This window comes from Phodopus roborovskii, unplaced genomic scaffold (assembly GCF_943737965.1).
Source record: "Phodopus roborovskii unplaced genomic scaffold, PHOROB, whole genome shotgun sequence".
NCBI lineage: Eukaryota > Metazoa > Chordata > Mammalia > Rodentia > Cricetidae > Phodopus > Phodopus roborovskii.
In genome coordinates, this window is record NW_026126326.1 from 38,256 (window position 1) to 102,121 (window position 63,866).

General features: G+C 35.7%; 2 pseudogenes; both read left to right on the forward strand.

Annotated features, from left to right (window-relative positions):
* Positions 1–33,709: 33,709 nt before the first annotated feature.
* LOC127218690 (60S ribosomal protein L7-like) lies at positions 33,710–41,292 on the forward strand (annotated as a pseudogene).
* Positions 41,293–58,656: 17,364 nt separating this feature from the next.
* Positions 58,657–59,571, forward strand: LOC127218689 (dnaJ homolog subfamily B member 6-like; annotated as a pseudogene).
* The last annotated feature ends 4,295 nt before the right edge of the window (positions 59,572–63,866 follow it).

Consider the following 63,866-nt stretch of genomic DNA (forward strand, 5'->3'; position numbering starts at 1 on the left):
TTCTTTTATGTGACTATCCTCTGTTTTCTTCATATGGGCATTTAGTGTAATGAACTTCCCTCGTAGCACTGCTTTCAAGGTGTCTCATAAGTTCGGGTTATGTTGTATACTCATTCTTAATTTCTTTCTTTATTTCTTCTTTGACCCAGGAGTGGTGCAATTGCATGTTGTTAAGTTTCCATGAGTTTGCAGGTTTTCTATTTGTGTTGTTGTTGAATTCCAATTTTAAAGCATGGTGGTCCGATAAGATACAGGGGACTATTCCTATTCTCTTGTATCTGTTGAGATTTGTTATGTCTCTTAGTATGTGGTCAATTTTAGAGAAGGTTCCATGTGGAGTGTTCTATAGATGTCTGTTAACCCCAGTTGAGACAAAACTTCTGTTAATTCTATTGTTTCTTTGTTGAGTTTCTGATTTGTGGTCTTGTCTAGTGTTCAGAGTGGTGTATTGATTATGTTTTCGGCACCTTTGAACTGGGCTTCCTCACTTTCGTCTATGTCTATTATTCTTAGGTTTGGCCTTTTAATGGTCTTCCACATTTCCTAGATGTTTTGTCTTAAGGATTTGTTGGATTTATGATTTTCTTTGGTCGATGAATCTATTTCTTCTAGTTTATCTTCTGTGCCTGAGATTCTCTCTACCATCTCTTGAATTCTATTGGTTATGCTTGTGTCTGTGGTTTCCGATTTTTTGCTCAGCTTTTCAATTTCCAGCCTTCCTTCTGCTTGTATTGCCTTTATTTTCTCAATTTCAGTTTTCAAGTCTTGAACCATTTCCTTCACCTGGTTAATTGTTTTTCTTGGCTTTCAGTACTTTCCTTAAGGAATTTGTTCATTTCTTCCACTTTTTTGTTTGTTTTTTCCTCCATTTCTTTAAGGGATTTTCTCACATCTTCTTTGAGGGCCTCTATCATTTTTGTGACGGTGATTTTCAAGTCGTACCCTTCTGCTTCCTCTGCTTTGTTGTTGTGTTCCATTCTAGTTGGTGTAGATTCCCTAGATTCTGGTGGTTTCATGTTTGTCTTTCTGTTGTTAGGTGTTCTCTTGTATTGCCTTCTTCCCATAGTTTCTTCCAGTAGGTGTTGGTGGTGTTTCTTCCCTCTCTCTATGGTACTTTCCAGATGGGCTTATGTGGATCTGAGATTCAATATCTGTAGCTCTGTGTGGTCCAAGCTCTCTAGGAGGTTTCTCCGCAGACAGGGATCCAGGGATGGGGTCAAGGATGAGGATCCAGAAGAAGATGCCAGCAGGTACTCACAGTGGTCCTCTGGCCAATAGCTCTGGCCAATAGTCGGCAGAAGAGGATGAGGGCTGAGCTTGAACTTGAGAAGGTTTTGCAGGGTAGTGGGATCTCACTGGAAATAGGTGCTCTCCCGCTGAGACCTCGTTCTTTGGCAGGGGCCCGGATTTGGGGGTCAAGGATCTTGCCCACACGAACTCTGAGTGGACCCACAGAGATAGGTGGATCTCTGGGAGGGGCCCAGGTCTCCAGAGGAATGGAGGCGGGGTCAGAGACCACGCCGGTGGAAATTACAGGTGGTCCCACGTAGATAGTCAGGTCTCCTTTGTTGGGAGTTGTTCTGAGAAGTCTCTGAAGTAGGGTGGACTGTTGGCTCCACCCTCTGTCCCAGTGCTCAACCAGAGCGGCAGGACTGTAGGTGGGGTAGGGCACAGGGTAGGGGGTGTAGGCTGGGGGTGGGGATGGGTGGGGGTGTATCAGAGCTCCAAGGGTGCTCTGGATGGGGACCAGAGACAGGAGCAGCAGCGATTTTCAGTCATTCTTTGTATCATTTCCCCTCCTCTTTCTGTCTTGTTCCATATCAGTCTTCAATTTAGGGTTTCTATTGTTGTGATAAAATACCATGACCAAAACAAACAAATAAACTTGGGAAGAAAAGCAGTTTTGTTTAGCTTGCACCTCTATGTTATAGTACATCATTGAAGAAAGTCAGAGCAAGATATAAAGCAAAAACATAGAAGGCATTGAAGCAGAAGCCCTGGAAGATCACTGCTTGCTCATTTGCTCTAGTCGAGTTGTTCAATGTTCATTCTTCTGTTCTCTAGGATCACCTGTTGAAGAGTGCATCAATCAAAATTGGAATGGTCACTCCCACATCAATCATTTAGATAATGGCTCACAAGACTGAGTCTTATGGAGGAGTCTTCTCAGTTTTGGTTCCTTTCCCAAATAATTCTAACTTGTGTCAAGTTGGAATAATGTCAGCCTTACAGTTGACCACTTTTCAACTTGACACATAAATCCATCACTATTCAACTCTAGCCTTACCATTCTTTTTCATCTGCAAGATATACTAACATCACAATAGAAATATAGTATAAGTTCCAAAGTTTTACAGACTTAAAACTTCAATACTTTAAAAAAATTTATTTTTCCTTAAACATGTCCAATGTTTCTTTCAAGTTTCAGGTTCTCTCTAAATATTTAAAGTTTCACTAAAAAGCCATGATGTCTCTAAAACCCTAAACTCTCTTAACTGTTGGCTGCTGCAAATTTATAAAAAGTTAACACTACTTATTTCAAAAGGTAAGAACGAGGACAAAGTTCCAGTCAGATAAAATCAAACAACAAAATAACAACAACAACAAAAAACCCCACAAAATGTAATAGTGTAAAAAGGCTTGGTGTCAGACATCTAGGGATTATTCATGATTTTCTAAGATAAAATGGACACAACAGGTTCTACTTATATGTTCTGCCATTCCTCATGCTCCTGCTGATGAGATTAAGACTCTTTTCACTTTTTATTTTTATTTTTTGGAATGCAATTCTTGGTTTATTTGAGATTTCTATTAGATATCATAAGATATGAGTCCTGTTTGTGGGTTGCTTACCTCTTTTTGATTAATATTCCCTGGGTTTATTTTTTTAAGTTTTATTTTACATATTGATCCCAGTCCCCTCTCCCTCCTTTTCTCCTTCTTCCCCTCTCTCCCACCCACTCTTGCCCCCTGGCCAACCTCCCCTTGCACCTCCCTACTCCACATGTAGGGTGATGCCTCCCAGGAGGGGGTCACCTAAAACTGTCAAGTCATTTGAAGTAGGAACTATGACGTCTGTCCTGTGTTTAGGCTAAGGGAGTATCCCTCTATGGGGCAATGTGCTCCCAAAGTCTTTTTTCCCACCAGGGATACATGCTGGTTCCACTGTCTGAGTTCCCTTAGACTGCCCAGGCCTTCTAGCTGAGACCCATGTTCAGGGGGTCTGGGTCGAGACTAAGACTCTTAATTCAAAATACTGAATGTCCCTCAATAGCATCTTTATTTTCTCCCAAATTTAGTTCTGAAGTTTCACAAGTCAAATCTCCATAATCTGCACTGATCTGAGTATTACCTTCTAAGTTCTCACAACTCCTTAAACTCAGAACATTTCATGAACTTTATAACCCAGTGTCCCAAACACGTTCCACAATGCTGCCAAATAACATCATGTGGCCTCTCATAGCAATAAGCCATGGAACCTAGTACCAATTTCTATCATAGTCAAATATCTAGTGCTGTGGTTAAAAACAAACAAACAAACAAAAAACATGAACAAAAGCAACTTAATTAGGCTATGTTTTATTTCAATTTTCAATTCTAGGCAAGAGTCCATCCATACTGAAGGAATGCAAAGCACAATCTCTAGTCAAGAAATTGGAATCAGGAAGTGAAGCCAAAGCCATGAGGGTGCGCTACTCACTGGCTTTCTATCCATGGCTAGGACAATATGGTTCCCCATACCATTTTGGGACACTACCTATAATGGGATGGGTCAAGCAAAGGCAAGTAATAATCAATAAAATGCCAAAATGGCTTGCCTATGAGTCAGTTTTACATAGACATCTTTTTCTATTGAGAACTCTTTATCCAAAATTACTCTGGCTTGTGTAAGTAGACACTGAAATCCATGAAAGCTCCCTCCCACTTCTCTAATTAAAGCCCCTCCCATATTTTAAATGAATAACATCTGTTTTTTATTTAGAAATATTTTTATTGAATGTATTTTGATAATATACTTTCCCTTCGCTCAACTCCTCCCAGAGCCTGCCTATGACACCACCCAATAAATTCATGTTCTTTCTCTAAAAAATGGAACAAAATCCAAGATCTATATAGGTTTATATATAACTTCATTCATTTATTATTTGGCAAAGATTTCAAAACCATGGTATAGAAAAGAAAGCATCTTCATCAAAGGGCACTAGGAAGCTAGATGCTTCTATGAAGAACAAAATTAGTATTTGCCTATCACTCAATAGTAATTATTGAATAATTAAATTCAATAATAAATAAATAAATCAATAGTTGAATTATTTTTTCACCAAGTTTTATAGGGTGTTCTCTTTTTAAAGTTATATATCTTCTGCTTATATATTATTACTGTTTATTTTGTTTTGTTTAATTTTTACACATTTTCTGTGTGTTCATATGTGTGTATCTCAATGTGTATATACATGTCTTATGCTTTTCTTGGCTCTTTTGTTTTGTCCTGTTGTTGGTTTGTTTCTATTTTATCTTATTTTAATTATCACTTTAAATGTGGAATTGGAGTTTAAGTGAAAAAAGGTTGTGAATTTGGATGGATAGGGAAGTGCAGAGGAGTGGAAAATAAAATCAGAATATATTTATGAAAAAATTACTTTCAAGAGAAATAATAGCAATAATGGGCACCATTAACCCAAAAGGAACACTGAGCTTTAAATACTATTTTTGTTAAAAATTCTTATTGGTCTTGATTGATTTCTCTTTTTATGATACAAGAGCCTGATAAATGGTTCCATTCTTTGAACAACCTTCTTTGTCACTTAACACATATGCATTGTTGCTTTTGTCCACATACTTTAACTTTCACTAAATAATAGTTGATTATCTTTCATGTACTAAAAATTATTCTTGGCAGGCTGAGGCCACCAACCCACCAAAAATGACCATTTCTATATCCTAAAATTTTTGAATATGCTTTGCTACATAGCCAAATTGAATAAAATTTCTGGCATAATTGAGGCTGCTAAACATTTGACCTACAAATGAATATTGCCCCAGATATATAAGCTCAATGTCATCATAAGGATGTTTACTAACTGAAAAAAAAATATGTGACTCTAGAAGTGGAATTTGTAGCTTTGAAGGCTGTGAGGCAATAAAAACATGTAGAACCTGGAAGCTTGAAAATAATATATTTTCCCCAAACTGTAAAAAAAGGAACATAACACTTGAACTACCTTGTACTTAGATAATAGAGATCCCTAAGTGTCTTGTGGTGTTTGGAAATGTAAGATGATACATTTGGGTTGCTTAAAGAAATGAGATTGAAATCATTGTATAATAGAAAAAATAAATTAAAAAAACAAATTTCTGTAGGTGCTGTCTGTTCATTAGAGCCATCATCAGAAGAAATCCAACCTTTATGACTCCTGCAGCAGTAATTGATATAAGCCATATTCAACAAAATAAAATGGCATTGCAAATTTTACACTAGTGAATACTGTATAGAAGAGGAATTTCATCTATTCTTGAATTCAGATTAAAAGCTAAACATACAAAGATGGGTTTTAAGAGATGTGCTGTACAAATACATGTTCAACAACAAATATTATAGAATATTTGTAAGAAGAAATACATGATCTGTTTCATAACTTAGAGGAGCTTGTTTAGTTGTGGAGAGTGAGTTTTTTTTTTCTTTTTTATATTTTGGTATTTGGTTACCAACACTTAGAAATGTTATATATGGGACAAAAGGGAGATAAAACAAACAAAAAAAAAACATCAAATTTAAAAAGTCATCAGGGAACTGGGATTGATATGTATAGTAAGATTTTTTTCTAATTTAAATAAAATAAAATTTATATAAAAATCACAATATAGAACAGTAAAAAATCTCAAAGAAAACCTGATTTAAAATATCAAAAGTTATTGGTTTAAGAATTCCTCCAAGAAAAGTTTGTTATATAAAGTGTATTAGGAACCAAAGAACAATGCCAAATGGTCATATGCATCTTCTGGTGTATAGAAATTAACTTAAAAATTGAAAAGCTGAATGAATTCTCACTAGAGGCATTGGAAGCTTTAGGAATATTTCTTTATTTTTCCATTTGTTTACTACTACTTTTTTCTTTTAATTTATTTATTTTATATAACCAAGTCAATTTAAATGAAAACAAATATTTATAGACAATCTTTGGGAATTTGGGCGTCGTTCTTTCCAAACTACTTCCTGCTGGTACGGGGCACTGTCATGGGGGATTCTAAGAAGATGCAGAAATCTTGGCTCTAGTCTGTAAGACTGCTTTGACCAGCTGTTTTGAATGTAGGATCACCTAGTACTCTATTTCAGGCGGTCTGGCTTGATCAAACCACATTAGTCTGGAAGGAATCCACAGCTTTTCATTTTCTGTGTAAACAAAAATAGAAATCCTTTTCCCAAGTAACTTGTCCTTGAACTTAAATTTTGGAGTCAAAGCATTTTTTTATTTAATTTATTATTTCACAGTTCCCTCTCCTTCCCCCTTCCTCATTCACTCCCTCCATTCCTCCTTCCCTCCTTCCTTCCCTTTTACCCTCTCTGCACATGCACACTAACCACCCTCCCTCCCATCCCCCTACCCCAATTCCATATGTATGGGAATGCCATCCAGTTGGGGTCATGTAGATCTGACAGGTCATGTGAAGTAGGGACTAGGGCTTCTCTCCTGTCTCTAGATTAAGGCAGTTATCCCTCCATGGGGGACGTGTTCACAAAGTCCTTTTGTGTACCAGGGATACATCCTGGCTCCACTGTCTGAGGTCCCTTAGACTGCTCAGTCCTTCTGGCTGAGACCCATATTCAGGGTTGCCTGATTCTGTCCTATGCTGGCTTCCCAGCCATCAGTCTAGTGGCCCGATAGCTCCTCTTTGTTCAGGTAGGCTTTCTCTATGCGTTTCTGCCACCTGGTCTTGTCCTCTTCATCAGCATCTGGGTTCTACTTCGACTCAGTGTTTATGTATAGGTGTTTGCTCCTGTTTCCAACAGATATTAGTTGAGGGCTCCATGGATAAGTTAGTTGTAATATTTGATTTTGAATGTGCGCTCTCTTGTATTTGGGGCATATATGTTCAAGATTTAGATTTCTTCTTGTTGAATTTTTTCTGTGATGAATATGAAATATCCTTTGTCATCTTTTTATTACCTTTAGATTGAATTCTATTTTTTTTTTTTTTTAGATTTGGATAGCTTCAACAGCTTGCTTCTTATTTCAATTTTATTGGAAAGTCTTTTCCCCTTTCCCAACCTTTCACTCTGAGGAAATATCTGTCTTGAAGTTGAGGTGGGTTTCTTGCATGCAGAAGGATGGATTTTTTTTTTTTTTCATATCCATTGTATTAGTCTCTGTCTTTGGATAGGCTAGTTGAGTTCATTGATGTTAAGGAATATCAATGACCAGTGATAGTTGCTCACTGTTATTTTTTGCTGTTGTTCTTGGTGGTGGTGGAGTGTGTGTTTGTGTGTGTATGTGTGTGTGTGTGTGTGTGTGTGTGTGTGTTTCCTTTCTTTGAGATTTGCTGATGTTAGATTATTTATTGCTTGTATTTTCCTGGGTACCTCTAACCTCCTTGGGTTGAAGTTTTCATTCTAGCGCTTTCTGTATGGCTAGATTTGTGGTTAAGTATTATTTAAATCTTGTTTATTTTTAATTGATCCCTGTTTACTGAATTTTCAGAAACCATTACCAAATGGCCAAATATTTTGCAAACTATGCATTCACTTAAATGACCTAGAATTTAGGAAACTGCACTTTGGAGGCCTTAATTCTATATATAATCATCTGGAAGAAGAGTATTTCATATATAATTTTGAAAGGATATAGTTCATCCCATGATGAATACTGTCTTTGGCAAACAATCGCAACAGAATATTCATCTCAAATCATGTTAGTAAACAGATAAATTGGTTCCCCTTCAATGCAATGAACAACAAAATTGACTGCAGAATACAAAAGTTTTGTAGTAGACTCAATATTTCCTTCCTATGAAGGAATCTTCAACTTATATCTATAAGTCATAATAAAGGAATATTCTATGAAATTCTCAAAAACTTAACTAACATTATTTAACATTTGATAATTTATTCTTATTCCCTTTATGGAAGTTTTGAGTTATGATTTTGTATAATTTGTTATGTTGTTATTAAAATGTAATCATTAAGATATTTCTACTTTTAATTACTCTAAATAAACAAAGGTTATAAATAAAATTTAATGATATAATCCTTGAGCTCTTTTGGCATTAAAATTAAGGTTTATTACTGCAAAGCTTATCTCATTTGCACTAATTTCAAACATTTGCTGTACGAAAAAATCATAATTCAATTGGAAAAGTTTTTTAAAAGATGGCAATCACTGTGTATTAGTAGGAGTTGGAAGATGTGGTAAATATGAAAGTACATTTCATGAATTTATCAAATGAATAAACATTTTATTAAAAATATTTAAATATGGTTGAATAATATTTACTAATATTGACACAAACTACAGCCTAAGACCTATGAAGAACAACCATCTTCAAATAAGTGAACCTGAAAGAATAAAAAAAAAAAAAACAGCTTTATTGGGTACAAACAGTGAGCAAAAAGGAAAATAATGAAATGAAACAGAGGCAATAGTAGATGTATGAAAAGAATCAAATGGTAGGATACTCATTGGAATAAATGCAAGTGATATATTGGAACAGCATCTTGAAAATAGTAAAAATGTTAGGTTTTTTTTTTCTGAAACAACTTTTTTATTTAAATTAGAAACAATTTTATTTTACATATCAATCCCACTTAACTCTCCCTGTCATCCCTCCACATTCTCCACTAAACCCCCACCCCCACCACCAGGGAGGATGAGGCCTTCCATAGAGGATCATCAAAGTTTGTCATATCATTTGGGGCAGGTGCTAGGCCTTTCCCCATATATCTAGGATGAGAAAGTATCCCTCCATGGGGAATGGGATCCCCAAGTCAATTTGTACACTAGGGATAAATACTGGTTTCACTGCCAGAGGTCCTATAGACTGGCCAGGCCTCCTAACTGACAGCCACATTCAAAGGGCCTGGTTCAGTCCTTTCCTGGTTCCCCAGCTGTCAGACTGGTGTTCATTAGCTCATATATTTAATCACAAACCTGAAATAGGGACAAAAAACTAGAAGTGGAGCAAGGCATTAAACTGTTAAGGCCCACCCCCTGTGTCATCAAGGCTGTATCACCTCCAAACTAATGCTAGCAACTGTAGGCCAAATGGTCAAATATCTGAGAGTATATGGAACATTCATTCTCAGGACTAAATGACAAGAGAGAGAGTAGAAACAGATGCTATGAAGGAGGTGAGTAAATTAATTGATAATCTTACCCAGATATGGACCCTGTGAGCTATAATAAGGCCTGGTATTGGAAGATTTGCCAACTAGTATATGAGTACCATGAATGTTATAAGAGTAAGCAAAAATTTCCTGATTTGATTTAAGACATGTTCCCTAAGATAAAATGCATGTCTTATATCATTAATTGTGCCAAGGAACATGACTGGTTGATCATAGGTTCTAAGGGAAAACTTACCATGATTTGATAAATTAAAATAATATTAAACTTCTTTACAGGGTACTTATCTTTTTACACATATATTAGTGTATCTCTAAAATCTCATTAGAGAAGATTGTTTTTGCAGTTGATGACTATTGGTGCAGAGACCTACAACCAACCAATCAGGAGGCATAGAAGAAGAGACTTAGAAGGCCCCAGCCTTAAATAGGACATGTATATCATACTTCTTTCTCCTAGGGATCAAGGACCATCACAGAAGAGTGGGAAGAAAGATTGTAAGGGGTAGATTTAGTGGACGGCTGCAGCTAAAATAATGTTTTCTTAACATGAGAAGTCTACTGCTGCATTTACAAACTCACAAAGGCTGTAGCAGCTTTGTACACAATCTGCACAGGTCAAGCTATGTGGGGAAGGAATTTATGAGGTTGCACCCCTTGCTGAGGAGGTATTGATAATCAGATGTTGCTGGTGGAGGGAGAACCAGTTTTCAAGAAAGTAGCACCCAGAAGTATGTTCATATTTCAGTAGATAACCCTATATTCATTCACATAGTGGTGAGACAAAATGGATTCAGAATGTTTCAAATAAAAGAGAGAGTACATGAAGTTGGGAAAGAATATTGATAGGAGTATGGTGGTAGAATTGGAGCAGAGGGAATGGAGGCTTGGGTGAATATGACAATTTACTTTTAAAATAGAAAAAATAAGTGAAAATTCATTCAAATGACAAAGTTCATTTCAGAATATAATCATATGTTAAAAACCTAAGATTATAATAATGTGCTGTGTTGTTCAACCCCTATATTGCAGTAAAATATATTATAACCAAAACATGAGGTTTGAGAATGGAAGGTTTAAAGATGCTGATATTGTAGCTGAACAGTGATATGTTAAAGACATGTTCTATCATCCCAAAACAACCACTTAAATATAAGAACTATAATTATAAAGCCAAGAAAGATGAAAATTAGAAAGAGCTTAACCTCAAAAGCGGAACAAATAATTGATGGTTTTACTTAACATACTATCTTACTGTTCTATTTCTGTGAAGGAAGAGACACCATGGCCAAGTAAACTTATAAAAGAAAATATTTAATTGATAGTTTGAAAGGATTACTTTATGACCTTTGTGGCAGGAATCATGGCAGCAGGTAAGCAGGCGTAGCTCTTATCTAGCAACAGACAAAGGAGTGGAGATTGGACCTAGCTTGAGCTTTGGATACCTCAGAAAACAACCACAATGTCACACCTCCTTCAACAAAGCTACATCCTCTAATATGTCTCAAACAGTTCCATCAAGTATAAAGCAATCATTCATATATATGAGCATATCAGGGGTCATTCTCATTTGTACCACCATATTTACATAGCTAAACTGAAGATTCATCCTCAACCATAGTAGTTAATAATAATAACATAATGTATATTTCTAAACAAAAAGCTGGTTTTAATTTGTGGTTTCATTTGCTTTCCTAAAAATAACATAGTACTTCATATAAATAATTGTTTCATATTATAAGTATCAGTACCATTCTAAAAACAAAACTCATTGGTGTTTCAGGAAAGTATTTTTATGATTATCCTTTTAAATTCTGTTATAGCATAGAGAAACAGAAGAGGAAAATAATATAATGCCAGAAAATAAATTAATATTGAGATGATCAATAGGACGAATATTTACATATATGCACCTGCATGAATCAAATATATTGATAAATAATCATATGGGAATTCTTGATCTTATCTATTTATTTTACACTAAATATATATCAAAATTTATATTTTCTAATGATTTATACTGGGTTAGTGTAGTCTATTGGATATAGACAGTAAATGCATGAGAAAATAGAATAAAAATGTTAGGTTGTGATATATGTGGACCTTCAGCTTAGAACAAAGACAATGAAATGCAATACTGAAACATTTGAGGTTATAAGTTTTAGAAAAAATCATTTAAATAATTGCATGCTGTGAATCTCATGATACACATTTCATTTGTATATCTAAATATTTCTATGCATGGTAGTATGATGTGATTATAAACTGAACAAGAAGTTCTATAATAGAATTATACCTATCTGGAAGTAAGAAAGAACTAATGGCTTTGTGCCAGAGATTCCATTTGAGAATTAGCATTTAATGTTAGTTGCACACTTGAATAGGTACTTATGTAGACAAATGAGAATACATCCATTGTTCGGAAACTGAGAATGGAGTACATTCAGAGCCAAGCTTTTAAATAATAATTCAATGACATGAGTTCATTTATTATATAGGATAACACTCAAAGAGTAGTATATAAAAAATCCCTCTAATATATGAACTTCCATTTTCCATGATAGTTAAGTAATATTAACTATAGGAATTAATGGATTTCAGTATGAAATTCCTAAATGTGTATACATAGTGCTTTAATTGGTATTAATTTCAATTTTGGTCTCACCCAAAGTTGCCCTGTCTAGTACTGGAACAGAAGCAGGCTAGCAGAGATACCTTCCTTGGGCCTGGCAAATGGACAACTCCTGGCCATCCTATCTGTGGCGTGCTGCTAGTAATCAAGATGTAACATGTTTGCTATCATCAAAGAGTACACTAGGCTGTTGAAGAAGGCCTTTTCCAACCCCAATGATGCTCTGAGATATGTAGCCTGCCAGTATAACAGGAGTGATCCAGATAAGAATGGAATACTGCCTCAGAGCACACCACAATAATATGTAAAATGTCTACCCATTGCAATTTCCTAGGCTTAATCTACTAATTTCTGGGACTCAACTCTTTGATTGCCTTGTTACATTTCATTGTCAGTCTCTCAGGCTATGTTGTAACGTGAAAAAAAATACAAAAAGATGCAGAGACTGCTATTGGATACAAGCTTCAAACTGCAGTTCAGGAAAGCAAAGCAGCTGGCCACTACCTCTCACTTCTAGCTCAGGCTGAAAGGGCTAATCTACTCACAAGCTCTTCACCAAGTCTCAAACTGCTACCTTTCCTTAGTGTGACTGGAGAATGAATCCCTCTCTGAGATTTGCTTCTGTCTTATGTATTTCACTAACTTTGGGATTAAATGCGTGAGCTATAACTCTCTTTTAGTCAGATTCACTCTTGCATAGATCTTGATAACCTTAGACTCACATAGATCCTTCTATCTTAATCCTGAGTCCTAACATTAAAGGTGTTTACTACCACCTTCTTGTTTCTGGCTAGTGAGATTAAAGCTACCTTCCTGGCTTCTATGGTAGGGGCTGACTTTGGTATTTTGAATCCTCAGTCAAGATTTAATAAATTACAAGTAACATATCAGTACATCATGTGACTTACCTGGCAAACTGAACCCATGTATCTCCTCCAGAACTTACATTCTGTCTCAGTTTGCCTGTGTCTCCATGGCCCTTCAGATTCTCTGGCAAGTGGCCTGCCATCTGTGACTAGCAGCTGAGGACTCTTCATCTACAACATTATAGACTGAGTGTTGTGAAGACTGAACCTGGGAACTTGGTGTGATTTCTAGAATGGGGATAGGCTAAGGTCTTAGGTTTCTGGCTGCCTACGTATTTGATTTTAACATGGTGTGTGTGTGTGTGTGTGTGTGTGTGTGTGTGTGTGTGTGTGTGTGTTAGCCTCTTGGGATCTTGGATGAAATGACTGATTAAAACCACTCCCAGGTGCATTTTAAATGTCAACCTACCTGTTCTTTGTTCTGAATCCTTTATTGCAGGGTCAGGAATGGTAACAATGTTCAAAATATATCTAGCCTTCTTGTTCCTAGGCCATAGTTCCTTCAAAGGGTTGAAAGTTAAGGATGGACTTTGAATGAAAGGTACTTTGGGGTCCTTCAGCATTAGTAAAGTTTGAAGGTATCAAACATCCATCATTGTAGGAAATCTCACATGTGTGTAAGGTATTCCTCCAGATTCATCCTTCACCTTACAAAAGAGGCTTAAACGCACCAAATTCCCCATTGCCCCTTGAAAGAGAAAGGATAGGCAAATTTCCAACCCAGCCATCATTCAATTTAGTGATAAAAAAAGTGTTCAAAGTAATTGCAGCCTGCTTGTTCCAAAGCATTAGTTCCTTCTAAGGGCTGACAGTTAAAGATGGACTTTTATTGACCAACTGGTGAATGAGTACTTTGTGGTACTTTAGCATCACTGAGGTTTGAAGATATAAAAAGTCCACCACTGAAGGGAAATCTCACATGTGTGTGCAAGATTCCTCCACAATCCTCCTGAGAAGTTTACTGTTCACGATTAGACGTTAAACAGCAATATGTGCCTTGTGAGAAAAATTATCATTATAATTTTTATTACTACATAGTAACTGTAAAAATAATGAATTTATAATTTTTATACATCAATTTAAAATACTTTGATTATTCTTCTACATACCATTATCTATTTCCTAATTATATTGTATCCACTTTCTACCCCTTTATAATTTTAATACAATTTGTAATATCATGAATAATTAATTTAAAGTAAAATTAATTAAATCATGTTATTGCAGATACAAATGGAATAGAATTGCATACTATTACACTATGTGAAACAAAATAAACCAAAAAATATATGTATTATATGTTTTCTATTATGAGTATATATATATATATGTAATCGATTATATATATATATATGTATATATATATATATATATACTCTCCCCAAATATCCATTTTTTTTCCTCCCTTCCATCCTTCTCTCTCCTCTTCTATTTCCATAATACATCAAAAGATAAGAATTTACATGCTCTTGTCTCAAAGTAGTGATACATTTTTAAAATAATATATATGCTAGTTCATTTGAATTCATTATCCCATAATGAGTTTATACCTATATATGAAAACTTAACAATGTATCTCATATGTACAATTACTATTTGCCAGATGAAATATCAGTAAAATACAATGAAACTTAGCTATGCTAATAATAACAATTAATTTAAGGGATATACTCACCTCCACCAGAGAGATAGGAATTGCCAAGATTACTAAAAAGAAAACATTTTAAAAATAATTGAAGATGCCAATTTTGCACATAAAAATAATACTACCATGGTTACTAGAGTAACTCAGAAGCTATTTTTAATAACTTGACTCCTAGAGTGTAACAATGTGTTGTTATTTAAAATTAGTAACTCAAACCTGAATTGTAGTTTTTCTGATTTTATTTTCACATTTTAGTATGTTTCTTAGGACTAGAATACATTTAATTCTTCTACCTTATTAGGAATTTACTTTCAGTAACTTTTGTACATTTATATTTAATTTTTATTAGTTGTTTTAGAAAATATATTTTGATATCATTTCTTCTCCCCTAACTCTCCCCAGAACCGTCCCACATTTCTAAGTTCTACCTGTCCAAATTAATGTACTCTTGTCTATCAAAAAATGGAAATAAGAAAAAGGCAATAAATGAAAATCAAAACAAACAAGCAAACTTTAAAAAATAAGTAAGGCAAAAAAAAAAAAACAACAAACATATGTAGTCTATTTTGTGTTGCTGCAATACTCTTCAGCATGGGACCTACCATGCATAGTATGTGGTTGATAGACCAAGTGATACTTCAATGAGGAAAATTGATATTTCCCTTTCCCATCAGGTATCAGTTGCAAATAACTCCTTAGGGATATGACTTTGTGTCAATTTCCCTTTCTCTATGTTGATATTTTATTTGTTTTGAACATGTGAATGTCTTGTGCATGCTATTATTCTCTGTGAGTTTGTATGTATCAGCCTTGTATATCAGATGCTGTTTCCTTGTAGTCATTAATCCAGAAGTAAGAGAATAAAATCAATGAATGCTTTATATGTGGATATTAGCTTTTAAAGTTTAGAAAAGCATATTTTCTTTTCAAAGCTATGTCATATTTCACATGTAAAAATGGAACTCTAGTTTTATTTGTTTGTTTTAGTCAATATAAGCAATATTTTATAAAAGCTCATAAATTATTAACTAAAATGAATATTTCAAAGGTCTTTAATTGAAGCTCTTTAGAACTACCCCTCCAAATTTTTATTAATTTTATCAGGGTGACCCTATTGAAGACTCCTAGTAATGAGGTACAAGGACCTCAATAGCCTCCTTCCGTAATCAAGCAAGGATTTCAGTGGTGGTACACCAATCCAGCCACAAAACCTTCAACCTACACACAATCCTGCCCGAACGTGTACTGGGGGTAATTGTGGCACAAAATGTATTGGAGTGGTCAACCAATGTTTGGGCCAACTTGAGGTCCACACCATGAGAGGAAGCCTATGTTGATAATCCATGGATAGCCAGGAATCAGTGGATGATATTCTGATAGAACCAAACATACCTGGGGAAATGATTCCTAATCATATTTTCGGCTGTATTTAGATAAATGCCCCTTGCAAAATTGAACAACTGATAGGAGCAGCTTCATATATTAGGCAGAAATTGAATAACATTACTGAAAAGTGGGAGAAAGAATTTTAGGAATAAGATAGGTTGAGGACCCCAGGAGAACATGGCCTACAAAAATTCCTATTCTCACGGAGACTGAAAGAGAAATCATGGAACTTGCCTCTGAACATATGTTATATTTCTCACCTTTGGGTTTTTGTTGAATGACTAACAGTGAACCCTCTTTCTTCCATTGGGGTGCCTCAAATAACCTTGATATAATTTTATGTGCCTAATCTTATTTCAATTTGATATCCTATGTTTGGTTGATATCCCTGGAAAGTCTATCCTATTCTGATAGGGAATGAATGAGGACTGAAGGATCTAGGAGAGAGAGGTGTAAGAGGGAAATTAGGGTAGATGGAAGGAGGGGAAACTCTGTTCAAAATGTAATATATGAGAGAAGAGTAAATATGTAAAAATTTAATTCTTTTTTAAAATGCAGTAAACTTTAAAACAAGAATGCTTTTAATGTTTACGTTTGTGAGTAGATGTATAAGGCAGTAAAGGAAACCTGTTTGAGGATGAAAGAAGAGATGTGAAATAGTATTATTGTATGTTATCAAATACATAGGATAAATTGTTGGAGTACATTTTGGTAGATACTAAAGCGAATGGAGACAGAGAATGGTAAAAACACAAACAAATGTATTTCAAAGTCTATGTGGAAGGAGAAATTATAGGAATAAAGTTTATATGAAAACACCAGAGTGAAGCCGATTAGCTTTTGTGCATTAACTTAAAATAATGAAAAGGAGAATAAAAGCACCTTCATAAATAACTTATTTGTTCTTGTTTAAATGAGTTCCTAGATTATGAATAGCTTGTATTTACATGGTACAGATAATTACCTACAATAATTGTAGTTTCCACTACTGCAATTATTGCAAATCATACTTACCATAAGGAAATATTTTTATGTTTTTGAACAAATAGGAATTTCAATAAAAAATGATATTTTAAATTTTGAAATGTTAAATAACTATCATTTTTCTTGTATTATTTGAAATAACTTACAAATGCCCACTCAGTATATTTAAATGAAACTTAAGTAGTATATTTTATGACATTGAAACATTCTTACATTCATGAAATAAGTTTCGTTGACTTTTTGTATTGATTGGATCATACTATCTTCTGAATACTGGCATCTATACTGGTACAAACATAGAACTAAGGATCTCACCAGGCAAAGTGATCTTTCTCTAGTTATTAGCAAATGATAGATGCTGCGAGAAGAAAAGCCAATTTCCTTCAAATATATAGCCCATGAAAAGCTCTACCAATGTTCCAGAAGATGGTCACCACTCTCATGGACATATGGCAACACTAAATAGACTCATGGTGATTTTTAAAAAGAATACATATCGTTTTTGGAGTAAATATTGGAGAGTGATATAGATTAGTAATTGAGGGTTAGATCGAGTGTGTATGTATGAAATTTTCAAATAAAAATAAACGGATCCTTATTTGATACTGCATTTGTGGTTGTATGAATGAGGAATGTCCCCAAGAGGCTCATGAATTTGAGTACTTGTTCCCTAGTTTTTGTGCTTATCTGAGGTTTGTGGGTGGTGTCTTGATGGAGGAAATATACTACTTGTTGGAGGCTTTGGCAGTATAGCCTCACCCCTCTTCTATCTCAATCTCTATGTTTTGTATTTGCAGTTAAAGATAATGATCTCTCAGATTTTTGCTCTGGCTATCTGATATTACAATTTCTCTGCCATTATGGACTCTTTCTTGCTGGAGCCTTAAGTCCAAATTAAGCCTTCTTTCCATAAGTTGTTTTTAGTTGTGATATTTTATCATAATAATAGGAAAGTAACTAATACAATGATTGATACCGTAGAGTGAGCTGCTGGTATGAAGAACCTGACTGTGTTTTTGGAAGAATATAGAAGACTTTGGAACTTTTTTCTAGAAAAGCAGTTGGATGCTATAAAAAGCTTAGCCCAATATTCTAGTAGTAATCTAGAAGTTCTGAGTGTAAGGCAGACTACAGAATTTTGGCTCATGAAATTTCAAAGGGAAGCAAGAACTTTCAAATTAAATGAGCTATAGGCCATTCTTGTGATATTTTGGGAAATAAGCTGGCTGCTTTCTGTACATGTCCAAAGATTATGACAGGGACAGATTAGTAAGGTTGGGTGGGAAGGAAAGTGAGGAGGATATGGAATATGCTATGGAATGAAAACACAATTATATGAAGAAAGAAAGGAAGAAAAAAGGAAGGGTGGAAGGAAAGAAAGGAGGAAGGGAGGGGAGAAAGGAAGGAAGGAAGAAAGAAGGAAAAAAGGAAGGAAGGAAAAGAAGTAATGAACTTCTATGGTAGTTGAAATTTTAAGAAAGCATAAACTTAAGTCTGCGGCATTTTTTATTGAGAAGTCTTATGCAAGTCACAATGGAAATTTGCACCATGAAGCTTAGCACATGGTAAAAGAGAAGTTTGAATTGTTAAGATTAGCACCAGTAAGGAGCCCCCTACTACTCTGTATTGGAATAACAAGAAAGGTATCTTCAGGGCATGACCATAACTAGCTAAGCTTCCCACTTATGATAGAAATCCTACAGGATTTTCTGCTCATAGAAAGCAACTGCACAAAAGGTGTTGCTAATGTAATTTAGGTGGGTGAGTCCATTCCAAGTTGCCATTCAAACTTAGCAGTGCCTTTTGGATGTATGAATGATGAAAGAGTTTGAAGTTGGTAATAGACTTTTTTCCCTATGGCTTTAGTAGAGCCACTGAGACAAGTTAACTTGTGGCACTGAAGTCCCTGTGTAAAAGCTTTAAGAGACCAGAAGGCCCTTGGAAGCCATTGTATGATGCTATGAAAGTAAAGCCTGGTTTGAAATGCAGACACAATAAGGTGTTAGTGATTGCAGAGTCGTGAAATATCTACCAAAGTTAATCACATGCAGGTAATGGAACCAACCCAATAGAAAGAAATATGTTGTAGACATCAGAGCTGGAAAGGAGTCCCCTAACTCCCTTTAAATTACAGATACTTGACACAGAGCTACGCCACAAAATTTGTTGCTTGCCCTTCTTAGTTTGAGTCTTTGCTTCAGTATTTCCTCACTATGCTGTATTCTTCTCTTTTGGGAATCAAAGGTAAATTCTGTGCAAATTTAATTTGGGAGTTTGTAATTTCTTTCCTTATTCTATAAAGGATTATAGTAAAGAGATTGCCTTGAGTCTCAGAAGAAAATTTGGACATTAACTTTGAAACAGTATTGATAATGAAAAAGACTATATATAGGACCTATCAAACTTGAACTAACTAAATACATTTTCATTATGATATGCCCATTAATTTTTGGAGTTGACTGTAGTAGTTTAAATGAGAAACTACCTTCGTAGACTCAGGTATTTGAACACTTGCCCAGAGTTTGTGGTGGTATTTTAGGGAAAATTAGGTAATAGATCCATACTGGGGGAAATACATCACACATCACAGGGAGGGGGGATGCTCTGAGAGCATAGAAACTCTCCCAACTTCCAGTTCACTTGCTTTTCATGTTTGCACTAAATATTCAACCTCTCAGCTTCCTCCTCTAGCTATTACAGACTTTCTGGACCATATCTCAAATAAACTATTTCTTCCATAACTAACTCTTAGTGATGGTATGATTTTACAGCAACAAAAAAGCTACTAGCAAAGGAATTAAAACCGCAATAGACTATTTTCAGAGGCAATTCTGTCTGCTCAAGTAAAGCCTGTGTGCAGGGCCTAAGTGAACAGATATGGAAAGAGTATCAGGCTTAAAATTTCCACTTCTTTACCATTAAATTCATCTTCCCAGAATATATTTTTATTATATTCTTTTCCTCCAACTCATCCCAAAGTCTCCCTCCTTTTCCTACTAACAAAACTTCATATCGACACTTAAAACAAAATGACAACCAACAAAAGCCAAAACTAAAAGAACAAAGGAAAATCAATATTTAATAGTGTATGTGTTTCATCTCATGGAGTAGGCTTTAAACACAATAAAAATGGTTGATTATTCTCTGTCTTAATTAAAGATTCTACTGCTGTGATAAAACACCATGACCAAAGCAACTTGGAGAGGAAAGGATTTATTTGGCTTACACTACCATATCATTGTTCATCATCCAAAAAGTCAGAAATTCAAACAGGGCAGGAAACTGGTGATAGGGACTGATACAGAGGCCTTGCAGGAATGACCAGGAAGGAAGAGAGAATATTTCAAGGAAGGGTGGTGTTATAAATAAAGGGAAAGTTAGAAAAGTGGGGTTATATAAGGAGGAGAAAGGGACAGTAAGAGAAAGGAAGCAATGCATTAAAGGACAACTAAAATTGCAGGCCTTTTGAAAAGCCATATGGAAACCTACTGGTGTGTATGCTTCCTAAAATATATACCTAATGAAAGGAATTAAAATGGAGTCATCATCCCAATATGGGAAACATTTCCCCAAGTATACATGTTATTATTCCAACAAGTAAGATCTCCAATGCCAGGAATGGGATGAAGCTTGTTGAATTGTTGGATTGTTGGTCAACAGGGTCTCATAAACCTCTCCCAAATAGCAGGCTATAACAAATACTATTAGTTAGTCTTTTCCCTCTTTCTTGGTGTCTGTTGTTCCAAGTCTATACTCCAATGTGTTTGTTCAGTAGTAGAGTTTCCTATAGAATCCAGAAGTATCTCTTAGCAACCACATTTCTAATTGTAAACAAGAAGCAATAAATATAACAAAGTTAAACTCGTTCTCCAATAATCTTTATTTTAGATACTCTTTCAGTATATTTTGAGTATTTTTAAGATATATTTTTATCTTTTCTTTGTGTGTGTGTGTGTGTGTGTGTGTGTGTGTGTGTGTGTGTGTGCATGGGTACGTATGTGTGCCTGTAGGTTCATGTTGAGGCCAGAGACATTTGATCTCCTGAAGTTAGGGTTACAGTGTTTATAGCCACCTAATGACGGTGCTGTAGCTGAACTACATTTCATCAAGTTGATATCTACTTTCAATTGATTAGCCATCTCTGACCCATTTTAAGTATTTTATTTTAGCATGATATTTGAACTTTCACCAGCATATGACCTGAAAATAATTAACTTCAATTGTTAAAACACGGAAAATACAAATTAAAACAGTTTTTAAATTGAAATATGCAGGTGACTCGTTAGTCAACTGAGGACATAATTATTTACTTTCATAATAATAATAATATATTATTTTTTATTTTAAATAGAACTTCTTTTTCAGAATTCCCCCTCCCCTCTTTCTAGTTCCTCCTCCCCCCCAGGTTCCCTCTTCCTTTAATGTTTCTCTTCAGATACAGGTGGGCCTCCCATGGATATCAGCCATTCATCTCACTGCAAGTTGATATACTATTCTTTGATTGAAGGATATCTAGGTTCTTTCCAATTCTGGCAATTAGGAATAAAGCTTCTATGAACATAGTTGTGCAATTGTGTTTGTGGTGTGGTAACACATCCTTTGGGTTTATGCCCAGGAATGGTATATCTGAGTCTTCTGAGAAAGCACCATATTGATTTTCAAAGTTACTGCACAAGTTTGCACACCCACCAGCAATGGAGGAGTGTTCACTTTGCTCTACATCCTCTCTAGTATGAGTTATCACTTGTGTTTTTTATTTTAGCCATTCTGATAGTTGTTAAACAGAATCTTGGTGTTATTTGATTGGCATTTCCCTGATGCCTAAGTATGCTAAATATTAAGTGATTCTAAGGCATTTGCAATTCATCTGTAAAGAATTCTTTGTTTGGATCTTTACCTCATTTTAATTGGATTATTTGTTTTTGTTTTGTTTTTGATTTCTAGTTTCTCAAGTTCTTTATATATATTTTGGATATTAGCTCTCTGTAAGATGTGTTTTTTTTTTTCTTTTGACAGTCTCATTTACTTATTGATCTTAGTACCTTCATTATTGTTGTTCTATTTAGGAAGATATCACGTGTGTCAATGAGTTCAAGGTTATTCCTCACTTTCTCGTCTATTGTTTCAGTGATTCTGATTTTATTTTGAGGTCTCTGATCTACTTAAACATGAGTTTTGTGCAGGGTGATAGATAGAAATACTTTTGTATTCTTCTACATGCCAACATCCAATAATACAAGTACCATTTATTGAAGATATTTTGTTTTTCCCATTGTAAAATTTTGGTTTTGTCAAAAATCAAGTGTCCATACATATATTGATTTAGTTCTGTGTCTTTGCTTTAGTTCTATTGATACACTTCTCTGTTTTATGCCAATTCCATGTTGTTTTTACTACTATAGCTCTGCAGTAGATCTTTAAATCAGGGATAGTGATGTCTCCAAAAGTTCTTTTACTGTATAGTATTGCTTTATCTTTTTTTTTTTTGTTTGTTTGTTTCCTTTTGTTTTCCATATGAACTGCAGCATAGTTTTTTTCAAGGTCTGTAAAGGATTGCGATGGAATTTTTATGGAGATTGCATTGACTCTGTAGAATTCTTTTGATAAAATTGCCAATTTTACTATTTTAATCCTATGATCCTTTGGCATAGGAGTCTTTCCATCTTCTGGTATCTTCTTCAGTTACTTTCCTCAAGGATTTAAGGTTCTTGACATGCAGGTCTTTCCCTTGTTTGGGTGAAGTTACCCCAAGATATTTTATATTATTTGTGGCTATTACAAAGTGTGTTATTTTACTGATTTTTTTTCTCAGCTGATTTACCATTTGCATATAGGACACTACTGATATTTTTTAGTTAATTTTGTTTCCACTGTTTCTTTGAAAGTGGTTATTAACTTTAGGCATTCCCAGTTAGAATTTTAGGGGCCTCATATATACTATCGTATCATCTGCAAATAGTGATACTGTGATTTCTTCCTTTCCAATTGATGTCTCTCTTTATTCTCCTTAAGATATATTCAATGACAAAACCAGATTTTCCCAATATGTATCTACAAATCCAGCCCTACAGAAAGTATTGGAAGGAAAATTCCAACCCAAGGAAGGTAACTACGCCCACAAAAATGTAGGCAACAGATAATCCAACTACACCAGAAACCTAGGGTGAAGCAGAACAAACATATTCACAATACCACTGCCAACAACAAACCTAAACCAAACAAGCATCAACAATCAATGGACCTTACTCACCCTCAACATTAATGGTCTTAACTCACCTATAAAAAGACACAGGCTAACAGAATGGATACGAAGACAGAATCCATCCTTCTGCTGCACACAAGAAACACATCTTAGCTCCAAAGATAGACATTACCTCAGGGTAAAGGGTTGGGAAAAGATTTTCCAATCAAATGGAAATAAGAAGCAAGCAGGCGTAGCTATCCTAATATCTAACAAGCTAGACTTCAAACCAAAACTAGTCAAAAGAGATGAAGACAGTCATTTCATATTCATCTCAGGAGAAATACATCAGCACAAAGTCTCAATTCTGAACATCTATGCCCCTAATACAAAGCCACCCACATTCATAAAAGAAACACTACTAAAACTCAAAGCTCATATAAAGCCTCACACACTTATAGTGGGAGACTTCAATACACCACTCTCAACACTAGACAGGACCACAAATCAGAAACTCAACAAAGAAACAAAAAAAATTAACAGAAGTTATGTCTCAACTGGGGCTAACAGACATCTATAGAACATTCCATCCAAAGACAAAAGAATATACCTTCTTCTCTGCTCCACATGGAACCTTCTCTAAAATCGACCACATACTAGGAGACATAACAAACCTCAACAGATACAAGAGAATAGAAATAGTCCCCTGTATCTTATCGGACCACCATGCTTTAAAATTGGAATTCAACAACAATACAAATAGCAGAAAACCTGCAAACTCATGGAAACTTAACAACATGCAATTGCACCACTCCTGGGTCAAAGAAGAAATAAAGAAAGAAATTAAAGACTTTCTAATATTCAATGAGAATGAGGATACAACATACCCGAACTTATGGGACACCTTGAAAGCAGTGCTACGAGGGAAGTTCATTGTACTAAGTGCCCATATGTAGAAAACAGAGGATAGTCACATAAATGAATTAACAGCGCAACTGAAAACCTTAGAACAGAGAGAAGCGAATTCACCCCGCAGGAGCAGACGCCAGGAAATAATCAACTTGAGGGCTGAAATCAACAAAATAGAAACCAGGAAAACAATACAAAAAATCAATGCAACAAAGAGTTGGTTTTTTGAGAAAATCAACAAGATTGATAAACCTTTATCCAAATTAACGATAAAGCAGAGACAGAACATGCAAATTAACAAAATCAGAAACGAAATGGGGAACATAACAACAGACACAGAGGAAATCCAGACAATTTTCAGGTCATACTTCGAAAATCTGTATTCCACAAAAATTGAAAATTCAAAGGAAATGGACAAGTTTCTGGGTAACTATCACTTACCAAAATTAAATCAAGAACAGACAAACAACTTAAATAGACCTATAACCCGAAATGAAATAGAAGCAGTCATCGAAAGCCTTCCAACGAAAAAAAGTCCAGGGCCAGATGGATTCAGTGCAGAATTCTACCAGACATTCAAGGAAGAACTAATACCACTACTCCTCAAACTGTTCCACAAGATAGAAACAGAAGGTTCATTGCCAAACTCTTTTTATGAGGCCACAATAAATTTGGTACCCAAACCTCACAAAGACACAACTAAGAAAGAAAACTACAGACCAATATCCCTGATGAACATCGATGCAAAAATACTCAATAAAATAATGGCAAACCGAATTCAAAAATACATCAGAGAAATCATCCACCATGATCAAGTAGGCTTCATACCTGGATTGCAGGGATGGTTTAACATACGAAAATCTATCAACGTGATCCACCATATAAACAAACTGAAAAAGAAAAACCATATGATTATCTCCCTAGATGCAGAAAAAGCCTTCGATAAAATTCAACACCCTTTCATGATAAAGGTATTAGAGAGGTCAGGGATAACAGGAACATACCTAAACATAATAAGAGCAATATACAGCAAACCAACTGCCAACATCAATCTGAATGGAGAGAAACTTAAGGCAATTCCTCTAAAATCAGGAACAAGACAAGGCTGTCCTCTCTCTCCATATCTCTTCAATATCGTACTAGAAGTTCTAGCTAATGCTATAAGACAACAAAAGGAGATCAAGGGCATCCAAATTGGAAAGGAAGAAGTCAAACTGTCTCTATTTGCAGATGATATGATAGTTTACATAAGCGACCCAATAAACTCTACCAGGGAACTCCTACAGCTGATAAACACCTTCAGCAAACTAGCAGGATACAAGATAAACTCAAAAAAATGAGTAGCCCTATTTTTTTCAAACGACAAAGAGGCAGAGAAAGAAATCAGAGAAACATCACCCTTTACAATAGCCACAAGCAACATAAAGTATCTTGGTGTAACGCTTACCAAACAAGTAAAAGATCTATATAATAAGAACTCTGTGACTCTAAAGAAAGAAATTAAAGAAGATACCAGAAAATGGAAAGACCTCCCATGCTCTTGGATAGGTAGGATAAACATAGTAAAAATGGCAATCTTGCCAAAAGCAATCTACAGATTCAATGCAATCCCCATTAAAATCCCACCATAATTCTTCACCGACCTTGAAAGGATAATAATCAACTTTATATGGAAAAACAAAAGACCCAGGATAGCCAAAACAAACCTATACAATAAAAGAACATCAGGAGGCATCACCATTCCTGACTTTAAGATCTACTACAGAGCTATAGTTCTGAAAACAGCCTGGTATTGGCATAAAAATAGACAGGTAGACCAATGGAATCGAATTGAAAATCCTGATATTAATCCACGCACCTATGAACACCTGATTTTCGACAAAACAGCTAAAATTATACAATGGGGCAAAGACAGCATCTTCAACAAATGGTGCTGGCACAATTGGATGAGGGTGTGTAAAAGACTGCAGATAGACCCATGTCTGTCTCCATGCACAAAACTCAAGTCCAAATGTATCAAAGACCTCAACATCAATCCAGCCACATTGAACCTCTTAGAAGAGAAAGTAGGAGGTACCCTTGAACAAATTGGTATAGGAGACCGCTTCTTGAACATAACTCCAGGGGCACAGACACTGAAAGAAACAATTAATAAATGGGACCTCTTCAAACTTAGAAGCTTCTGTAAGGCAAAGGACACAGTTGACAAGACCAAACGGCAGCCCACTGACTGGGAAAAGATTTTCACTAATCCTATATCCGACAAAGGGCTGATCTCCAAAATATACAAAGAACTCAAGAAACTAGTCAACAAAACACCAAATAACCCTATTAAAAAATGGGGTACAGAACTGAAGAAAGAATTCTCAATGGAGGAAATAAAAAAGGCTGAAAGACACTTAAGAAAATGCTCCACATCCTTAGCTATCAGGGAAATGCAAATCAAAACAACTTTGAGATACCATCTTACCCCTGCCAGAATGGCTAAAATTAGAAACACCAGTGATGACTTATGTTGGAGAGGATGTGGAGAAAGTGGAACACTCCTCCACTGCTGGTGGGAGTGCAAACTCATACAGCCACTTTGGAGATCAGTATGGCGGTTCCTCAGGAAAATGGGAATTAGTTTACCACAGGACCCGGCAATCCCCCTCTTAGGCATATACCCAAAGGATTCACATCAATGCAACAAAGACATCTGTTCAACTATGTTGATAGCAGCACTATTTGTAATAGCAAGAACCTGGAAGCAACCTAGATGCCCTTCAATTGAAGAATGGTTAATGAAGATGTGGCACATCTACACAATGGAATACTACTCTGCAGAAAAACATAATGGTATCTTGAAATTTGCAGGCAAGTGGATGGCACTTGAAGAAACCATCCTGAATGAGGTAACCCAGTCACAAAAAGAGAAACACAGTATGTACTCACTCATATATGGATTTTAGACCTAGATCAAATGATCACCAGCTTATAATTCACATCACCAGAGGAACTAGGATACAAGGTGTATTCTAAGAGATTCATATAATGTCCCTCACAGAACTGGGAAGGGACAAGTCCCCCAGACCTCAGGTATAGTGGGGGAGGACAGCTAATGGAGAGAGAAGTAGGAGAAAATGAGAGGGAGGAGAGGAAGGCATGTGCGACCAGGAGGATTGAGCCTGGTTAGGAATGGAAAATAGGAAAGAGAGAGAGAGACAGAGACAGAGAGAGAGAACATAAAAGAGGGAGCCAATATTGGTTTGAAGATAAAGTTGAACACAAAGAAAGGTCGAGGGAACCTTTATAGGCCTGCCATTCTTTAGGTTAAGGATATTTTCTTTTATGTTGTTGATAAATATATTTTCTGGGATTTTGATCTAATATTTTCCTCCCTTTTCTATTTTTATTATTCTTACATTTGATCTTTACATGGTACCCTCTTTCATGAATGGTTTGTTTTAGCAGTTTTTGGATTTAACATTTTTGAATGATGAATCCATTTCAGAATTCCCGCGGTTTGTGTTTTTCTTATTGCTTCTTTTTTCTTTCTATTTTTTAGGTGTGTGTGTGGGGGGGTTAGGACTATTTTCCTCCACCTATTTGGTTCTGTTTGTTTGCTTGTTTGTTTTTATTTCTTGACTTTCTTTGTATTCTTTATGGAATTTGTTGATTTCCCACTTTTTTTTTTTGCTTGCCTTATTTTCACTTCATTAAAGAAGTTTTTCATTTCCTCTTTATCATCTTCTTGAACTTGTTCTTAAGGGCATTGTTTTGTGTTTCTGATGTATTGGAGTATTCATGTTTTCCTATGGTAGGACAGCTAGGCTCTGATGGTGCCCTATTGGCCTGGATACTGTTGATTATATTGTTACATTGGCATTTACTCATCTAGGTTTGGGATGATTAGGTCTGGTCCCCAATATTCGAACTTGTCTTTATTGGTTGCATAGTTTGGTCCTTGTTTTCTGTATCCTTTTTGATTTTTCTAGCTTTAGTGGCCTGAGATTCCTGTCTTCTCTGACCGATGTTTTCATTGGGAGTATCTGTCCAAGTTGGGAGTTGCTCTTTGTGTCTAGAGTGGACAATATTGTAGCTGAGGGTCTCTGTTCTTCTGACTTCTGTGGCCTGCACCTAGGAAGCTGATATCTGTAAAATCTTCTGTGGATTCAGCCTCTTTGATTGGTGTTGCTTGCACTGGAGTGGGGGAATTCTTCCTGAGTTTTGTGCAGGGTCCAGCAGCAGGGTGAGAAAATTGCAGGGTCCAGCAGCAGGGTGAGAAAATAATGAGCTATAATGGTGTGGGCTAGGGAAGGGTCTTGCAATACAAAATCTAGGGAGTAGGTCATTGTTTTTTCTTGTTTTTGGCAGGAAGGTCACTCCCAGTTTCTGAGTGGTATGATCTATGTCTGAGTGGCATAAGTTCATTGGAATTGGGGCAGGACTCAGCAGCAGGAGCAGAGCAGAGCTGGTATCGTACGGACCTGGGGAAACATCCCAGGTAATAGAATCCAGAGAACTAGGCTGCCCAACTGTCAGGCAGGTAACTCACTAGTTTTGATTGGCTTAAGTCCACTGAGTTTGGAATTAGTGTCCAGCAGCTGGGACTATCAAGGTTCTGAGAAGGGCTGGGTAGGACGAAGGGTCCCAGAGGACAGTATCCAAGGAGGGTGTGCAGATCTCCTAGTAGGTAGGTGACTCACCAGTTCAGGCTGGTATGGCCTCTGCCTGACAGACAGAAGTCTGCTGAGATTAGAACTGGGTTCCTAGGGCACAAAACTTAGGGAGAGGGCAGCACAGCTGGCAGATAGGAAACTGACTAGTTTTTTTGTGGTATGACCTGCACCTGTATAGCTGAAGTCCACTGGGGTTGGGGGCAGGTCCCAGCAGTTGGGATTTCATAAACACAGGGAAAGTTCCTGGAGAACAGAATCCAGGAAGCAGTAATAATTATATTAAAGAAACAATTAAATGTACTTTAAAATGAAATGTGTTTGTAAATACAAGAAAATTCAGTGATATCACTTGAATATTTCACTTAAAAATTAATTAGGGTAAATATTAATTTTATTGATTTTATACACAAAGGTAAGTAAAAATCAGTAGGGACAGAGAAGATGGTGGAATCTACATTTTATTCATGTCTTTTTTATTTTTTTTCAACCAAAAGCTAAGCAATAATCCATGATTGACTGGAGTATTATAAATAACTTCTATTAATATTGGAACTAGAAATAACTCTAAAATAATGATCTTTCTACAATTTGTATTTAAAAAGAAATCAGAGAAAATGATTTAATAGCCACTCATTCTTGTGGATTTGCAAGAATTTGTCTTGGAAATGGATTAATAATGCAGAAATTTTCTTTCTTAGGTATGCACAGACTAATGAATACATGCTCAACCAATAAATTTATCTTCGATTGTAATTATACTAAACTACTCTGAGAATGTTTATCAAAGTGTAAAAGTCATTAAAAGTATTTTTGAATTAGTTTCAAATTTAGGTAGACATGTATTTCAGAATCAGTATTAGTGGGTATATTACCATTTAACGATTCTTAAGTAAAACTCGACAGTATTGCAACTGGATCAAGTTCTCTTGGTATTAGCTTTAAATCTTAATAGCATTTCCAGAATCTAATATATCAATCCAGTTTCCTTCCAATTTAAACATATGTAATGATTTCCTTTTTATCAGTTTTCCTTTGAATAACGTGCTGTTGTCTCATGCATATACAATACATAATGAATGGTATGATATCAATCCTAGCAAAAAGATGTTGTGAACATAGGTTTTTCCTCTTCAAACTGGATAAAGATTTTTCTCCATCATAAGGAGGTTGTTGATATGGAGAATGGTATTGATGGTGTTTGAAGCTTGGACATAAGATTGAGTTCATGTAGTGCTGTCCACAATCTTTATTTAGATCAGTGACATTAAAAACATTTCCATATTCCAGATAACACAGTTATTAAAAGATACTGAATACATAAAGTCTCCTCTTATTTCTGTTTGGATAATCAGAAAAGATAACTTAAGAATATATATATATATGTATATATTACTAATATGTAATTAATAATAAATATTACATTCAAAAATGAATTTTTGAAATAAATACAGATATTATTTTTTATATCAATCCAGTTCTTTTAAAAGTTTTTAATAATGGACTTCATTGACTACAAATTCATAAGTGATATACATGTTAGCAATTTTTATAATATTATAAGTATACAAATAAATATATTATAATAATACAATTTCTTTGACCAATGCTTTAGACCCAGTTGGTAAATGTTCATAATGAATAACTACCCAAGCAAAAATGACATTTTCTTTCTTGAAGTTTCTAGAGTATGTATCCCCTGAATCACTTATCACATAGTTTTTGTGGCCATTCTTTATATTGCTGTCTAGTTTTATGATTTTCTCTTGTACAGTGATTTATCACCTACTGTCATGGTTTATAACCAGTTTAGATTGACAGCCCTATGGATCAAGAATGTGTATAATATTTTTAAGTATCCACTACTGCTACAAAGCTGAATGTTGCATGTATGTCAGGAAATTAATACTATCAGTTGAATGATTCCAGGGAACTTGCTGAGCATTCCTGTTCAGTTAACCAAGGAGTTAAACATATTGTTTCTGTTTGATAATATGTAAGAGATACTGTCCATTTCCTTAATGTGTCTATTGAATATTAAAATTTCTTTATTGATCAATTCTTCTGATATTGTTCTTTGTTTAAAGCAGAAAATTTAGTTTAGATATCAATTGATTAAATAAAACTTAATCCTCGTATGCCAACTGATGAATACCTAAAGCATTCTAATATGTTCTGTACCAAAGAGAGATGCTTTTCCCTTCAGAACCACCTTAATACATGTTTCCTAAATTCTAATAAAACTATGTAACAAATAAATATATGACTTTGAAGTACAGTAATCTACCATTAGAAACATTCCAACACAAGCATAAATGCAAAAATACTATGCATTTTTAAATGAAAACTATTACAAATTTTGGAAATAGTCAGAAAGGGCTTAGGAAGACACAGTATTTATAAAATGTTCCATATCACCAAATAGGAATCAACTACTTAAATCTTTGTTAAATGCCAGTTTAATAAATGAGATACAATAAAAAACTTGGCCGATCTTTATTTGTATTTATATTAATTTATAAACTTAGAATGCATATGAATCGTTTGCAGATATTTACCACCAATATGGAAAAACTTTATACATGTTACATTGAAAATAAATTATTTAAATATTTAAAAAAAACACTGTTTTTAAATTTTCTTCTTGTCTAAATAAAAGAAAACATCTGTTAAATGGTACCATGGTTTATTTTGCTTCTCTATATTTCCAACAGTACCTTGCAAGTATTTTGTGTTTGATTTCTGTCAACCTAGTTTTGATAAATTTCAAAAGAAAAAAGTTCTTAATTTTATAAGATGGATGAATTAGTAGAAATGTATCATTAAATAATGAAATGGATTTTTTCTTCACTTTAATTTGTTAATGTGTCCCTCCAAGCATTATGAGAAATTATTGAACAATGCAATTCTGAGACCTCCATTTAGAATGAGAATTTCTAAACTAAACATGCATATTACCATGAAAGTTTAATTCTAGTGAGGTGAAATATGTAACATGACAATCAAATTGACAATACATCACAAGAACGATTATGAAAAGCCAAATAAAACTGAAAAAATGAAGAATTTCACATTTTCTGGCACAATGAAAAGCAACAATACTCTAAATATGCAAAACTTGGTATGTGAGTGTTAATTTTGTCACCGCTTAGTTCTCCTTGTGGTGCTGGCTTTCATCATCAATTGTTAATCTCATGACAGACCTATATGTGTGTAAAGAAAATGAATTTTTGGTCATATGAAATGAAGATTCATAGACAGAACCAGAATTAAATTACAAACAAGCAGTAAAAACAAGTCTTTTTCTCTAGAGTAAATATGCTACCAGTTTATACATCCTGATAATATCAAAATCAAACACATTTGGAAGTATTGAAATTAAACCAAAGGCCTTGTACATGTTAAGAGAGTAGGTTTTCAATGAACTGTATCACTTGCCCCAAAACTTTCTCTTTTTAATTAAATAATTTATTTTTTTATTTTACACTTTGATCCCATTTCCCTCTCCCTCACTCCCTCCATCCTTCCTTTCCTCCCTCTTTCCCTCTCTCCCCCTTCACATGCACCTTCCCATCCCACACCACCCCACATATAGGGCTATGCCATCCAGGTGGGGTCATGTAAATCTGACAAGTCATTTGAAGTAGAGACTAGGATTTCTCTCCTGTCTCTAGGCTAAGGGAGTATCCCTCCATGGGTGATGTGTTCCCAAGGTCCTTTTGTGCACCAGGAATATATCCTGGTTCCACTGTCCGAGGTCCCTTAGACTGCTCAGTCCTTCTAGCTGAGACCCATGTTCAGGGGATCTGAGTCAGTCCCATGCTAGATTTCCAGCTATCAGTCTGGGTGCCTTTTAGTGCCTCCTTGTTCAGGTCAGCTGTCTCTATTTGTTTCTGCAACCTGGTCTTTTCCTCTCTCTCTCTGCATCTGGATTCTAGTTCGACTCAGTGTTTAGTTATGGGTGTTTGCTTCTGTTTCTGACAGGTACTAGATGAGGGCTCCATGATGTTGCATAAGTTAGTCATTGTTCTCATTACTGGGAAGGCCTTTCCATGGTTGCTCAAATTGTTAGTTGGTGTCTGTCTTGTAGGTTTCTAGACATTTCCTTAGGTTCATTTTTCTCTTCAAACCAATAATGGCTCCCATTTTTATGTTTTCTCTCTCTCTCTGTGTCTCTCTCCTTCTCTTTCTTTTCTGTCTTCTATTTCTATCCTGACTCAATCTTCCTAGTCACATGTGCTTTCCTCTCCTTCCCTTCTCTTTCTCCTAGTTCCCTCTCCATTCACTGCCTCCCCCCACTTCCCATGTGCTATGGGGACTTGTCCCTTCCCTTTTTGTGAGGGACCTTATATGAATCTCTTAGAATACACCTTGTATCCTAGTTCTTCTGGCAGTTTGAATTATATTGCCTCAACGCTTTTATACTTCCATTGTCACTGTATGTGTAACAACCTCTTTCTTATTTTTCTGGTGTTTAAATATTTTAATTCATTTAACTATATATGATATAGTTTGGGGATGGTCTTTTTAAATGATACCACAAATGTGATGTTCATATATGTTTATATATGCTTCTTCCATGTGCCTGACTATTGCTAATTTTCTTTTCAAAATGAGCCTACCTGATTCTACTTCTCTGCCTTGCATGAACCCACTTGACGTCTCATAAGTATCTTTGAACCATCATGTTTAGTACATGCCCACTAATTTTGTTTTGTAAAGCTTTGTCACATTCCCTAATCAATGATGTCAATAATTGCCTTACCCAGTTTTACCTATTCAATAAAGTGTGTAAGTACACAAATTCTATTATAACAATCGAATACTTATAAATGGTGTTTAGTTTCCTTCATCATCCATTTCTATAATAATATTCATCCTAATTTCATATTATTTTCAAAAGGTTTTCCATTTGTGTGTTTTATTTGGATTTCTTTTCTTACTATGTAAATATGTCCCTGTACATACTAACTCCTCTGAAATGCAAAATGGTAACATTTTAATAATTATGTTTTATTGCTGATTAAACCTATCTCTATTTTTTATTTTATCATTATTTTTTTTTTGCATTGGACCCTGCATACAAATAAATACAGAAACCTTATAACACAATGAGGTGAGTAAAAAAAGGAGACTTAAATAAACTGCTTGTATTTATGTATGTATTGTGTATATGTCCTTATGTGTAGGGGTACATGTATGTGTGGGTGTAAGTAGAGGCCAAAGGTCAACTTTGAGTTTTGATTCTTAGACATTAGCCACCTTGTTTTTATGATATGGTGTCTCTCATATACTTGGAACTTGCTGTGCAGGCTAGGCAGATGGCCTTTTAGCCTCGAGATCTACCTGTCTCTATCTTCCCAGAGCTGGAAATATAAGCACATGCCACCATTCCCTGCTTATTTCTTTATTTATATGAAGGGTTTAGGCATCAAACAGTGGTGCTTATGCCTATAGCACAAGTACTTTACCTAATTAGTCATCACCTCAGCTACTAGATTATATCCATGTTAAGAACATAAATGGTTAGTCACAAGAGAAACAATCTTTTGACTTAAATCTGAAGACTACACACTTTGATTCACATATTTTGTGAAAATATTTTCATATGCAATAGCATAATGAAAAAAAGGAACCACAGTTCAGAGATATGAAGAGTCCTGTTTAAGAGACAGTGCAGGTTTCAATCAAAATTGCAATACTCAAATTGTAATTGCAGATGTGTTATAAAATTATAAAAATTATCTTCTGACACTGGAGAGATGGATGGCTCAACAGTTGAGAGCACTGGCTGCCCTTCCAGAGGACCAGGGTTCAATTCCCAGCACCCACATGGTAGCTCACAACTCTCTGTAATTCCACTTCCAGGGCTTCTGACACCCTCATAAAGATATATTTAAAGGCAAAACAACAATAAACATAAAATAAAGAAAAATTGTTAAAAATATTAAAAAAGTAACTTCTGAATATCATCTGGATTTCTCAAATCACCATTTAAATTTTATTCATTGTTTTTTAAACAGAAAGAGGAATGGTTTCATTATGAGATTTTCTTATGTCAATTTCTCTCTCTCTCTCCTCTCTCTCTCTCTCTCTCTCTCTATATATATATATATATATATATATTATGCATACATATATGTATATAATCATTGTAATCATTACATTTTTCTAATTTTCTCTTCATATTCCTTTTTCATTAATTATTCTAATTTTCCCATGTCATATTTTGTACTGTTTTTTGTCACTATCCAAATCATTGTTGATGGTTTCACCTATCATTGTTTCCTTTGTACAATTCTATCCATTGTACAATATATCTTCTCTCTGCTATTCATAATATAACTGGGACACAACTTGTTCTTAAATTTTAATTAAAATTATTTTTTTCCTTTTTAGTATTTAGACTATAATTACAACATTTCCCCTACCCTTTCCTCTTTGAAAACCCTCCCATATATCCCTCACTGCTCTCCTTTGAGCTCATGGCCTCTTGTTTTCATTAGTTGTTATTTTATGGTCCCAGCTTTTGCCTATAGTTCATTATGGAGGGTTAAGGCTTCTTGGCCTTTTTCTTGTCCACTTTGGCACATAAACTATTGTCATCTTTGTTGAGCTCACATTTTGGAAGGTACTGTATTTTTTTGTTTTATATCATCACTGCATGGTACCCATTTTAATTTTTTTTTAATTTGGTAGTCTAGGACGTTAGTAGAGTGGGATGTAGAATATGAAAATCCATAGAAAGTGTGGATAGTTTTCTAACAGTTTCAATTTTAAGAAAATATTAACCCCTTCTCTGATATTGAGATCGATAACATGCTACCATAGAACCCTTGACAAGTAGCTGATGGAAAAAGAAACAGACACCCACAGCTAAACACTGAGCCAAACTCCTGGAATTCAGTTGCAGAGAAGGAGAAGTGATAAGAAAATGTGGACAAGTCCAGGCTACATAAAGCCACAGAGACAGGTGGCATGATAGCTGGGAAACCAACATTATAAAAACTCGGACCCCCTATACATGGGTCTCAGGTAGATGGCATGGGCAGTCTAAGGGACCTCTGACAGTTGATCCAGGATATATCCCTAATGCATGAAATGACTTTAGGGGCAAATTCCCCATGGAGGGATACTCTTTTAGTCTAGAGGCAGGAGGAAGGACCTAGTATGTACTTCAAATTAATTGACAGATGTTGATGATCCTTCCAGGAAGACACCACTCTCCCTGTGGATTTTGTGGGAGGAATGGGATGGAAGGGGGCATGGGACTTAGGGAGGGCAACAGAACAGTGATTGATGTGTAAAATAAGAAAAAATATTAAATGTACATGAAAATATTTAAGAACAAATAGTTAAGGAGCTGGAGAAAATTCTTGAGCAGTTAAGATCACTGGCTGCTTCTCCAGAGGACCTAGCTTGGTGGCTCACAGACACATATAACTTAAATTCCAGGGGATTTGATGCCCTATTCTGGTCTCTGCAGAACCTGTATATACATAATACATATATATTCATGCAGTAAATATATTCACATATGGATCACTGCCACAGAGGTTGGAGCCAACAATCTTTCCACCTTCAGGGAACTACCTGGAGCTGCTCTGAGCACACTAGACCTGAGCTATCCATGCCAGAACACCAGAAATCCCCATCCGCCAGTCTCTGACTCCCACAACTGGTCTTCTACGGTCTTCTACTTGAGATCTGGGCTCCAACCCGAGATCCACATATCCCTGTCAGGCCACTATGAGGTCATGCAGCCTGGATCCTTGACCCCCATGGAAAGACCTGTACTAAAGAGGCCTCAGCTGGAGAGTGCCAGGCCCCAGTTAGATACACCTATCAGTGTAGAAACATCCTGAGTTCCAGCCTTCAGGATCATTGACCACCATTACCAGTCTTTGGCTGGAGCCTGTTATTTGACCCCCATCCCTAGGACCCTACCTGAGGAGAGACCTCCTAGAGAGCTTGAACCAACAAGAGCTACAGACATTGAAACTCTGACCAATGTAAGCCCACCTGGAGAGTACCATAGAGAGAGAGACCCCACCTACACCTATTGGAAGAAGCTATAGGATTATGGCAACACGAGAAAACACCTAACAATAGAAAGGCAAGCATACGACCACCAAAATCTAGGGACTCTACACCAACTAGACCTGAACACCCCAAAGCAGATGAAGAAGAAGAGAATGACTTAACAAATATCATCATAAAAATGATAGAGGCCCTCAAAGAAGATGTGAAAATGCCTTAAGGAATTGGAGAAAAAACAAACAAAAATTGGAAGAAATGAGCAAATCTCTTAAAGAAAGTATAGAATGCAGATATGATAGCTTACATAAGTGACCCAAACTCTACCAGGAAACTCCTGCAGCTGATAAACACCTTCTGCAAACTAGCAGGATACAAGATAAACTCAAAAAAATCAGTAGCCCTACTTTTTTTAGACGACAAAGAGACAGAGACAGGAATCAGAGAAACATCACCCTTTACAATAACCACAAGCAACATAAAGTATCTTGCTATAATACTTACCAAACAAGTAAAAGACCTGTATAATAAGAACTTTGTGGCTCTAAAATAAGAAATTAAAGAAGATACCAGAAAATAGAAAGATCTCCAATGCTCTTGGATAGGTAGAATAAACATAGTAAAAATGGCAATCTTGCCAAAAGCAATCTACAGATTCAATTCAGTCCCCAGTAAAATCCCACCACAATTCTTCACTGACCTTGAAAGGATAATAATCAACTATATATGAAAAAACAAAAGACCCAGGATAGCCAAAACAAACCTATACAGTAAAAGAACTTTAAGAGGCATTACCATTCCTGACTTTAAGCTCTACTACAGAGCTATAGTTCTGAAAACAACCTGGTATTAGCACAAAAATGGACAGGTAGAAGACAGGAATCCAATTCAAAATCCTGATATTAAACCACACACCTATGAACACCTGATTTTCAACAAAACACCTAAAATTATACAATGGCACAAGGAAAACATCTTCAACAAATGGTGCTGGCACAATTTGTTGAGGGTGTGTAGAAGACTGCAGATAGAACCATGTCTGTCACCATGCACAAAATACAAGTCCAAAAGCATCAAAGACCTCAACATCAATCCAGCGAAATTGAACCTCTTAGAAGAGAAAGTAGGAGGTACCTTTGAACAAATTGGTATAGGAGACTGCTCCCTTATCATAACTCCAGGGGCACAGACACTGAGAGCAAACATTAATTAATGGGACCTCTTCAAACTTAGAAGCTTCTCTAAGGCAAAGGACACAGTGGACAAGATGAAATGGCAGCCCACAGACTGGGAAAAAATGTTCACCAATCCTATGACCTACAAAGGGCTGATCTCCAAAATATACAAAGAACTCAAAAAACTAGTCAACAAAATGCCAAATAACCCTATTAAAAATGGGGTAAAAGACTGAAGCAAGAATTCTCAATAGAGGAAATCAAAAAGTCTGAAAGACATTTAAGAAAGTGCTCAACATCCTTAGCTATCAGGGAAATGCAAATCAAAACAACTTTGAGATACCATCTTACTCCTGCCAGAATGGCTAAAATTAGAAACACCAATGACAAGTCATGCTGGAGAGGATGTGGAGAAAGGGGAACATTCCCACTGCTGGTTGGAGTGCAAATTCCTACAGCCAATTTGGAGATCAGTATGGCGGTTCCTCGGGAAAATAGGAATTAGTTTACCACAAGACATGGCAATCCCCCTTTTAGACATATACCCAAATGATCCACATCCATACAACAAAGACATCTGTTCAATTATGATCACAGGAGCACTATTTTTAACAGCAAGAACCTCGAATCAACCTAGATGCCCCTCAATTGAAGAATGGATAATGAAGAGGTGACATATCTACACAATGGAATAGTATTCTGAGGAAAAGAAAATGGTATCTTGAAATTTGCAGGCAAGTGGATGGCACTTGAAGAAACCATCCTGAATGAGGTAACTCATTCACAACTAGAGGAACATAGTATGTTCTCACTCATATATGTATTTTCGACCTAGAGCAAAGGATCACCAGCCTATAATGCATACCACCAGAGGAACTAGGATACAAGTTGTATTCTAAGAGATTCATATAAAGTCCCTCACGGAACCGGGAAGGGACAAGTCCCACAGCACACAGGGGAAGTGGGGGGTGGCAGCGAATGGAGAGAGAAGTAGGAGAAAATGAGGTGGAGGAAAGGAAAACACATGCAACTAGGAAGATTGAGCCCGGTTAGGAATAGAAGACAGGAGAGAGAGAGAGCAGGAGAGAGAGAGAGAGAACATAAAAGAGGGAGCCAATATTGGTTTGAACACAAAACAAGGTCGAGAGAATTACAAGACTGCTGCCAACTAACAATTTGAACTTCCATGGAAAGGCTACCATAAATGCCCTTCACGGAGAGTGAGATCAACAACTAAATTATCCATGGAAAACTCAACTAATGCCTGTTGGAAACAGGAACAAACACCTATACATAAACACTGAGTCGAAGTAGAACCCAGATGCAGATGGAGAGGAAAAGACCAGGCAGCAGAAACACATAGAGACAGCTTACCTGAACAAGGAGAAGCTAACTGGCCACCAGAATGATAGCTGGGAAGCCAGCATGGGACAGACTCAGGCCCCTCTGAGTATGGGTCTCAGCCAGAAGGACTGAGCATTCTAAGGGACCTCAGTCAGTGGAGCCAGGATGTATCCCTGCTGCACAAAAGAACTTTGAGAACACATCCCCATGGAGGGATTACTGCCTTAACCTAGAGACAGGAGAGAAGCCCTAGTCACTACTTCACATGACCTTTCAGATGTACATAACCCGTACTGGATGGCATTCCCCTACATATGGAATCCAGGTTGAGGGATGGGAGGGGAAGGTGGATAGGGTGCATGTGAGAGGGCAGAGAGGGTAAAAGGGAAGGAGGGAGGGAGGGGGAACTGGGATCGACATGTAAAATAATAAATAAGAAATAAAATGCTTTGAGTCAAAAATTTAAGTTCAAGGACAAGTTACTGGGGAAAAGGATTTCTATTTTTGTTTCCACAGAAAATGAAAAGCTGTGGATTCCTTCCAGACTAATGTGGTTTGATCAAGCCAGACTGCCTGAAACAGAAAGCAGGTGATCCTACATTCAAAACAGGCAGACAAAGCAGCCTTGCGGACTACAGCTGGTATTTCCACATCTTCTTAGAATCCCCCATGACAGTGCCCCATACCAGCAGGAAGCAGTTTGGATAGAACGATGCCCATATTCCCAAATATTGTCTATAAATATTTGTTTTCATTTAAATTGACTTGTTTATAAAAAAAAAAGAAAAAAAAGAAGAAAGTACAAAAAAGATAAGAAAAAACTGCTAAAGGAAATGGTTGAAACTTGAAAACTGAAATAGAGACAAAAAAGAAAACACAATCTGAAGGATTACTGTATATAGAAAAACTGGACAAATGTCAGGAGCTACAGATACAAGCCTAATCAACAGAATACAAAGGTTGGAAGAGAGAATAATAGGCGCTGAAGATAACCTAGAGAAATCAAACAAATCCTTAACAAAAAACATCCAGAAAATGAGAAACACTGTGAAAAGGCCAAACCTAAGAATAATAGGCATAGAGGCAGGTGAAGAAGCCCAGCTCAAAGGTGCAGAAAAGATATTAAACAAAATCATTGAGGAAAACTTTCCCAATCTAAAGAAGGACATGCCCATGAAAGTACAAGAAGCATAACAAAAACTAAGTAGATTGGACTAAAGAAAAGAGACCACATGAGACATAATAATCAAAACACCAAACGTACAGAATAAAGAAAGAATATGTATCCTCTCTCCTTGCCCCCCCTCCCCGGAATGGAAGGAGCCATGGAAGCCGCACCAGAGAAGAAAAAGAAGGTTCCTGCTGTGCCAGAGACCCTTAAGAAAAGTAAAGGAATTTCGTGGAGCTGAAGGTGAAGCGTTTCTGGAAAAAGTTTGCACTGAAGATGCTCTGGAAGGCAGGGAAGAAGCTCATCTATGAAAAGGCAAAACATTATCACAAGGAATACAGGCAGATGTACCAGATGGAGATTCGCATGGCTAGGATGGCAAGGAAAGCCAGAAACTTCTATGTGCCTGCAGAACCCAAGCTGGCATTCATCATCTGAATCCGAGGTATCAATGGTGTGAGCCCAAAGTTCTGCTAGGTGTTGCAGCTGCTCTGTCTTTGTCAGATCTTCAATGGCACCTTTGTTAAGCTCAACAAGGCTTCGATTAACATGCTGAGGATCGTGGAACCATACATTGAATGTGGGTACCCCAACCTGAAGTCAGTAAACGAGCTCATCTTCCAGAGTGGCTATGGCAAAATCAATAAGAAGAGAAGTGCCTTGAAGGACAATTCCTTGATTGCTCGAGCTCTTGGTAAATTAGGCATTATCTGCATGGAGGATCTGATCCATGATATCTACACAGTGGGGAAACACTTCAAGGAAGCCAACAACTTCCTGTGGTCCTTCAAATTTGTCTTCTCCACGGGGCGGGATGAAGAAAAAGACCACTCACTTTGTGGAAGGTGGTGATTCTGGCAACAGGGAAGACCAGATAAACAGGCTTATTAGACGGATGAACTAAGGTGCCTGTGGTATTTTTGTAATCTGGTCAGTTAATAAACAGTCACAGCTTGGCAAACTTAAAAAAAAAAAAGAATATGTAGAGCAGTGAAGGAAAAATGCAAGGTAACATATAAGGCAGACCTATCAAAATTACACCTGACTTCTCCTTGGAAACTCTCAAGGCCAGAATGTCCTGAATAGATGTTCTACAAACATTAAGAGGACACAAATGCCAGCAAAAGCTACTATACCCAGCAAAACTCTCAATCACTGTAGACTGAGAAAACAAGATATTTAATGCAAAGCCAGATTTTTCACAATACATATCTCCAAATCCAGCCCTACAGAAAGTTCTAGAAGGAAAACTCCCACCCAAGGAATTTAACTAAACTCAAAAAGACATAGACATCAGATAATCCCACATCACCAGAATCCAAGGGTAAAGCAAGACAAATATATTCACAATACCACTGCTAAAAACTAATCTAAAACAAACAAGCATTAACAATCAATGGTCCTCACTCTCCCTCAACATTAATGGTCTTAAGTTGCCTGTAAACAGACACAGGCTAACAGAATGGATATGAAGACAGAATCATCCTTCTGCTGCATTAAAGAAACACATCTAAGCTTCAAAGAGAGACATTTCCCCAGGGTAAAAGGCTGGGCAAAGATCTTCCAATCAAATGGACCCAAGAAGCAAGCAGGTGTGGTTATCATAATATCCAACAAGTTAGACTTCAAAGTAAAATTAATGAAAAGAGATGAAGACGGTCATTTTGTATTCATCACAGGAGAAATACATCAGCACAAAGTCTCAATTCTGAACATCTATGCCCCAAATACAAAGGCACCCACATTCTTAAAAGAAACACTATTAAAACTCAAAGGTCACATAAAACCTCACACACTTATAGTGGGAGAGTTCAACATGCTACTCTCTCCACTAGACAGGACCACCAGTCTTAAACTCCACAAAGAAACAAAAGAAATAGCAGAAGTTATGTCTCAATTGGGTTTAACAGACATGTATAAAACATTCCGTCCAAACACAAAAGAATATAACTTCTTCTCTGCTCCACATGGAACCTTCTCTAAAATTGACCACATACTAAGCAATATAGCAAACCTCAACATATCCAAAAAGAATGGAATTGTCCCCTGTATCTTATAAGACAACTATGCTTTAAAATTGGAATTCAAACATTTTATGTTTCTTTACTACAATCGAACAGGTTGTAATCTTGTCTTATAGATAACAAAAGGCTGAGGAAGTGAGCCAAGACATCTTTTAGACTTCAGCATCATTTTAGCCAAGATTTTCATTTCATAGGCTAGGTGTTAACTAAGAAATCCTATGATAAGGCCATTGGAGTTACTTTCTTAGGAATAAAATTTATAATCAATGTCAAAAAAATTGTAATTCAACAACAACACAAATTGCAGAAAACCTACAAACTCATGGAAACTTTACAATGCACAATTGCACCATACCTGGGTCAAAGAGAAAATCAAGAAAGAAATTAAGGACTTCCTAAAATTCAACAAGAATGAGGACACAACATACTCGAACTTATGGGACACCATAAAAACTGTGTTACAAGGGGAGTTAATTGCACTAAGGGCCCATAGGAAGGAAACAGAGAATGGTCATATTAGAGAATTAACAGCACAATTGAAAGCCTAAGAACAAAAAGAAGCAAACTCACCCCAGAGAATTAGAAGCCTGGAAATAGTCAAGTTTAGGACTAAAACAAATAAAATAGAAACCAGGTGAACAATACAAAAAAATCAATGCAACAAAGAGCTGTTTTTTTTTTTTCAAGAAAATCAGCAAGATAGACACACCTTTAACCAAAATAACAAAAAAGCAGAGAGAGAACATGCAAATTAATAAAATCAGATACAAAAAGGGAAACATAACAACAGACACATAGGAAATCCAGACAACATTAATGTCATATTTTGAAAAACCTGTACTCCACAAAATTTGAAAATTCAATGGAAATGGACAAATTTCTGGATAAATATCACTTACCATAATTAAATCAAGTACAGAAAAACAACTTTAATACACCTATAATCCCCAACAAAATAGAAGCAGTCATCCAAAGCCTTCCAACCAAAAAAAAAAAAAAAAAAAAAAAAGCCCAGGGCCAGATGGCTTCAGTGAATAATTCTACCAGGAAATCATGGAAGAGTTAATACCCATACTACTCAAATTGTTCCACATAATAGAAACAGAAGGTTCATTACCAAACTCTTTTTATGAACCCACAATCTCCTTGGTACCCAAGCCACGCAAGGATACAACCAAAAATGAAAACTACAGACCAATATCCCTGATGAACTTTGATGCAAAACTTACTGGCAATACTCAATAATATACTGGCAAACAGAATCCAAGAACACATCAGAGAAATCATCCACCATGACCAAGTAAACTTCATCCATGTATTGTAGGGATGTTTCAACATATGAAAATCTATCAATGTCATCCTCCATATAATAAAACTGAAAAAGAAAAACCATATCATCATCTCCAAAATGCTGAAAAAGCCTTCAACAACATTCAACACCGTTTCCTGATAAAGGTCTTGGGGAGACCAGGGATGACAGGAACATACCTAAACACAATAAGAGCAATATATGATAAATCAAAATCCAATAACAAACTGAATGGAGAGAAACTTAAGCCGATTCCTCTAAAATTAGGAACACGACAAGGGGGCCCTCTCTCTCCATATCTCTTCAATATTGGACTTGAAGTTCTAGCTAAAGCTGTGAGACAACAAAAGGAGATCAAAGGGATCCTGTTTGGAAAGGAAGAATTCAAACATTCTCTATTTGCAGATGATATGGTAGTTTACATAAGCGACCTAGAAAACTCTACCAGGAAACTCCTGCTTATAAACACCTTAAGAAAACTAGCAGAATAAAAGATAAACTCAAAAAAAAAATTAGTAGACAAAAAGGGGACGAAAGAAATCAGGAAAACATCATTCTTTTCAGTAGCCACAAACAACATAAAGTATCTTGGGGTAACACTTATCAAACAAGAGAAAGACCTAGGTAATAAATACTTTGTGTCTTTAAAGAAAGAAATTAAAGCTGATATAAGAAAATGGAAAGATCTCCCAATGCTCTTGGATAGGTAGGATAAACTTAATAAAGATGGCAATCTTGCCAAAAGCAATCTACAGATTCAATGCAATCCCCATTAAAATCCCAGCACATTCTTCACTGACCTTGAAAGGATAATAATCAACTTTTATGGAAAAACAAAAGACTCAGCGTAGCCAAAACAACCCTGTGCAATAAAAGAACTTCAGGAGGCATCACCATTCCTGACTTTAAGCTCTACTACAGAGATAGGTTCAAGAAATTACTAAGGAGGAGTCAACATGGAGAGATGGGAGAGTGCAGATGCCAGCTCTACTCTCCAGTAAGATGAGGCCACGTGGGAATATTTAGGTTAATAGAAATGTGTTAATAATTAAGGCAGAGCTAGCCGATAAGTAACTAGTACCTGGCCAACAGCATTATATCTAATACAATGTCTTGGTGTGGTAATTGTGGCTGGCGCCGCATTGGGTCCAGGCTGGCAGGACAAACTTTACTCATAAAAATATGGTGCCCAAAGTGGCTAATAAGAACTTCCATTTGAAACTTAATAGAAACTTAAAAAAAAATGGTTTTATAAACAAAAATCCGACAAAAGCAAGGCTTCTTGGTAGCAGCATTTTTCTCAGTTGAACTCATTTAAGGGAGATTTCCTGACTCAGCATAAGCAGCAAAAAAACCACATGGCTTTTAAGAAACTGTGCTAACAATTTATTGGTGTGTATACGAGCTGGCAATGGCAATGACCATATCTCCAAGCCGGTAGCATGCTAATGGATGGCAGAGTAGACCAAGGCAGTGAGCACAGCTCTCAGTTCTGGCTATAAAATACACACCACCATCTTGGATAGACAGTGGCTTTTATTTTAGCAATATTGGTTTTTACCAGATAAATACTCATGGCCATAAAAAGATAAAGATTTACAATAAGACAGATTCACGTTAAGAAAAAGCACTAAAGGTTTACAGTGTGTTCTAAAATATATGTAGGCTTGGGAGAGAAAACGAATAAAATGGTTTTAAAAATACAGCAAGGAGCTGGGTGTGGTGGCACACATCTTTAATCCCAGCACTGGAGAGACAGAAGCAAGCAGATCTCTGTGATTGCAAAGTAAACCTGGTATGCACAGTGAATTCCAAACAGGTAAAAGTTACACAGATAAACCCTGTCTCAAAAAATGAAAAATGAAAAAGTAAAAGAAACAGAGTAATAAAAAAGCCACGTAAAGATTGAAAGCATAGAGAAACTGTGGATAATATAAACTATTCTGTTGTCTTAAATTGTGTGACTGCTGAGGAAATAACAACAACTGATAAAACAAATGCTGCTGGATTAATTCAATTTATATATTTTAAAAATACTTTGACTTCAAAATTTATGTCCAAGGACAAGTTACTGGGGAAAAGGATTTCTATTTTTGTTTCCACAAAAAATGAAAAGCTGTGGATTTCTTCCAGACTAACATGGTTTTATCAAGCCAGACCCCCTGAAACAGATTCAAAGGTGATCCAACATTAAAAACAGCTTGAACAAGGCAGCCTTGCAGACTATATCAGGATTTCTGCATCTTCTTAGGATACCCATGACAGCGCCCCCTACCAGCAGGAAGCAGTTTGGAAAGTATGATGCCCAAATTCCCAAATATTGTCTATAAGTGTTTGTTTTCATTTAAATGGTGTTGGTTATAAATGGTTAATGACCACAACAACTCTCTTTTTAAAGGTAAAAAGGGTATTATTGTATAGATATGAATACTTTCTTTTGGAATGGATTTTCATTTATTGATACATTTTAAGGTCAATCTTGTGATATGTATCTATCTCCTCATGTTTAGATATTGTGTAGAAATGTAATGTATAACACAATACAGATTATAGACAGTATCTATGATAGTTAATTCTTATAGTTAATTTAGTTAAGATTTCTAGATATACAGACATGTATTTGAGATGAATAGGCATCCTTCAAAACTTGCAAAGACCTACAGAATACGGCATTTAAAATGGTTAAGGTTTTACTTTGCAGTGAGACATAAATTCTCCTAGCAATACCACCTGCATCATAAAGGAAGATGGACATTGAAGAAACACGTTATGAAGTTTACTTTCAATATAGCAAGTTTAGCCATTTAAACAAGATACTACTCTTTTGTGGACTGTTTCACTTTATACTATATAAACTGAACATGCAGGACCCACATGAAAGTGACAGCTGAAACAAGATAAATAGTGATATGTCGTTCCTGCTTCATGGAAGAGACTGCCAGACAGTCTGCAGGACACAGAAAAAAGTGACTGACAAACTACCAATATAAGAAGACAGTTTAAAGTTTCCTGCTTTACTGAAGAGTCTGCAAGATGCACTATGACCTATGGGCTGATGATGGAAGATTACAGAAGAATTTTGGGTGACAGCCAGGCAGTGAGTTGTCTCTGTCATTTCTAGATTTATATACTAAACTTCTGTGGTCTTTGAAAGCGTTGAAGACACATAGTTATGGTTATACTTGGTTAGGATTAAAGATAAGTTCCATATAGGAATTTAGACTCACAAAGATAGAATAGATGATGGAATATTTTCTTAAATCTTACAAAATGTTAATGGACTAAATATTGTTAACTGTGATTGTTATTTGATAACTGTTGTGTAATATATTTTGCTATGTTAAAGTTTAAACCCTTTTTTTATTTTAGACATAAAAAGAGGAGATGATGGGAGATGTCATTCTGTAAATATGTTTCTTATATTGGTTATTTAATAAAGCACTGTTGGCCAAAAGGAAAGCAAGAGGAGGAATTATAAGACAAGGAGGAAAGAGGAAGTAGTAGGGAGGGTTCAGCATGGGGAGACTGGAGAGAGCAGAACCTCCGGGCCCACTCTACAGTAAGATGAGCCCACGTGGAAACACTTAGGTTAATAGAAATGGGTTAATACTTAAGACAGAGCTAGTCGATAAGAAGCTAGTAACAGGCCAACAGAATTATATCAAATACAGAGTCTGTGTGTTTTAATTGGGGTTGGAATGGCTGTGGGACCAGCGGCAGGAAAAACTTTACACATTACAGAATGGAAGCTGTAATCCTGATATTAACATACACACCTACAAAAGCCTGTTTTTGTTTTTGTTTTTGTTTTTGTTTTTTTTTTTTTTTTATCAAAACAGCTAAAAGTATATAATGGGGTGAGGAAAGCATCTTTAACAAATAATACTGGCACAATTGGATGATGGTGTGTAGAAGAGTGCAGATAGATCCATGTCTATTGCCACTCACAAAATTCAAGTCCAAATGGATCAAAGACCTGAACATAAATCCATCTACACTGAACCTCTTAGAAGAGAAAGTGGGAGGTACCCTTGAACAAATTGGTATAGGAGACTGCTTACTGAACATATCTCCAGTAGCCCAGACACTGTGATTGACAATTAATAAAGGGTACCTTCTCAAATTTAGAAGCTTCTGTAAGGAAAAGGACAAAGTTGACAAGACCAAACGGCAGCCCCGAGACTAGGGAAAGATTTTCACCTATCTGACATTTGACAGAGGGCTGCTCTCCAAAATATAAGAAGAACTCAAGAAACTAGTCAACAAAACACCAAATAACTCTATTAAAAATGGGGTACAGAACTGAAGACAGAATTCAAAATAGAGGGAATCAAAAAGTCTGAAAGACATTTAAGTAAGTGCTCCACATCCTTAGCTATCAGGGAAATGCAAATCAAAACAACTTTGGGTACCATCTTACTCCTGCCAGAATGGATAAAATTAGAAATACCAATGACAACTTATGCTGGAAAGGATGTGGAGTGCAAACTCTTACAGCCATTTTAGAGATCAGTATGGTGGTTCCTCAGGAAAATGGGAAGTAATTTACCTCAGAACTCGGCAATCCCCCTCTTAGGCATATAACCAAATGATCCCCATCCATGTAACAAAGACATGTGCTATGTTCATAGCAGCATTATTTGTTATGGCCAGAACCTGGAAGCAACCTAGATGCCCCTCAACTGAAGAATGGATAAAGAAGATGTGGCGTATCTTCACAATGGAATACTAATCTGTGGGGGGAAAAAACAATGGAATCTTGAAATTCGCAGGCAAGTGGATGGCATTTGAAGAAACCATCCTGAATGAGGTATCCCAGTCACAAAAGAGGAATATGGTATGTACTCACTCATATATGGAGTTTAGACATAGAGCAAAGGATCACCAGCCTATAATTCATACCGCCAGTGTAACTAGGATACAAGATGGATTCCAAGATATTTACATAAAGTACCTCACAGAAGGGGGAAGGGATAAGTTCTCCAGAGCACATGGAAAGTAGGGGGGCAGTGAGTGAAGGTGTAACTAGGAGAATGAGAAGAGGAGGAGAAGAAAGCACGTGGGACTAGGGAGACTGAGTCCGGAGATGATTAGAAGAGTGAGGAGAGAGAGAGACAGAGACAGAGACAGAGACAGAGAGAGAGAACATAAAAGAGGGAGTCATTATAGGTTTGAAGTTAAAACTGAACCTATAGAAATGTCCAGAGACCTACAAGACTGCCTCCATCTAACAATTTGAGCAACAGTGGAAAGGCTACCATAAATGCCCTTTCCTGGTAATGAGATCAATGACTATCCACCATCATGGAGCCCTCATCCAGTACCTGTTTGAAGCAGAAGCAATCCCCCACAACTAAACACTGAGCCAAACTAGAATCCTGATGCAGAGAGAGAGAGGACAAGAACAGATTGCAGAAACATAGAGACAGCTGTCCTGAACAAGGAAGAGCTAACAGACCCAAGACTGATAGCATGGAATCCAGGATGAGACTGACTCAGAGCCCCTTAACATGGGTCTCAGCTAGAGGCCTTAGCTATCTAAGGGACCTCAGACATAGAAACAGGATGTATTCCTGGTGCCCAAAATGTCCATGCAGGCACATCCCCCATGGAGGGATACTCCCTTAACCTAGAGACAGGAGAGAAATCCCTATTTCAAATGACTTGACAGATCTACATTTACTCACCTGGATGGCAAGCCTTACATGTGGAATTGGGGTGGGAGGATGGGAGGGGAGGGTGGTCAGGGTGCATATGAAGGGAGAGAGAGGGTAAGAGGGAGGGAGGGAGAGGTAACTGGAATTGATATGTAAAATAAAAATAGAAATAAAAATATTTATTCACATACATAAAATAAATATATAAAATTCATTTTAATAACCAATATTTCAGATATTCTTTACCTTATACCACTCTTGCTGCAACAAGATAAATATTCCATGTAATACTTCATATTTCCAATATTCATTCAGTCATGCAACAAATATTTATTTAATAATTTCATGATGTGAATACTATTATATATTCTGTTATCATATGATTATATTGATGAACAAGTTAGAAAATTTTTTCCTGTTTCTATGGAGATTCCATTCTATGGAGTAACAATAACTCTATTTAAGGAATAAACAAAGTATTAAAGAAGTGATAACTTGCCTTATTTGTTCTTAATGGAATTAGGTGGTGAAAGTTACTTCAGAACAGATGGTAATGTGTAAACATTTTACAAGCATGTGTTTAAATCATACGCATACACACACAGCCATGTCCTATCCAGGTAAAATCATTTGAAACACAAATAACCTTGATTTTGTAAGTATAAAACAGAAGGTTAGTGGCTAAGGAGATGTCTCACTTGATAAAGTTCTTGCTGTACAGTTTAGCATGAGGACATAAGTTCTGATCTCACCTAGTACCTAATGAAAAGTCCAGGTACAAGGATACACATATTTTTAACTATAGCATTTTGGTGTAAGGTATAATAGGAGGTCCCTGTTGCTTGCCAGCTAGCCAGTCTAGTCAATTGGCAACCTTAAGTTTCAGTGAATGATGTTTTTCAAAAAATAAATTGGAGAACAGTTTGGTATGAAAGCTAATGTAACCTTCTAGTTACAATGTACACATATGCATGTAAACCACCAACACCTAAATGGACACTCATACATCACACATTCATACACATGAGCATAAGCACATGCATACAAGTCAGGTTTTCTAAGTCAGAGTGTAGCCTGAGGTGTTGAAATTAAGCCTTGCCTTATGTACAACAGAAAATATGAACATAAAGCGCCAAATTAAGTTATGTGAAGAACAAATATATCTCAGCAAAATAAGAAAGAACAAGTTCAGCAGTTCATATGGCAAAGTTCAGAAGTTAGATTGCTTGTGTTTGTAAAAGGCACAGTTTTCCTCATAGATTCCAGAAGACATTTTGCTCAATTTCCATGTGCTTCTGCTTATTTATTTATTTATTTCCTTGTGTGTGTGTGTGTGTGTGTGTGTGTGTGTGTGTGTGTGTGTGTGTGTGTGTGTGTGTGTGTTTTATATTCCCTAGTTCTCCAGCAGGAATCCTGCAAAGTCGGCCAATGAATTTGATCTCTGGATGCTTTGCTTTTCTCAGATGATGAAGATTTGTCAGATATCAGTATCAGGGAAAAGAAAATGGTTGACAGAGAGACGCTGAGGCTCAGCATTTTATATTATTCATAAACTCAAGATAAATAATCTTTTACCTCTAGTCACGTAATTCTTGCAGGGTTTTGAATATTTGATATTATTGATAATCCTAGGTAAGTTCAGGGCAAATATCCTATTAGGATTACCAAAATATTCTCTGATTCTATACTTAGTCTGTAATATTTACATCAGAACCTGACACAGAAAGGCATTCCAAGCTGTCTATACACTGTCTTGTTGACTCTCTAAGCAGCAGTTTTATCCAGCTGGTCCTGATTTGCAACATCAGTCTCAACTGAAAATTCCCCAGTACCAGGAATGTTATATTTGCTGACAAGGACAATAGAAAAAGAGGCATCAGAGCTAAAAGGAAGATGCCTATACTGGGAAAGCTTACAATGCTATTTCATCTTCCTCAGTGTCTGTGCTATTGGTGTTGTATATAGGAAGTCATCTCCTGTGCCAATTTGTTCAAGGGTACTTCCCACTTTTTCTTCTAAGGGATTCTGTGTGGCTGAATTTATGTGAAAAATCTTTGATCCATTCAAACTTAATTTTTGTGAATGAAAATAGATACAGATCAATCTGTAATCTTCTACATGTCAGCAGCCAGTTATGCCAGCACCATTTGTGGAAGATGCTTTCTTTTTTTTTTTTTTTTTTTTTTCATTGTATAAAGTTAAATTCCTTGTAAAAAAAAAAAAAACAGGTGTACATAGGTGTTTAGATTAAGATTAATATCAGGGCCCAATGGACAGGACTACCAGACAGAAACTTAACAAAGAAATAAAGGAACTAATAGAAGTTATGCCTCAATTGGGATTTAGATATTTATAGAACATTCCATCCAAACACACAAAAAAATATACCTTCTCATCACCACGTGGAATCTTCTCTAAAACTGACCACTTATTCAGCAACAAAGCAGATCTCAACAAATACACACACACACACACACACACACACACACACACACACACACACACACACGGAATAACCCCATGTATCTTTTGGGGTCACCATGGTTTAAGTTAGAATTCAACAACAATGACAAATTTCTGAAAGCCTACAAACTTATGGAAACTGAACAATGCTCAATTGCATCACTCCTGGGTCAAGGAAGATATAAAGAAATTAAAGACTTCCTAGAATTCAATGAAGGCATAACATTCCCAAACTCATGGGGCACTTTGAAAGCAGTGCTAATAGTAAACTTCATACCACTAAGTGCCCACATGAAGAAACTGGAGAATAGTCACAGTAGAAACTTAACAGCACACCTGAAATCTCTAAAACTAATAGAAGCAAACATTCCCAGGAGGAATAGATGCCAGGAAATAATTAAATTTAAGGCTTAAATCAATGAAGTAAAAAGAAAGAAAACAACGCAAAGAATCAGTGATCCAAAGAGTTGCTTCTTCAAGAAAATGAAAAAGATAGATAAATTTTATCCAAACTAACCAAAAGGTAGAGAGAGAACATACAGATTAGAAAAATCAGAACTATATAGGGGGACATAACAATGGACACTGAGGAAATTCAGAGAATTTTTTCTGGTCATATTTTGAAAACTTATACTCCACAAAATTGGAAAATTTAAAGGAAAAGGACAAGTTTCTGGATAGGAATCACAAATATTAAATCAAGAACAGATAAGCAATTTTAATAGACCTATAAGACATAGTGAAGTAGAAGCAGGCATCAAAAGTCTCCCAACAAAAAAAGTCCAGGGCCAGATAGTTTCAGTGAAGACTTTCTACCAGAAATTCTAAAAAGAGCTAATACAAATACTCCTTAAATTTTTCCATACAATAGAAGCATAAGGGTCATTGCCAAACTCTTTTTACAAGGCGACAATTACATTGGTACCCAAACCACATAATTCCCCCTTCTATATATACTAAAGAGATTAATTCTATAAGTTTTATTAATCTGGAGAATCCTAATACAGAAACTCAAATAAAATAACAAAAATTTTATCTTGTAAATTGATAGCAACATTTCCTGAAGTATCATCACTCAGCTAAACACTAAGTCCTAATTTTCTTTTTTTTTTTCTTTTGTTTTTTTTCTTATTATTTTTCCATTTTTTTTTAAATTTTATATAATCCAGTCCATTTAAATGAAAATAAACATTTATAGACAATATTTGGGAATTTGGACGTTGTTCTTTTCAAACTACTTCCTGCTGGTAAGGGGCGCTGTCATGGGGGATTCGAAGAAGATTCAGAAATCCTGGTTGTAGTCTGCAAGTCTGCCTTGTACAAGCTGTTTTGAATGTTGGACCACCAGAGACTCTGTTTCAGGGGGTCTGGCTTGATCAAACCACATTAGTCTGGAAGGAATCCACATCTTTTCATTTTCTGTGGAAACAAAAATAGAAATCCTTTTCCCCAGGAACTTGTCCTTGAATTTAAATTTTGGAGTAAAGCATTTTTTTTAATTTAATTTATTATTTTACATGTCGATCCCAGATCTCTCCCTCCCTCCCTCCTTCCCTCCCTCCCTCCCTCCTTCCCTCCCTTTTACCCTCTCTGCCCTCTCACCTGCATCCTAACAACCCCCCATCCCCCCAGCCCAACTCCACATGTAGGGGAATGCTATCCACCTGGGGCCATGCAGGTCCAACAGGTCTGGTGAAGCACGGACCAGGGCCTCTCTCTTGTCTCCAGATCAAAGCAGTTAATCCCTCCCTGGGGGATGTGCTCCCAAAGTCCGCCTGTGAACCAGGGATACACTCTGGCTCCACCACCCGAGGTCTGCTAGACTGCTCAGGGGGACCTGAGTCAGTCCCATGGTGGCTTCCCAGCCATCAGTCTGGTGGCCCTTTAGCTCCTCCTTGTTCAGGTAAGCTGTCTCTATGTGTTTCTTCAGCCTGGTCTTGTCCTCTCCATCTGCATCTGAATTCTATTTCGACTCAGTGTTTATGTATGGGTGTTTGCTCCTGTTTCCAACAGGCATTAGTTGAGGGCTCCATGGATAAGTTAGTTGTTGATCTCACTCTCCGGGAAGGGCATTTATGGTAGCCTTTCCACGGAAGCTCCAATTGTTATTTGGCAGCAGTCTTGTATGTAGTTCTCTAGACCTTTCTTTGTGTTCTAAGTCCTATTTTTCAAGTAACTATCTTAAAATAATTTTCTTTAGAGAAACAGTAAATTGATGATTCTTAGACAATATTAATCAATGTCATTTGTTTAAAATACATTGATTATGCATGAGGAGTCATGATTATGAATTTATGTAAACTGCCTTTGGCTAATAAACAATGAGAATTAATATATAAATGTAGTAATTGTCAATTGGATCAATGATAAGTAATTTATATAGATTTAAATTATATCTATTACCTCAGGCCATCATTGACTTCTTTAATAACTGTGTTGGAACATACTCTTGAGCAATTACAACTCAATTGCTATCAAATACCCAAGATTGTAAAATGAATTTTAAAAATTACATGCTTGAACATTTAGAGAAATTAAAATCCTGTTTATTTTTGATTGCTTATTATATAGATCACTGAACATCTTCCATGTTTAATTTCAGTAAATTTATCTGTTGTTTTCTGCTGCCTTCAAATAAGTGGATTTTAAGAATGAGATTTGAAATAAAGTTTATCCCCAGTGTAACACCATATGGGTCTAATATATTTCCTCTCAACCATAATATGACCAGTCCACATACTTATTCTTTAATTAGAAAATACCAAGGTTAAGTTGAAGAATCTATTTTATAATGAAAATTCCAGGATAACACCCCCCCAAGCACTTCTGGGGAAAATCATAATGGCATGCCCCATGCCATGCATTAAGGAAAATTTGACACACAAACTGTATTTTCTGAGACAAAAAATGTGGTTTCAAAAAAAAAAAATAGTAGCTGCCAGTATTTAAAGGGTTTAAAGGGTTTAGGCTTCAATTTCCTTAAAGAAAAATCATCCCATTGAGTTACATTCTAGTATTTTCATATGAAAGAATGGCAAATGAGCTATGCTTCTTTTTCTTATAAATACATGAAAAGATGAAACCAGCACTCTGAGATATGACCCCTGTCAATTTCCTGTCTTAGCTAAATGCATTCTCTAACAATTTGTATCCGAAAGGATTCATTACTGAAAATATGATATTAAATACAGTTGTGTTGAGATTTAAATTGTAAAAGTGGCAAAGTAGGTAAAATGGCTAGTTCTTTTCTTACATGTTTGCAAAATATCACATACATAGCAGGATTGTCAGTGAAATATTGGGAAAAGGGTAAAAAGCCAAAGAGAGAACCTGATTTGAATGCACTTTCTGATCACAAAAAACAAAAAAAATAAAATAAAATAAAATAAAAAAAAAATAAGTACTGAAGCTGCAGCTTTCTTATCCTCACAAAGAAATAAGGTCAAATAAATACCCTTGTTGACAGAATGCAAAAGTATGGATTTGTTTGTTAATCTCTTAATCCACACACTAAGAACTGAGTTATCAAAGTCCTGCTCCTTCTGGACAAAAGGAAACAATATTTGCCAAGGACAGATTGTATATGTGAAAGCTAGGATAAATAGTGAGACTAATAGAGTGAAGATTTTCATTTCAAAACAGAAGTGATTCCAATACAGAGATATTTCTCACAAATATTTTCCATCAAAAATTAATTGACAGGGATTATGGAGAAGACTCAGTGGTTAAGAATATTGGCTACTCTTCCAGAACAAGATTTTATTCCTAGCCACCATGTAGTGGTTCCTAACTATCTACCTCCAGTCCCAGCGGATCTGATGCCCTCTTCTGATGTCCATGTTTGTGTGTGTGTTTGTGTGTGTGTGTCTCTGTGTGCATGTGTTTGTGTGTATAGACAAAGTACTCCCATAATTAAAATAAACTGATATATGAAACTAGTTATGTGTCTCTTATATAAGGAGACACATGGTTTTACTCTGCCATAAGAACATAGGAAAGGGTGAATTAACATATAAATGAAGGACTATTCATAGATTCATCAGAAAAGTGTGGTAACAGGACACACACTCTTAGGAATAAATCAAACCCTTAAACGTGTGAAATAAATTAAAATTATGAGCACATTGAATTGAGTATAGTTGTGATAGGCTACATAAACATTAAAACTAGGCCCAGCATGGTGGCACTCCACTTTAATCTCAGCACTCTGGAAGCAGAGACAGGCAGATACCTTTGGAATTGAGGCTAGCTTGCTATGCATAATGAGTTCCAGGACATCCATGGATACATACTGATATCTAGTCCTAATAAAACAACACATTCAATATTAAATGATGTAACTTATTCATATAAACAAGAGAAGGAAAACTAGCTAGGCATGGTGGTGTATGCCTTTACTCCCAACACTTAGGAAGAAGGTTAAGTGGATATCTGTGAGTAGAAGGCCAGCCTAGTTTACAAAGCAATGTCAGAGCAGCCGAGTTGCTACACAGAGAAATCCTACTTTGAAAAACAAACAAAAATAAGGAAAATAGAGTAATCATAAGTATAAATGCAGAAAAAGAAATAAACCCACATTAATGACTTTTGAGTTTTAATAAGGATCAGGATAAACAAATAGGCTGAGTAGATGTTTATTCAGGGAGAAATAACTTACGATCTAGAGAGAGGAACACCAGTAGGTTCCACTGGATCACTGCATGCTCTCATCTCTGTGTCCTCCAACCAGAGAGCATTCCCTGGCTCCTCCTCAGACCTAGTTCCACAAGTCACTTCCGCCCCTGGCTCCACCCCACAATGTGCATGGACAGTGCCACAGAAGCAGACAAAGTGAATATCTCATTACAAATGACAATAAAACTTAGTATAATGGGAATAGTAGGGGCATTTTCAACTTAATAAAGTTCTTTATTTCACACACACACACACACTACAAAAACAAAATAAGAGGAATTAGCACTAATTAGTCATCGATATCTCTCAACATCAGGTTCTAAGTTCCTTAATAAAAAAAAAAAAAAAAAAAAAAAAAAAAAAAAAAACACTAACAGAATTGAAAAAAAAAAACAAGACCCTTCCTTCTGCACCTTACATGAAAACAAACTTTAATACCAGGGACATACATCATCTATGAGTAAAGGAAAAAAAGGTATTACAAACAAATGGACCTAATAAGTAATCCAATATATCCCATTTAATATCTGACAAAATAGACTTCAAACCAAAACTAATTAGAAGTGATAGGAAGGACACTATATATTCATGAAAGGAAACACCAAGCTAGGTGACATTTGAATTTTGAACATCTACACACCAAACAAAAGGTCATACACATTTATAAAATAAACACTATTACAGCTTAAACCAAATATTGACCATCACCCATGACAGTGGAAAACTTTAACACCCCAGTGTCACAAAAATGGAGAGGTCTTCCAGAAAGAAACTAAATAGACTGGAACTAACAGACATTATAAACCAAGTAGAATTAATAGAATTAACAGATATTTAGAGAACATTTCATCCAAACACAAAAGAATACCTTCTTTTTAGTGTCTCATGGAACTTTCTCTAGAACTGACCCCATACTTTGACAGACAGACAGACAGGCAGGCAGGCAGGCAGGCAGTCATGCATGCAAGCACGCACGCACGCACAGAACATCATATGTAAAACAAAAGACAGTCATTTGAACAATGCAACAGCCAACAGAAGACGTAAAGATTTTTTACCAACTATACATCTGATAGATGCTAATATCCAAAATATAAACTTTACTAAAAAAAATGATATCAAAAAACAAATATCCCAATTTTAAAAGTGGGCACAGTTCTTGTAAAAGGAGTTCTTAATTGTTCTATGAAAAACAAATAAACAAACAAAAAACCTGGAGTCAGATATGAGGAAAATGCTGAGAGATCAGAGAGAAGGAAGAAACAATGGCCATACCTTATCTCCGTAGTTTCTCATAAGAGAAAAAGTTCCTGTTTACATCCTATTTTCACCTAGCTATCTCATTTCCTGTCTCTGTGTACAGACCTCCAGACCTCTAGGGTTAGCTAGTGGCAAGCTCCATTCTGTGACATCTTTGGGAGACTTGATATTCTTCCAGTTACATTGTTTAACTTTGTTTGGTTTGGGTTGGGTTTAAAAAAAAAATATTATGCATCTACTTATCAAAGGTTTGAAACGTATTTTTTCATGACACATGGTGATTTTTTTAGATCACATAAAGATATATTTTGATGTGAAATTCTTATTGAAAATTGTTGTAACATATAATGACAAAACTCACTCTCTTTCCTCCTATGGCTTTACAATTTATCCTGCCAATATGAATAAAAATCTTGAATTACTCTCTTATGTCCTTGAAAGATAAGTAACAAATGACACTAAATATGTATACATCTTAATTGAAACATACTGAAACTTTAGCAGTAGTATACTTATTTGGCAATATAATTTTCCTAGATTATCAAATTCAGATACAGATAGAATTTTAATTAATTATAACTTTTGAAAATTTTAATTTTTGAATAAAGGAAAAGTATATACAATTTTTAGGACAGAGCTTTAGTTGATAGAATATATGTGTACATAAAATGCAGAAAGGCTTATAAAATTATTGACTTCAAGCTTCCATATATCTGCTATTTTCAAATGGCTTGCTAATTTTTTTCTCTTCCAGTAAAAATGTTTGTTAGTAACTGCCTTCTTAAAACATACTTCCTCGGGAGAAAAGGAGAGAAAGGAAAGCGCGAGGAGATGCCACCACCGCTGCCAGCGCAGCTGTGCCAGAGCCGCGAGGAGACCGGCCGCCAGACTTCTCTCCTCTCGCTGGCCGCTTCATCCTCGAAGTTGTTCCAACAATCTGTTAAAATATGGTGGATTACTATGAAGTTCTGGGAGTGCAGAGACATGCCTCACCTGAGGACATTAAAAAAGGCGTATCGGAAACAGGCACTTAAATGGCATCCGGACAAAAATCCTGAAAACAAAGAAGAGGCAGAGCGGAAGTTCAAACAAATAGATGAGGCATATGAGGCTTTATCAGATGCAAAAAAAAAAAAAAAAAAAAAAACCAGGACATTTATGACAAAAACGGCAAAGAAGGATTAAATATTAAATGGTAGTGGAGAAGGAGATGGAAGTAATTTTGATAGTCTGTTTGAATTTGGCTTCACATCCCGGAATCCAGATGATGTCTTCAGGGAATTTTTTGGTGGGAGGGACCCTTTTTCATTTGACTTCTTTGAAGACCCATTTGATGACTTTTTTGGTAACAGAAGGTGTTCCCGAAGAAATAGAAGCCGTGGTGCAGCCTCGTTTTTCTCTGCCTTCAGTGGATTTCCTTCTTTTGGAGGTGGATTTCCTGCTTTTGATACAGGATTCACTTCGTTCAGGTCACTAGGGCACGGGGGTCTCACTTCGTTCTCTTCAGCATCATTTGGTGGCAGTGGAATGGGCAACTTCAAATCAATATCAACTTCTACTAAGATAGTTAATGGCAAAAAAATCACTACAAAGAGAATTGTGGAGAATGGTCAAGAAAGAGTAGAAGTAGAAGAAGATGGACAGTTAAAGTCCTTGACTATAAATGATAAGGAGAACCTGCTACACTTTGATAACAAGTAATTCAACGCCGCATTTCACAGAAATGTTAAACCTAACAAGCACCATTTGAGGAATAACAGGAACTTTTTTTTTGAAGATTTCAAACGAACTCGACTTTCTGTATAACTGTACCTAATCTAAAGTATTTATAAAACAGCTCATCGGAGCCCCTATTTGTCATATAGACTTTTGAGTTTGTTGTTGGGACCACAAAATAGGACCTTTTTTTTTTTTTTTTTTTTTTTTGTCTTTAAAATTGTTGTATTTCTGTATGCACTTTGCTTTAAACAAAACAAAACGTAATCCGAGGTTAGCCCTGTGACTCTTGAGTAGTGCTAGGATGAGATTGTTCTTTAACACCAGCATGGATCTGCTTCCCATAGTGTTGAAATGTGAGTGAGTAGTGTCAGCCTGCTGTGAGGTTAACATTGCCAGATGAACCTTCTTCAGAAATATTTCAATTTTATTTTCAGTATTTAGTTATGAAAGCTATTACTGCATCAATGTTAATACATTTCTGGTTTAGGGTAAATTAAGGATGTTTTCTAGTTGTGCATGGATGCTGGCAAATCGGTCAGTTCTGACAATTATTTAAATATGTAATGTTAAGCTTAGGTTTAAAAAAGCTGGTAATTTAGGTCTTTGTCATTTGCTTAAAAAAAGAAAAGAAATGTGGATGCGTTTGGTGCATTCTTTCATGAATGGGGTCTGCAAAAAAAAAAAAAAAAAAAAAATACTTCCTCAGTTTAGTTTCGGTCTATTCCATGCATTTGAAAAGGAAATTGTCTCTGCTTTTTTACACTACTGAAATTTTTGTTAAAAGTATTGTATTGTAGGAAAACTTGTAATAGTACAAATAAAGTCACTTTATTTAATACCATTTGAACAATTGCATTGTCATTCAGTGCAATCAAGAATTAGAGGATGCATCTCATATAATCATTTCATGAAGATTGTAAAACGAATGAAAAATTGATAAGTTGATTTCTACAGTAAGTGAGCAATTGTTATCTGACCAAAGATTGAAATTTAGTCATTAATCAATAACTACACAGAAAAGTGTGCCAAAATTCTGGTAGTCACTTCATAGTGCTTTAGCAAAAGGAAATGAATAATCTTTTCAGAGGGAGTGAATGTAAATATTTTATGTGAGGAGAACAACCCTTTCATCCCATCTTCCTTTGTTATAGAGCCTAGCAGCAATACTGTGATTAAATTATCTTTTTATTCATTTGTTAAGAATTTTATAAATGTATACAATGCATTTTGAACATTTAAACTTCCATTCTCATCCAGTTCATCCCAGAACTTCCTTGCTATGTCCCTATTCCAATTTAATGTCCTCTTTACATAGCTTTTAATCCAATCAGTACCTTCTTTGTGTTCATGTATTTAGAGTCATCCACTAGAGTGTAGAAAATCTGAGAGGTACTTTGAAAGATATACCTATATCCATATCTATATATCTTAATATGTATTAAGATGTTCATTTAAACTCCTTTAGCAACTGAGAAAATTTAGTTCACAATTACTAATGAATCAAACACTGTTTCCTTTAATGTCTAAAGTTACCATAATACAATAGATAATATACCAACTGTCCAGTAAGAATCCCAAATTGTCAAAGGAAAGATTATCTGGAAATTTTCTCAGTTCCTTTTAAGAGTATATATTTTGGAAGCCATTAATCTTTGCTGGGTTATTCATTTAGGAATCATTAATTGGGTACCTATTATATAAAACCACTATACTTAAAGATTTTAATATAGTCATTAGGCTACCTCTTAATAATTCATTTCATTTGATCACTCCAATCAAATATTTTGCCTATCATTTTCCATATAATGTATGATTCTTCATTATAATATTATTTGCATTTAATTTTCAAAAAGAATTATTTAGTTCTAATATCATTCTAAAATTTTAAACTGGTATGTATTAGCACATTCCTAATTTTGAAATGCTTGCTATCACCCATACTTTGATGTGCATTTTACATAATATTCTTTCATACCTTGTTACTTATTTGAAATTTTATTACCTGTAAAGTTTAATTTTCAGTTTGAAGTTGATTTAGAATCAAATTTGCTAATGATTTTCTTGATTATGTACTTCTTAATTTCAGTTTCAAAAAAATTCAAAAGATTAAAAAAAAATGTCACCTCAAAGATCCAAACATGTTTTCAATATGCATTGCTTTGTGAAAACTTTATTACTAGGGTTTGTGTCTTAGAAATTGCTAATGCCTCAGTAATTTTCAATCAGAAGATAATTAAAAGGAAAATTATACAACCATGTATCTCATATGGGTGATTTTATAGTGCTGAATTGTTCATTCTTTATCGGCCTGAGCACACTGTCACCAGATTTTTAGCAACTTCAGTTGATATTATCAAGATGTTTTATACAACTATGATGCATAGCAATTTATGTTTCAACCATGGTTCCTTTAACCAGTAATTAAAAGGAACAAGCATTTAGACTGAGGTACGAAATTTCACAAATAGAAGAGGCTCAGTTTTATTATCAATTTTGTACATGAGAATCAGTGCTATTATGAACTCAGACTTCAGTGAAAATTTAAAAGGTCTTCACTATTATTGAAAACTACAGTCAAACAAAAGGAGAGCTGTGGAGCCAGTCCCAGTGGATACATCTATGAAATACTTACACACCCAAGGTCCAGGGAACATTGTGGAAGTGGTGGAAGAAAAATTTTAAGATCCAGAGTATCAACCTTTTTCCTGTGAGATTGTGTTTTTGAGTAATAGCAGAAACTCTACACATACTATCTCAATAATATGAGTGGTCAACTGTGAACTGAACAAAGATGAGACCAAGATTTGCTAGCGTGTAAAGGGTAAAGGCCATAAGGTCTCAACTACATACAAAGAACTACAGGTAACTAAAGAATACTGAGAGTGAGAGAAATTGACTTCTCAAATAAGAGCATACCAATTGGTTATCCAATAACAAATGGTCAGCACTAAAAACGTACATACAAGTAACATTATATAAACTGAACAGGTTATATTTAAGAATATACATGTATATGTGGTAACAATCAGTGGGGAAAAAAAGAGACCTTGAATTTCAAAGATAGCAAGGAAGAATATATGGTATGGACTGGAGGGAGTAACGGGAAAGGAGAATGTAGTAATTATATTGTAATTTCTATTTTTAAGTACAAAATAAATATATGTCTTCAAATATATTAGTGTTATCTAATACACCAAACTGATCTCTTTCCTTTCCTTTATAAGTTATGGATCTCTTTCCTTTATAAGTTATGTAGTATTATAGATATGGTATCTATCTACAAAGCTCTAGAGATACCATTTTTCATAAATAGTGAATTCCTACTGCAATGTGTTCTGGAGTTTACTAAGTTTGGACTTTGAAATCAGAAAATGAGATGAATCTATTTAATGAGCTCATAGCCCTTTTCTTAAACATCAGCTGTACTCTATTATTTGATTTAAATGAATGGAATGCTCTGATATAAGTGACTCCAAGAGAAAAAAGATTGAAATCCCAAGTCAATAATTGATATTTTCATAAATAATTGTCCTGGTTTGGAGGATTTATAGAGAGTCAGGTGGAAACCAGTGAACTATAGTTGCACTTTCTAGCATAGAGATGCACAGTTGTCAAAAAAAAAAAATACTTCATAATCCTTTTTCCAAGGACACTTCCATAGCAATGTAATTTCTGCTTTGTTTACCCAAACAACACTGCTGTAATCAGAAAAAAGCTTCAACGTAGATAAACAAAAATCAGTAACAGATTACACACAAATCCAAGTGAAAGGCCATTGGAATTCTTACTCACAGACCTTAATCATTAACCTACTACTTAATTAGCACTTATTAGGTGCTGGGCATTTTTCTAGATATGAACATCTGTTTGAACAAAACATAGTTTTAGAAATCTCTGTCCTCAATAATCTTTCCCTTGTCAAAGCAAATTTTTGTATGTAGAATTAAATAAAATCACTATTTGTGTGAAATATAAACAGTGAATCCCTGTGCTGAAGTTTCAGTGTAAAGGGTTAGAAGTAGAGATGAAACTTAGTTATAGAACATAAAAGATAGAATATGAAGTGCACTGAGTTTTGTTTGGTAAAAACAAAAATTCTTGGAGACATTAAGAACTAATGGGTGCACTAATACTTAAAGATCAAGCAAAAGTTAAACAATTTATATGATATTGGAATAAAGAAGAATTGGTGATATTGAGATGCCGACTCAAGGCACAATGCCTGAGAAAATTACTAGGAAAAAAGAATTTCATTTGGTAGCTATGGCTTCACCATAAACAAGAAGAATGTCATGATGAATAATTTGTTTCTATGCACAAAGACGATTTCTTGGCATTAAATTATTTCATTAATAATGAGCATCAATACTAAGATACAGCTTAAGCAGCTTAAGACTACGCATTTTTATTTTTTCCCAGAACAATTCGTAACCATATG